Source organism: Cupressus sempervirens, chromosome 4, assembly GCF_028749045.1.
Source record: "Cupressus sempervirens isolate cs-2001-9-10 chromosome 4, ASM2874904v1, whole genome shotgun sequence".
Lineage (NCBI taxonomy): Eukaryota > Viridiplantae > Streptophyta > Pinopsida > Cupressales > Cupressaceae > Cupressus > Cupressus sempervirens.
The window spans coordinates 877,087,038-877,159,126 of NC_143121.1; the positions used below are offsets into that span (position 1 = coordinate 877,087,038).

The following is a 72,089-nucleotide window of genomic DNA, read 5'->3' on the forward strand; positions in this document are numbered from 1 at the left end:
TATCAAGCACAAGAAGGGTTTTCTCAACAAGGTGGTAGATGCATTGTCTAGGAGGGCACGTACACTCCAAGAAATTAAGTTGAAAAGAATGGGGATAGATCATTTCAAGGATCTATATGCAGATGATGAGGACTTTGCTGACATATATAAGGTATGTGATGTATCATGAATAATTTTCATAGTAGTTATGCTAATATACTTTGCAAAGTGATCTCTTATTCAAGGGGAATTATATGTGTGTCCCTAGAGGCTCTATTAGAGAGAATTTGACATGGGAAAAGCATAATAGAGCTTTGAGTGGTCATTTTGGGATCACTAAGACTCAAGACCTTGTTTCAAGGTTTTACTATTGGCCTAGAATGAATCTTTATGTTAGGAAGTATGTGGAAATTTTTTTTATATGTCAAAAAGCCAAGGGAACTTCTATAAATGTTGTTCTTTACCAACCACTACCTATTCCTACTAGGCCATGGGAATGTTTAAGCATGGATTTTATAGTTGGGTTACCCAAGACAAGAGGAGGCATGGATAGTGTGTATGTGGTTGTGGATAGGTTTAGAAAAATGGCTCATTTGTGCCATGGAAGGCCACTAATGATGCCACTCAAATAGCCTCTCTATTCTTCAAAGAAATTGTGAGAATTTATGGGTTACCTCTCAGCATTGTGTCAAATAGGGACACTAAGTTTATGACTCATTTTTGGAAGACTCTTTGGTAAAGATTGGGCACCAACTTATCCTTTGGATTAGCCTACCACCCCCAAACTAATGGTCAAACTGAGGTTGTTAATAGGAGCCTTGGGGATCTTCTAAGATGTTTGACTGAGTACATATAGTAGTGGAATTGGCTGATTGGACAAGCTAAATATGCCTACAATAACACCATAAATAGGTCCACAGGGAAGAGTCCATTTGAGATAGTTTATGGACCACACCCTAGGGGTGTCTATGAGTTGAGAGATTTGAGAGATGGAGTGAAAGGAAGTGGGTATGCTGATTATTTTGCATATGCCATGAAAGAGGTTCATGAAATGGTGAGGAAAACATTGACAGAGAACACCATGAAACATAAAGAAAAGGTAGATGAAAGTGGAAGGGCAGTTGAGTTCGATATTGGTGAATTAGTCATGGTGCATCATAACAAGGCAAGACTAAAGAAGGGGGTCCCTCACAAGCTATAGATGAGGAGGATAGGACCTTATCCTATATTGGCTAAGTACAGTGATAATGGATTCATGGTTGAATTTCTAGAAGATAGTGGACTGTCACCAATCTTTAACATTGCAAACTTAGTCCATTATAGAGGACCACACCAAGAAAAAGATCATAATCTTCATGAAGTAATCAAGGATGTAGAGAATATCCAATTACCTAATATTATAGCTACAAGATTAGACATCATATTGGATACAAGAGCCTATAAAAAGACTAGAACTAAAGAGTACAAGGAACACTTGATAAGGAAGCATGGATAGTTGGATGTTGATGTAGTATGGATAAAGGAATCAAAGTTAAAGAATATGGGGATTGATCTAAACATCCTCAATCCAAGGGTTGATTGATCTTTTCATTTTGGGGAGGATGGTACAGGAGCATCTAGGCTGACATCTATTGGTTATGTCATTTTGGCTTGTATCTGACATTGGCCAAGTTAGAGCTGTGTGAGTTTGTTTTAGACCTTAGTAGGTCTTGCAATGTGGGCTAGGTGAGTTAGTTTTTAGGAATAATGTCACACAAATACCCATTGTTAGTTGTTATTTAATTTTCTTAGTGTTAGAAATTTGGAGTCTTTAATGTTCCTTAAGCACATAAATATTGTTAATGGTTGTTATTATGATGTCTTCAGGTCATTAAGCTAGTTAGTTCCTCATAATCTCATGAGGATAGAGTTCCTAATAAATAGGATCATGGCTTAACATTTTTATCCTTGGATTACCTAAAGTATAGGAGATGATGCTTGATCAAAAAGCCTTAGAATGATGGAGATTTCATCATATATTAGCCAAGGACCAAATCTTGCTAGAAGAGGAAATGCATTGTTTTAATTTTGTGTGTGGAATAGAACTTTGCAACAGTGTTACAACAATCTCTTGAGCTTTTATGATGACAGTACTTTGAAATGGATTGAAAGTCTCAACTTGGTGATTGAATAGTATTCTTGGTTTATTTTTGAGAGTTTTTGATTTGATAGGTAAGTATATTTGAGTAGGTATTAAAGGTTAAATAAATTTCTTAAGTTTTGAATAGTTCACTGGGTTTGTGCTAACAAGTTTGTAAAGATATGGCTCCCCCATGAAATATAGCCATGGGAAACACCTAGGGATAGATGGAAATGTTATGGGAGTCATTAGTGTATATATGTATAGGATTAGGAGTTGTGGAAGTTTTGGGAACTATTTTTAATGCTAAGCCCTAGGTGAGTATATAGAGCCCTGCTAAAGGTTTAGGACAAGAGAAAAAGAAGATTTCTTGTAGGGAAGAGAAATATTGTATGAAATTAGTATTATTCTAGGCATGATATGAGTACATCTTGGTATGTTGGAAGGATTGAGAGATTTACCAATCCATTTGAGTGGACTTTGAACAAGAAACCAGTGAGTTCCTATGAAATAGGCCTTCTAGCCCTATTAGACCTAGATATTAGGAAACACTTATACAGACAACTTAGGAGTCTAAGACCTATAGAATCTTTTAAGAAATATATAAGGGTGCTCAAAAATAGAATTTATTTGTCAGGCTATTTGGAGAGTTTTTGCAAGAAAGTGGAATTAGTCAATTTCAAGGGATAATTGGTATTAGGTCTAATTAGGCTTCCTAGAGACCAGATCTTGATATCAATAGGAAGAACACTTGAAGATCCTTCTTAATGGACAAAAATGGAAAAAAATGGAGTATTCTCATGTTGATGGATGACCCTAAAATGAAGAATGGATTTTGTGAGCAAGTTGCACTTAGAGCTTTCTAAGTGAATGTGGAGAAGAGTACTAAAACTAGAGTGTTAGTCTTCTAAGGGTGAACACAAAGGATCAAACTTTTGGAGAGGAGATTGGATTGGGATTAGTTAACTATCTAAACCAATCAAGGACCTAGGTGGACTAGGTGCCTAGAAGAGACAAGCTAGGTCTCTTGAGAAGTAGTGCAAGAACCCCTTGGAACACATACACTAGATGGTTGCTAGAGAAGAACAAACCAGGTAACTATTTGAAGTCCCAGAATTGTGTCTATGGGAACATGTATTGTATATGTTTTATGGACACAAAAATAGTCTCAAATTGATTAGGAAAAGGAGGGGAGACAAGTTGCACTTAGAGCTTTCTAAGTGAATGTGGAGAAGAGTACTAAAACTAGAGTGTTAGTCTTCTAAGGGTGAACACAAAGGATCAAACTTTTGGAGAGGAGATTGGATTGGGATTAGTTAACTATCTAAACCAATCAAGGACCTAGGTGGACTAGGTGCCTAGAAGAGACAAGCTAGGTCTCTTGAGAAGTAGTGCAAGCACCCCTTGGAACACATACACTAGATGGTTGCTAGAGAAGAACAAACCAGGTAACTATTTGAAGTCCTAGAATTGTGTCTATGGGAACATGTATTGTATATGTTTTATGGACACAAAAATAGTCTCAAATTGATTACGAAAAGGAGGGGAGACTAACTAACACGTGAAGGAGGAGGATATTCAAAAAAAACAATCTCATTACTCCTCCTTGTACACATCCAAGAAGATTGGTTGCTTCATAAGGTAAGCCACAACCCCACCTTTTTTGAAGATTCCTTGTGAAAAAATCCTTGGAGTGATGGGAGTGACAATAATTAACATGAGGGGATATTAGAGGAAGAATACCCCACAATCATTTTTGGTTGCATTCCCCTCATGCACATGGATCTAGAGAGAACCAAGAAGAAGGAAGAGGTGGATCCCACCTTCTTAAGGGGGTTTGATGCCATATGTGTTTCAACCACTCTCTACCCAAACCTCTAGACTCAAATGCTCTTGAGATGCAACAACTTAAAGTGATTTCCATAGCGCTAGGAATATTGTTAGGCTTAGTTTTTGAAAAGAAGCATCTAACACCATAGTTGTTGGTACCTGATAATGGGTATTTCATCAAATCCCTAGCTCAGAACCACAAATTTCCCCAAATCATGTTCACCACTAAGAATGAGGGAGAATTTAATAGATAGAAGAGGGGGTCCCTTGATAAACTACAAGTCAATACACAGGCATGGGTAGATTTCCTTCTTCAATAAGCATGCTTCCAAGATCTTTAGATCTTCTTTTGGTTGGCTACCTAGAAGCCTATAAAATGTAGAAGGCTAGTTAGAAAGGAAGTTACTTTAGTAAGCCCATAAATGTATTTGTTTAATATTTTTTCAATATAACTCTTTGTACATAGTAAAATAGATTTCATGCTTCCAAGAACTGCCTACATGTACAACCACATGTTCTTTAAGAAGATGCGATTTTGGCTAGTTTTTTCTTAGTTTATTTTCTCACATATTTTCAAGGCTATGTATAGAATACATATTTTCCCTTTCCTGTGAAATAAGGATGGTGTCTCGAAGAGTCATGAGAATTGGAAAGTAAAATTTCCACAAATATATTTCACAATGACCCGCTTCATCTATGAGAAATAACAATAGAAGGAACACCAATAGACAATGGTGCTTGTCAAAATGGTGCATATTAGGATAAATAATCCCACAATTCTATGGGAAACCCAAAGAGATGCCTTGAGTCCATAGCATTTGTCTCTCTCTTAAACATCATGATCCTCAACTAATTTCACATGAGGAATCAACAAGTGTCTTGGTGTAGACCCAACCTTGAGATGTATTTTCACATAAAATGATGGTTGTAGATAGGGAAATTTTCTCCATCAGTCTTCGTGCACCCCTAAATTTGAAATGCCTACGACCTTCTACAAAGGAAAGGTGAGGAAATTATGGCCCATGTTTTGTACTACCACCTTGCACAAAGAGCCTTTCAACAAAGGTCCAATGTTCAAAGGATAAGTAGGTGATGATTATGGTCTGACAAGCACATGAAGGAGAAGCCAATAAACTTTGTGTTACCTATGATCACCAAGGATAGACTGTTAGAAATAATAGTCCACCAAGATAGCTTGGGGGCGGGGGGTGGGGGGGGGGGGTAAATCAGTTATCTAATTAAAACCTTTATCAACCTTAATTAATCTTAACCATTTAATCAAAGTAAACAACAACCATAAAAGATGCACATACATAATTACACCAAATTTGTTAACTAGGGAAACCCTTGATCAAACAAAAAACCCCAATGGGAATGATGCCCACAAAGATATACTGATATATATATATATATATATATATATATATATATTCCTTGTTAGAGGATGGACCTTGTTAGGAGTCTATAAACACATTCAGTACATAAGAATCCCTATTAGGAGGCTTTGAATCCTGTTAGGAGATTCTAACCTTGTTAGGAGTTGTAGAAGGCAGAAGGACCCATTGTCCAAAAACTTTTGGGGCAAGACCACTGAACTTCACTATCTAACTAATCTCTCAACTATTCCTTGAAGAATAATAGTTCATACTGTGCTTTAACCTCTTTCCTATGTCTTTTCAACCAAACCAATCACTATCAGACCTTGTAGACTAGGTCATGAACCTCAGATCCAAATATCAAACCTTGGATCTCAGAATAAAACCTTGGTAGCAAAATTCATTTCAACTTCACTCTGTTCTGCTTATCCTCACATATCAACTTATTTCTCTTCTATTTGTCTCTTCGTGCTTCATGAAATCATTCATATATTCATACATAACAAAAAGAAAATGTCATTCCTTTATATCAAGTCCATAAAAAAATTCCTTGAGTCAGCTATTACACCTTCTCAATTAATTACTATATGACCTCATTAAGAACATGTTATACTTATCAATCAGTAACTTTGTAACTTGAATAACTTTATGCATGTGTAATATTAAGATGAGCAAGTTTAGCCACGTTATTGACAACATGTCTTCTATAGGCCTTTAACCTTTCTTCTCAGAATAACAACTCTTCTAAGAGATATAACAAGTTTACATGAACATGCTTCAGTAAACTCTATCTCAGAAAAGTCTTCACCAAAACTTGAATAACTTCTTCCAGACTTAATATCTTATGCACCCGAGGTTAGCTGCATATACTAGACACTTAGTAGTATCTCCCTTCAACCTCGCTAGTGAAAATACTCAACAATTTGTTTGTACCAACTTGATCTTTACCGTTGTTCTTTTGTTCTTCTGTCAGATACTGCAAAAAAAAAATGCTATGTTGAAATCAATAACAAACACAATCATGAATGTAACATATCATCAAAATAATGTTTCTGCAATACTCCCCCATAGGAATATCATCAACATTCATGCTTCCAACACAGACTACATCTAGGCATTTAAAAGTGGGAGGGAAACACATAGTAAAGGGAGGAAATTTTGGATTGCAAATAGTTACTGCAATTGAGGGGGTTCCTCTTTATCAAAGCCTTAAGATTGTAATCAAGTTTTATGGTTTAGAAATTTACTCAATCATGCCTAAGGCCCTTTGATCCCTATTGTGAAATATCATTCTCTTTATGAGTGTCTTCTATGCAAACTCAGACTTAAGTGTGCTCATGTGGATGGTTGTTGACTAGACTATGGACTCTATTTTTCTAATAGTAGTTATTTTCATATGTTGTATATGTGTTTAAGAGTTCTATCTTTTGGAGGTTGGCAATTATTCCCAGGTTGGAGGGATTTTTTCCATGCCTTGATACCTCATACTGAGATAGCCTATGTGCTTGGTCATAAGTTTAGTGTATCACCTTGGTTTTCATCGTAACCTCTTTGTCCCCTTTTCTCCCCTTTAACTCCATGAAGAGTCAACTCCTAAAATCTAGGAAGTCACTTGATGAGGTGCAAATAAGTCTACCCCACTTGCCAAGATTCCCATAGAGAGTGTTCTCCCACTAGAAAATTTGAGAGTCAACACTACTTAACCACACCCCTAAATTTAATTTTAGGACCACTTCTAGACTTTGATTTAACCCTTAACTAATGAACCTGGGTCCTATCCTATTTTAAACCTCAACTATCTAATTCTATATTTAATCACTATTATAAAAAAATTAAAAGGGGATCTAATATTAGGGCTCTAATATATTGCACCATGCTTTTCTATAGCATATTTTACAAGTCTATGCTAATTAGTTTATTTGACCCAACACAGTATCTTGATATTTTAAAAATAAATAAATTTTTTCCTTGACATTTTGAAATCGTCTCAATTTTTTAAATGACCATCTTATGTCATTGTTTAATCAACATGAACCTTGTATCCCATACATAAGAAAGTAATTAACACTCCTCATATGGAAAATAAAATATATGTTTATTGAGAAATGTGATATCCACACCTTGTGATAGAAAAACTCTAATAATTTGGTTGTGCAGGATTACAAATCTCAAGCATAATCAACAACATCAAGTATTCATCAAATCTTAATCATTTGTCATTTGTCATGATAGAAGCATTAATGAATGTTGGGGGATGGTAGGATATTCCTTAATGATGTTTAAATTCTCCCTCCTCTTAAGGGTTTGGTATGACCTAATGACATTTTTGCATTTCTTATTTTTAGCTTCATATGAGATCTTTATCACTTATGTGATTTGTGCAATCTTAGTTGGTTTACACACCACTTTTTTATTGCCTTGTCTATTGGTCACACTAAAACACTTAAGTGGGGATTATTTTTAATGTTAATGCCCATTGTTGTTCATCATAAACTTAGATATGCTTATAGTTGAAAACACACTCTTTTATCTCAAACCAACTTGGATATCTATAGATGTTGGATACAATTGTTCAATTGTGTGTTATCTTTGATGTTACATGAATATCATATTAGTCATCAAACAGAGTCTACCGAGCTCAATTGGTTACCAAGGAAAAAGATAGAGTCTACTGAGCATTCTTAGGCTTTACCTTGTGCAGACAATTGTTACCGAGCTCACTCGATCATCAAAGGGAAATATGGCAGAGACAGTTCTTAGTGAGCTCTCATGGACAACAAAGGAAATTCAGTTCTTGCCGAGTTCACTTGATAGCCAAAGGATTTTGCAGATTTTGTAGTATTAACTAAGTTGAGATGGTTAACTTAGGAAATTATTTCTATTAGTGCTTACTGAGAAAGGTCGGCCAATGAAGGATTTCGTTGTTTTGTGGAATAAAGTTTTTTTTTTAATGTAATATTTGTAGCTGACTGATGTATGGTTTATTGGTAAATGTAACATGTGAATGTGCTGACTTGATAATCTAAATGGTATATATAAGAGGTCAAGTTGTGAATTCTTAATGTGTGATGGATTTGATGTGATATGAATGTGAAGGAGGATTGATTATTGTGAGAGAAAATTTTGAAGTATGATCAGAGATCATTAAGGAGCAGCAAAGCTATATTTGATCAAAGAGGATCTAATGGTGTAGAATAGAGATCTGTAATCAGCAAATTTAGTTGTATCATATTCAAGTCAATTCATTGTTACTTTCTAACCATTGTAGCAATGATTTCAAAATCTCTTAACAAAGTTGGTTCAACAACCATTTTGTAAATCCTCTAACAAGGTGACAATTTAGTTGAAATGTTCTAAAGACCTCTAGCAAGGCCACTCCTAATAGGGTGATTAAATCCTCTAATAGGCTCACACCTAACATTGTGTATTGTACCCTTTAACAGGGTTGGCTCCTAACAAGGCTCACTTCAGAAGAGTGAAAATTGGTAGCTAGTTACTTGATGGTTTTTCCCATATTGGATTTCCACGTTAAATCTGGTATCTCTTGTGTTCATGTTATTTACTTTTGTAGGCATGCTAATAATTATGAATGCTTAAAAATTAGTAACAAGTTAATCTACCAAGTTACAACATTTTTGTAAAGTGTTTACCGAGTGACAATAGTAACTAGTTACTTAAGACATCTAAGGCATCATGATTTGTTTTTGTGGTAACTAATTCCCCCCCCCCCCTCTCAATTACTCCATCTATAATTCTAACAATTGGTATGAAAGCTTTTGGTGTTTGTAGGAAAATATTTCAAGGATCTAAGCTAAAGATCAGGATGTCTTACAAAAGGGAAATTCCAAGACTTAACAGGGACAACTTCTCAGCATGGCAAGGATTGATGAGACTTCATCTGGCTTCTATTGGTGATTCAGGGCTAAAGTATCTTGATGAAAAACATGCAGAACCTGTTGGTACATTATCTGTTAATGATATTGCTGAAAAGAAGACTCACAACAACATGATGATAGATATCGCATCTTCTCTAAGTTATGAAGAATTTGATGACATCAAAGATTGTAAAACTGCTTTTGAAATGTGGAACAAACTAAAAGAGATCTATGGAGGTGATGATAATGTGAGAAGAGCCAAAGAAAAAAGTTTGAGAGGACAATTTGATCAGATGAGGATGAGAGAGGATGAAAACATAGCAAAATATGTTGAATGAGTTAAAGCAAGTGTTAGTGCAATCAAAACATCTGAAGGAGATATCAAGGAAGAGACAGTTATAAGTAAAGTTCTTAGAACTCTACTTCCTATTTATGCAATCAGAATTTTTGCAATTCAAGAAAGAAGATGTGAAGAAAATCATAAGATAAATTTAGAGGCCATAGTTGGAAGATTGACTGCATTCGAGCTAGACAACTATGATAATTATGTTCCAGCTACCAAGAACATTGAATCAACATTTGAAGCCAAGCTTTCACTCAAGGAGAAAGGCAAGAAGATAAAGGATCCTCAGTCAGATAGTGATGAAGAATCAGAATAAAGTTCGGATAGTGATCTTGAGGTGGTTGAAGCTCTGCTAGCAAGGAAATATTTAAGAGGCAAAGGGAAATACAAAAGTAAAGTTCCCCTAATCTATTTTTCTTTTGAAGAAATTGGACATATTGCTGCTAGGTGTCCAAATAAGCAGAACAAGGATGAGAAGAAAGGTCACAAGTACAATGGTAAGAAAGACTTCAAATCATTCAAGGATAAAGGTAAGAAAACATGTTTCATGGCTAAGGATTCTAATGATTCTGGTGATGAAGAAGAAGAAGAAATTGTTTACATTGTTGTAAAGGATGAATCTGATAATGATGAAGAAATGGAACTCATTTCTCATGTAAGAAAAAATGATACATGGATTATAGATAGTGGTTGTTCTCATCACATGATTGGTGATAAAAATAAGTTTGAACATTTTGAAGACTATGATGGTGGCAGTGTGAGACTTGGTAATAATGAACCTTGTTGCATAAAAGGAAAAGGAAGAATCTCACTGACCAAAGAACTTGTATGTGATAATTCATACTAGGTAGAAGGACTAAAAAACAATCTGTTTAGTGTGGCACAACTACTTAATAATGGATTCAAAGTGGAATTCATGCATGGAAAGACAAGACTACTGGATGGAAAAGGAAAGCTTATTGGATTAGGCAGTCAAACAAAAGGTAACTTGTTTTATCTTGAACTTGGTGAATGTTCATGTTTTATTGCTCAAGTTGAAGAAAGTTGGTTATGGCATAGGAGGTTGTATCATGTGAACTTTGATAACTTGGTAAAAATAAGTAAATTCAGGAAAGTAAGAGGCATTCCTAACATAAAAAAACTTGAGGTTGGTCTATGCAAGAATTGTCAAATTGGAAAGATGGGAAAGACTAGCTTTAAAAGCAAGAACTATCAGTCTAAAGAAATTTTAGAAATTGTGCATATTGATTTGTATGGACCTATTGGAATTGAAAGTTATACTAGTGAAAAGTTCTTCATTCTTTTTGTTGATGATTACTCAAGAATGATGACTATCATGTACCTAAGAGAGAAATCAGAAGCATTTGAAAAGTGCAAACGGTATTTGGCCAAAGTAGAAAAGGAAATAGGCAAAAGACTAAAATGTTTGAGGTCAAACAAAGGTGGTGAATTCATTTCACATGAGTTCAATAACTTTTCCATTGAAAGGGAAATCAAAAGATAGGTTTCAACACCTGGAATTCCTAAACAAAATGGAATAGCTGAAAGAAGGAACAAATCTATCATGGACTGTGCAAGAACCTTAATGATTGAAAAGAGAATTGCTATCAAATACTAGAAGGAAGCTATCAGCACTACAGTTCATACCTTGAACCGAGTATGGCTGAAGGACTCATTCAAAACCCCCTATGAGTTATGGTATGGCTACAAACCCAATGTAAGTTACATAAAAGTATTTGGAAGAAAATGTTACATTTTGAAAGCATCTAGAAAAGGTAAATTTGATGTGAAGGGCGATGAAAGAATATTTTTGGGATATTCTTGCAAATGTAAAGTATATATATGTTTGAATTTGTCTACTCACAAAGTCATAGAAAGTGCACATGTAAAAGTTGATGAGTTTGTAGAAAGAATTGAAGAAGAAAGCAAAAGGGAACCTGAAGATTACAGGAGATTTGTTTTCATTGAACCTAATATAGTGCCAAGAACACCTGTCATTTAGAAATCTTCTACTCCAGAGTCTTCTGTAACCAAGTTGTAGGAAGTTCAAACTGAGCTAATGCCTACCGAGTTGCAAGGACTCGAGTTGCAAATAGAAGCTACCAAATCAACAGTTGCCGAGCTCGAGCAACCAGAACCAGAAGTTGAAGCACAAAAGGATAAAAATGCAAGTCATTCAAAAGGCAAGGAGCCTATGCTAGCCAAGTATGTCAAGAAGCATCATGCACCAAATCAGATCATTGGAGATAAATTTGAAGGAACAATGACAAGAAGTAAGTTGAAAGGCACTTGTTTACTTGCTGATTTTGAACCTAGAAATGTCAAAGATGCATTAGAAAATGAAAGTTGGATTGAAGCTATGAATGAAAAGATAGAACAGATAGAGAAAAACAAAACATGGACTCTTGTACCTAGGCCTAAAGACAAAAATGTGATTCGAACTAAGTGGGTATTCAAAAACAAGTTAAATGAAGATGGTAAAGTGTCAAGGAACAAAGCTAGACTGGTATGCAAAGGATACTCTCAAGAAGAAGGTGTAGACTATGGAGAGACTTTTTCTCTTGTTGCAAGATTGGAAGGTGTCAGAACCTTACTTGCACATGCTGCATACAAAGGATTCAAAGTTTATCAGATGGATGTCAAGTCACCATTTCTCAATAGTATAGGGGATGAAGAGGTTTACATTGAACAGCCTGAAGGTTTTTTTGATCTAGATAAGAAGGACATGGTCTACAAATTACATAAAGCATTGTATGGTAAAACAAGTCCCTAGAGCATGGTATGAAAGATTGCATAACTATCTTATCCAGATTGGTTTTCAAAGAACTAATGATAACAGTAGCTTATACATAAAGGAAGGACTAGATAATAAGATTGTTTTGGTAGAAATATTTGTAGATGATACTTTGTTCACAGGAAATGATGATCTTTGCAAAGAATTTTCAGAACAAATGAACAAGGAATTTGAAATGTCAATGTTTGGTGAGATCAAATTCTTTGTTGGTCTTCAAATTCATCAGAGTAAGAATGGCATCTACATCACTCAATCTAAATACATCAAGGAGATATTGAAAAAGTTTGGTATGGAAGATTACAAACTAGTTGAGACTCCTATGTGTACTAGATTGAAACTTACCAAGGATGATGAATTAAAGGAAGTGGATCAGACATTGTATAGATCTATGATTGGAAAGTTGCAGTATGTAGTGCACACAAGACCAAACATTGCCCTTGTAGTAGGAATTATAGCAAGATTCTCAGCAAAATCAAAAGAAAATCACATGATGGCAATCAAAAGGATCATGAGATATTTAAAAGGAATTGAAGATTATGGATTATGGTATAAACTAGGAGGAAATTTGAATTTAAAAGTGTTCACTGATGCAAATTGGACAAGGAACATTGATGACAGAAAGAGTACAAGTGGAGGAGCTTTCTTTCTTGGAAAGAGGTTGGTTTCTTGGACAAGTAAAAAGTAGAACTGTACATCCCAATCCACAGTAGAGGCTGAATATGTTGCTGTAATAGTAAACTACTCAAACATTGTGTGGTTCAAACAATTATTGGAAGGTATGAAGCAAAAAATCAAAGAACATGTTGTTATGTTTTGTGACAATACAAGTGCAATCAACATATCCAAGAATTCAGTGATGCATTCAAAAACCAAGCATATTGCTATAAAGTATCACTTTGTCAGAGAATTGGTGTAGGATAAGGAAATTAGATTGGAACATGTCTATACAAAGGAACAAATTGCTGACATATTCACAAAGTCCTTACCTAAGGATGCATTATTGTATCTAAGAGGTAAGTTAGGGGTCATTCCCCTATCTAAAGCTCACTAAAATACAATTTTAGTGATGCATCAACAGAAATAGAATTGAAGATCTATCAGTTGATGTAGCAAAGTAATGAAGACATTGCATATGAATTAGTACTTTAGGTACACTAATGTATTTGGCATGTGTTGTGAAAGAGGGAGAGTTTACCATCATATCTTTCTAAAATCTGCAAGAAAAAGAGTGTTTATGTAAGAGGGAGAGATTACTATGAAAGAGGGAGATTACTGTATTTGAGGAGTTTTGTGGAATGAAACATAAGAGGGAGAAGCATTTTGTTAGAAAAGACTTGTTTTCAAATTTTATTCTGCTATGACATGTTGGGTTTCCATCAATGCCAAAGAGGAAGATTGTTGGATACAATTTCTCAATTGCGTGTTGTCTTTGATGTTACACAAATGTCATATCAGTCATCAAACAGAGTCTACCAAGCTTAGTTGGTCAGCAAGGGAAAAGACAAAGTCTACCAAGCTCAGTTGGTCAGCAAGGCAAAAAAATAGAGTCTATCGAGCGTTCTCAGGCTTTACCTTGTGCAGACAGTTGTTACCGACCTCACTCAATCATCAAAGGGAAATATGGCAGAGAGAGTTCTTATCGAGCTCTCATGGACAACGAAGGAAATTTAATTCTTACCGAGTTCACTTGGCAGCCAAAGAATTTTGCAGATTTTGCAGTATTAACCGAGTTGAGATGGTTAACTTAGGAAATTGTTTCTGGAAGCAGTGCTTACCGAGCAGGGTTAGCCAATGAAGGATTTCATTGTTTTGTGGAATAAAGTTTATTTGTTTAATGTAATATTTGTAGCTGACTGTTGTATGGTTTATTGATAAATGTAATGTGTGAATGAGCTGACTTGATAATCTGAATGGTATATATAAGAGGTCAAGTTGTGAATTCTTAGTGTGTGATGGATTTGATGTGATATGAATGTGAAGGAGGACTGATTATTGTGAGAGTAAATTTTGAAGGATGATCAGAGATCATTGAGGAGCAGCAAAGCTATATTTGATTGAAGAGGATCTAATGGTGCAGAATAGAGATATGTAATCAGAAAATTCAGTTGCATCATATTCAGGTCAATTCGTTGTTACTTTCTAACCATTATAGCAGTGATTTCAAAATCTCTTAACAGAGTTGGTTTAACAACCATTTGTAAATCCTTTAACAAAGTGGCAGTTTAGTTGAATTGTTCTAAAGACCTCTAGCAAGGCCACTCCTAATAGGGTGATTAAATCCTCTAACAAGGTCACACCTAATAGTGTGTATTGTAACCTTTAACAATGTTGGCTCCTAACAAGGCTCACTTTAGAAGAGTGAAAATTGGTAGCTAGTTACTTCATGGTTTTTCTCATATTGGGTTTCCATGCTAAATCTGGTGTCTCTTGTGTTCATGTTGTTTACTTAAAAATCAGTAACAAGTTAAGCTACCTAGTTATAACATTTTTGTAAAGTGTTTACCGAGTGACAACAGTAACTAGTTATTTAAGACATTTAAGGGATCAGGATTTGTTTTTGTGGTAACTGATTCACCACCCCCCGCTCAGTTACTTCATCTATAATTCCAACAATAGAGGTGGAAATACCAAAATGAGAGTTTGACTAAGAAAATCCCCTATATAGCGTCAACCAATTTATCATATATGATGAATTTTGGGTTTTATATTTTCTCCTCTTTGTTATGACATCATGACTAAAAGAATTGAACTTGTGTCAAAAAAGTATGATAAGGATGAGGTTACGATGACATTTTTTCATTTACTAAGAAAAAATAGGCCATGGGTGGATTGGAGAATGATTCCCCCTCAAAAGATTTATCAAGTTCAATAGGCCTTGGAGGGTTTTTTGAAAATATGATTTAGAAGTAGATTACATGACAAGAGGATGTGCTAATGCAAAGGGTGAATTACTTGATATGATTGACATAATATATGTAACTCCAATATTAAAGTAAATTTTTATTATGGATCAGGATTGATGTGTGATTTTATATGTCTATTCATTATGAAGTGTTACATAAGTGTATATTTGGTGAGGATCTCTTGGTAATGAAAATAGTTATAACAATACATTGGGAACAAAGATGTATGAGGAAGGGAGGACGTTTAAAGATAGGTGATGGAAAAGATGATGGGAAATGGTGAATGCTATTTGAAGTAACATATTATTTATTTGAAGAGAATTTTATTATTTGTTTTATTAGTCCATGTTATGTGGTGTTATATGAGGGGTCTTGATGATGATGCACCATGTGTGTAAGTATTGATAGTAAAACATGATTCTATTGGTCATAAGGCCTTAAAATGGCTAAAAGCACAAGGTAAAAGACCCTCAGGAGGAGAGCTTAAAAAGTGGCAAGACCTCAACAAAGATAGAGGGCTAGTAAAGCAAAGAGCTTGAAAGGGTCTAAAAGGTTGAGAAAGTATAAAATGATGATAAACTTTGAAAGATTGAAAAATGATGAAAATGAAAGGAATTTTCAATAAAGAGATTAAATTTTGACACATGGGAAACTAATTTGTTCAACTTCTTGGATGAAGGATCTATGAAGGCCAAAATCAAAGTCAATCAAGGGGTACACATGGAGTCTCTAAGTGATGCTACATAATGTAGCTAGGTTATTTGTTCAATCTTTGGAATTTTCTAGGATGTCATCAACAATGTCTAAGCAACATGTCATGCAAAACAATAGCCATGGTTCACTGATATGCAACACCAAGATTTGCAAGTCCAAAGTAATAATTTAGTAACATGAAGTTTGCTAGTGGGTGATGAAAATATTCTTGTGTTGATCTTCAAGTGTGATTTGGGTTTTGATTGTACCTAAAAATTGTCCATAAGAAGCTCTCATGACTAGTTGTTAGGTCTAGTGTAATGTCAATATTGGTCATAGAAAAGTCATCCTATGGGTATGTCTTGTTGATATCCCAAAAATTGATACAATACTCAAATGGAATTTTCTTTAGCTCATCAATACTATATTAGAGACCAATTTAGGATACTTAATGGATTAAATGAATATGACATCCAATAGCTCCATATGATATTGTGTTAGGAGCAAGGATAACTTTAAGAAACTTCTCCAGAGAAAAATATATAAAATGTCATGGAAATCAACATTAAATGTGCAAGAAAAAATTATATTGAGGGCAATTTTTTTTGTTTGGGCCAAGGGATAAAATTATTTTCTATTGGCAAAATTTTCCTTTCCGTATCAAAATTTAATAATAATTGTGGCGAATTAATTAATTTTTTTGATGTGTAAATAAATGCAGGCAATTTTTTTTTGTTGGTCATAAACATTTTTGTAATATAAGAGGGGAATTAATTGTTTCATAGGGCACAAAATATTAATATAGTTGGCTAATCTATCGGTTGCTACAAAGAGATTATTTTATTTTTTGGTGAATTTAGATCGTCACAGGTGGTCCATGGCCCACATGCCAAGTGTACATTGTATAGTGTATGTAGTCTGCCAATCCATTAAGATTCAATTAATAATGTGTCATTTTTTTTTGCCAACTTGGTCGTCATCACTTTTCATGTCATCATTTTTATGGTGAAAGGAATTAATCTAGACCGTCGATGTAAGATAGATCAATGGCCTCAACTCTATTTCGAGCCTAATTTTAAATGTTATAAGATAAAGTCTAATTCTTCCTGAAATTAGGACACGTGTCCCAGAGCCCAAAATATAAAAATAGTGTGCTAAACAAGGGTAGTTGGAGACACATCAGTAAAATGGTAGGCAATGCTCAACACGAGGGAAAATATTATTTTATTCTAAGGGCAAAATAACATTGTCCAATAAGAAAACATTAGGGAAAGGTTGGTGAAAATTTTAAAATAATTGTCCTAAATGTAGATTACATTGGCGATTGAATTGGGATTTGGGACCAATTATGTGTAAACTAATGAGTGATTAGCCTAAGATTTGGACCGAAACTATTTAATATCTTGGTGATGTGGTTGGCCCCACATGTATGTTTTGTTAGGCAAATTACAATATCCCAGAGAGACAGAATTGCCAATTGGCAAAGATTTGCCACCTAAAAAATCACTACTTAGGAGAATCGCACCCCCCACCCTCCTAGGATGCATTATTTTTCTTAGCTTCAAGTGAACCATGTTCACAATGGTTTACAAAACAAGGTGACGAACAACCAAAGACAAGTGCAAGCCTAGCATGTTGACATAAGGCTATGAAAATATATCAAAGAAAATGTGAAGCACAATAGACGTTTTTATTCATGTAAAGATGTAGGGTCACTTCTATCTATACGATCGTACGGTCTTCCTCTATAACTAAATTGTAATATTTAGCCTCCTCAATAAGGAGGGGTGTCTTCTCTTGAAAATGTGTAGGTGTTAAGGGAAGGTGTAGCTCATAATCAATTGGAATGTCATTAATGAGTGTTAATTCATATGGCTCATTATGATTTGTTGATTCTTCTTAGTCCTCAAAATGTGTTGGTAAACATTCACTGAGACCTTTCATGATATCCATGAGGTATATGCCATAGACAATGAAATTTTTTTGATAGAAGATGAATTTAAATATTCTCATTCATTCTTTTTGTGTGCACTCCTCAATTTTCTCTATCAATTTCTTTTCAAATTTGTCTATTTAATACTTTTAAATATCATATTAAATAGATAAAACTGAAAAAACCATAAAACTAGACAAAGAGAATTTGTGAGGTGAATTGGATGATTCAACAATAAATAATGAATTATAATGACAATTTATTATTCAATAAATAACAAGGACCTGCTACAACTGTTGCTTCAGTGTAAGCCAGTCCCTAGCTCTTTATTAGGGAAGAGTATCTCGAGACTGACACGCTCCTTTACTTTAAACAAGAAAAGCGTAGAGGATGTTATTCCAGACATCTGGGAGGCCAGGAAGACACCAGTGGCTGCAGTCTGAGTGGCCATAATCATTTTTATTTGTCATGTTTCCATACTTGCTGGTATAAACTGATGGATGTGCATCCTTTCTGTACATTGACATTTCTGTTATATTCAGCAACTTCACCTCCACACTTTTCTTGCTCTCTTCAACTACCTTCTCCATTATTTCCATCTTCCTCTTTTCACCGTGAAATCTTTTTGCCTCCCCCTCCATTTTATGAATGGGTTCTGTCTCATTAAAGCATCCTCCACCAACCATCTTTCCCCATCCCTTGCCACTGGATCACCATTTACCAAATTAATCAGCCTCAAATCTATGACTTGTGAAGTTTTGTTCACAAGTATGCCTTCAAATCTCATATAGTTTTTGACAGTAAGGAAAAACAAAATATGAGAAGTAGGATGAAAGTTACTGGAAGTGCAGAGGTGAGTAGCCTCTGAAATAAACTCGGGTTTTGTCAGGGTTAATATGACTGCTAATCCATTTGATCCATGTCCACATTGCCTTCTCAAAAGCAGCATGCTCTTCCATGTAAGGGATGACTTGCCCTCCTTCCTCGAAATAGTTAATCCTGTTAAAAAGAAAGCCCACAGTATCAATACTATCAATGTTTGAGTTGTTAATAGACCCCTGGCACTCTATTTAGGACCTCTCATGATGGATTATGGAATGTGGTTTAAAATATTGATATAAATAAATTTGGACAATTGAATTTGAAAGTGCGACACACATTTTTTCTTTGGGGCATGCACACACATCTGTAGCACACCCGTATCATTCAAACCTGAGGTAGTTTCAAACCTGAGATCATAGTGATAACCTACAATCTCAAGCTCAACCACTATACCGAAATGGATTGGACTATTCGCCCAACATTTCCCCTCTACAAGATTGAGGTTTGTATACATCACAGGAAAAAAAAGAGAACTAATAACCCTGTAATGGCTTCAAATGTAGATTTTTTCAGAAACATGAAGAACAAGGAGATACTAGTCTTATATATATACTACTGTAATAAGGAAAATGGAGGCATTGATCTTGTAGACGGTTTGAACTTCGGATTATATATTACTGTAACAAAAATGAAGGAATTTAATGCACAGACAAATTCAGAGATATCTGTGACAATTTCATATATGAGTAATCATTTTTTTTTCCATTTCAACAATAATGGAGGAGAAGCTGCTAACCTTCAATGCAGATTAAAATATAAATTGCTCAAAAAAAATGGAAAAGGAGTTGTCAGCCCCTTCCATGCTCTGAAATACAAAATGCTACAACAAGGAGAACGAAAAAGAAAAAAAACAGTCAATGGGCTCTTGGTCTACTCATAAAGTTGAAAGATTCTCAAAGAGCCTACCAGGGATCAAATTTGACTAGGTGCATGGTGGTTCCGACATTGAAAAGGGATGAGACTGGGATAATGACCACCATATTCAGTAGCTACAAATATTTCGTGGAAGACCTCCATGAAAAAGAAATGAGAAAAACAGAACAAAATATATACCCTTTGTGGGGTTCTGGGTGAGTCCACCAGTGCCAACTGTTGAAAATCAAAATGTCAGCATCTCTCCAGTGCTTTGATTGTTGAGAAATCACATCAATCCTTAATGTCTCTCTACCAGTGTTCCAGTTTGGCTGGACCAGGAATGGAGCCCATGAAAATTCTATGGAACAATTGTAGTCCTGTAAACAATGCCCAATGCTCAAACTGCTATATAAACAGAAATTGAAAATCATAAAGTAAGAACAAATATGAAACATTTTCTTGGTGCTCTCTTATTCTTATCTTGATGGTGCTCTCTTTCTCTTATCTTTATGATGAATCACAGAATGTGATCTCAAATATTGATGCAAAAATAATCACACAATTCAATCTAAAATCATAAAATTATCGTAAGTACCTTTACAAAATACTGGAGGAAGTAACCATCATCTTTGGTGTACATGTTGCTTTCATCATATGGCACTGCTACCCTCAAAAGACAAAGCATGGATTGCCACTGGTTGCGGTTAATGGAGTCTCCCACATAAACAAATCTTTTGCCTCTTAATGCTTCCAACATTTTCAAGGCATCAAACCTGCAAACCAAACCATCAAAATAACATAGTAAAAATGTATGAATGTAGTGCAAATGAATGTTTCTGAGCTTAACAATGTAAGAATTTCTTTGTATGAGAGCAAATCCACCTAAATACCTCAAACAATGTGTTGGTTTATGCTAAATTGCTAATCCAAACCAAAACAAGATATTCACTTGCACAAACTGCAGTTTTACCCTTGTCTGTGTACTTTCAAAACTTTTTACTTTTGTCTAAATTTGTACCTTGCCATACATAAAAGGTGATACACTTAACAATAATGAAATCCAGCCAAAACTCCTTTTGCATGAGCAATTGCAGCATGATTTACGTACCGAGGAAGATCACAATCGTAGGGTTGCCATCTCCACCTCTCATAGCCAGAGTCCACTCTGCCATTCTTGCGGCAATTGACATCAGCACTGGCAAAAGGGCAAGGCCCATCTACATATAACACATACGATTCATCATACACCCATTTTCCTCTGTAAAGGTCACAAAACCCATCTTTATTGTGTGAAGTTGAATCATTACTCTTCCCCTGCTGGTCTTCCTCCTCTGCCATGGAAACATTCACATTTTTCCTATGGTGGCCTTGTCCTTCTTCCACCGCCATGGAAACATTCTCATTCTTCCCTTGGTGGACTTTTTCCACCACCATGGAAACATGCACATTGTTTTCATGGTGGGTGCCTTCACCTGCCATGGAAACATTCACATACTTTTCATGGTGGTTTTCTTCACCTGCCATTGAAACATTCACATTCTTTTCTTGGTGGTTTTCATCACCTCCAATAGAAACATTCACATTCTTTTCATGGCTACTTTCTTCCTCTGCCATGGAAACATTCACAGTCTTCTCTTGGTTGTTTCCTTCTTTCACCATGGAGACATTCATATTCTTCTCCTGTTGACCATCTTCCCCCACCATTAAAACATCCCTAGTCTTCTCATGGTCTCCTTCCACTGCCATGAAAACATTCACATTATTTTCTTTTTGACTTCCTTCCCCTGCCATGGAAACATCTACGTTCACTTCATGCCCTTCTTCCACTGCCATAGAAACATTCACATTCTTTTCTTGGTGGTTTTCTTCCACCACCATGGAAACAGTGACATTCTTCCCATGGCCTTCTTCCACTGCCATGGAAACATTCACATTGTTCCCATGGTGGTCTCCTTCTACCGCCATAACAACATTCACATTCTTACCATGGCGGCTTCCTTCCACCACCATGGAAACATTCAAGTTCTTCTCTTCACCGTCACAAAACTTACAAAACTGCAACATGGGTGCATTTTGAAGCCATGATTGATCTCCCTTCCATATGATGAAAAGCCCACAAATCATAAAAATGGTAGCAGTCCATCCCACAAATTTTATACTTAAATATGTGCTCTGCCTTCCTCGTCCTTTACACCTCATGAAAGCTGTCCAAAAGACTCCAATTCGATTCAGCTTCTTAACAATAACAGAATATAGCAATTAGAAATACAGTAAATGTTCAAGCTTTATGGTAGATTTATAAGAAGGGGCGAAAAAACATAGTTACTTGATGACCGCCAATGGTCCGAAACATTTTTTCTTCTTTTGTGTGACTACTGTCTTGAGCTCTTTTGACTTTCATAGCTGTTTAGGGGACACCGGATCTACTGATCTGAGAAAACATAAATGCGGCCTATTCAAATTTACAGACTAGTAAATATGTAGAGGGCTTCCAACTCACCATACTGATACAATGATAAATGATATATGTAGCTTTTACAGACTAGTAAATATGTAGAGGGCTTCCAATTCACTATACTGATACAATGATAAATGATATATGTAGCTTTCACCTTTATTCACTGAAGTCATTAAATTGTTGTAAATGGTATGTTTATAGCAGGTAAATAAGCTTAGCTGGTTGATTGGTGCATATTTAATTTTGTGATTAAGCATTTGAATACAATATAAATATATTTATTTGTCTATTGCAACATTATTTTATCTGGTAGCTGTGCTTCTAATGACTGTTAGGGGAAGTTATAAGTGATTAATAGCTTTATATATTGTTTGAATTTTTACTGTATTTATTAGGTTGAAAGAAGTGTAAGATGTAAGGATGGGAATGTGAGAACTAAAAAAAGATTAAAATGGAAATTTTATAAAAATATTTTTCAATTTTTTAAAGTCAAAATTCTACTTTCAATTTAACAAATGCATGTAGAAAAATGACATTAAAACAATTATTTAAAAAGCAATCATTAATATCTTTATGTTGTTTGAATTTTCATTGTATTTATTACGTTAAAGGATATGTAAGATGTAAGGATGTGAACGTGTGAACAAGAGCTATTTAACAAAAAAGATTAAAAGAATTTTTTTATAAAGATATCTCTCAACTTATTAAAATCAAAATTCTACTTTCAATTAACAAATGTATGTACAAAAAATAATGAGGAAAAGAACAGAGGTGGAGACACGATGGATGAGGACATGACTACGACATTACCGTCAGCAACTTGGATCAAATGGGTTAGAAGAAGCAGGAGCATATGGCTGAGGAGATCCAAAAAGCCTATGAAGCGGCAGAAACAATGCAAGAGCTGAAAAGAAAGATGGAGGAGTAACATAAGTTTTTCATTTCCTGTCCTTTTGTCTAACCAGTTTTTGTAGTTTTTGGATTTTGGCTTTTTTCCTGTTTGTTGTCCTGTCCTTTTAGTTGGCCGTAGTACTGTGGCTGGGCTTTAGTGCTTATTATCAGCCTTTTGATATGTATGGACTGTGGTTGAGCTTTTGTAGCTTATTATCAACCTTTTGATATGTTTTAACTTTTGAGATTCTTATAAAATCTGTTTTTCTAATAAAAACAAATATATGGACAAAAAATAATATAAAAAAAAAAGAAAAAAGAAAAAAAAGAAAGAAAGCCAGCCAATGCCATTACAGCAAGGACCTGTACCCGTTCAGATAACGTTAACTCTATGAGAAATATCTTATAATATATGATCACCAACTTTCCTTAAATCATGCAAAAGAAAACCATGCAATTCCTGTTTTAAGATGATCATATATTCAAACTGTTTTGTGTAAGTTTCTTTATATTTTGTGCTAGCCTATTGCATGCATTGACAGAATTAACCTTGGAAAGTGGAAATATGCCTAGGAAATATTAAAGCTAACTGAGTCAGATTTGGTTGACTCTACCCTTCAAATCTACGTCTATTTTCTTTGATCTTTCCTATGAAACTTTATTCAGTCCATGTCAAATTAAATTAATTGTTTCTATATGCAAGTCTTGAATTTGTTTTCTGATGCAGCTGCTCCAGCTGTTAATCTATATGAGACTTATTTGATAATTGAAAAGTTTGTTCTAACAAAATTATAAGTTTTCTTAAACATGTTGGGATCCTAATCAAATCTGTTAAAAACTTAATTTAGCTTGCAGTCATGGATAAAAGGAAGCAATATTTCAACCTCAAGAACAACACCAAAAAAATCACATAAAAACATATCATTATCCTCTCTCTAATTTTCTCTCAAAAAATATAATGTTTATTTGTGTCTGGGATTTTGATCATTTTCTTCTCTCAATGATCACCACTTTTATCACTTCTCTCCGGATTTTTTCAATATAATCACATGCTTAAGAATCAAGGTCAATGTGAGTTGAAATCTGTCGGTAAGCAACGACTTACTTCTGATACTTTTTGTTCTTATAAATTTATATTTTTAGGCATACAAATGTTGCACGCCAACAAACGCTGGTAACTTCCGGGGTCTTAAAATACTTTTAAAATATATATCAATTATTAAAATATTTTAAAATAATATATATAATTATAGGATGTAAATAAGATACTTATTAGTCAAAATTTAAAATATTTGTATTTGATAAATAATTCTGTTATTATAGTGGTTTTAGAATTCAATATTGTAGTTTTATGTCTAAATCATTAATTGATGTTTCATATTAATTGATTATCAAGAATTTGTTTCGTATGAAAATGAATGAAAATGAATGGTACCTAAATAATTGAAGTATGATAGCAATATCATAAGTTGACTTATAGGAGAAAATATCTCTTATTTATCAAACAATCTAGTATTTTAAAATATGAAAGTATCAAATGATCTAAAATAATACTTTAAAAAAGTAAATAGTTATATATTATATTTCCATGGTGAAATGAAATTAAGGATGAGAAGCACATGGGCCGACAAGCATAGGAATGATTTATGGAATTCGTGAGATGGAGTTCTTATAGATAATAGAAAGAATTGTAGTTCCCATATACAATGGTCATTTGCATACTCCCCCATAAGTTCATAGCAAAGGGGATTGCTATAGGTAATGACAAGTATAAAAAAAATTCACACGTGCTATCGTCAACCATTGAAGGAGAGATATGTATCATCAATAATCATCAAACATGTGTTGACAAGTATGATTGAATAAGAAAATTCATAGACATATAAATTACATATATACATATACATACATACATATGTATGTACACACACACACACATATGTGTGTCTATATATATATAACATCTGGTATACTGCAAGGAATGGGGTGAATCAGTATAGCCTTAAAAATCTAAAACATTTCAGTATTTGTCCACATAAAATATTTTAATTTTGTTCGGAATGAAAGAACTAAAAGAAAAAGCACAATGCTACATAACATCAAAATTTTATCATGGAAACCCAAGATGGAAAAAAGGTTTGGAGAGGTCTAACTCTCAACTGTTAAGTAATCAATTAATTAATAGATGGGTGTTCATTGTTGGTGTGGTTGACTATCAGTTTGGCTCACTACCCTAATACAAAATGGCAATAATTGTTGATAATATAAATTTGAATTGATAATTATGTATCTATAAATGCACCAAGTATAGTCCTAAAAAAATTATAGATCTTCACTTTACCGATACTAGATTACATCAACAGTTCATATATTATAGATCACAATATAGATATACAACATCATTGATAATAGAGTGTTACAAATACAATTGTTGAGGTTGTCTTGCTTATATACTATGATCAACATGTATCCTTTCCATGTCCACTGAGACTCAAAAGTAAAATCCATGTAAACAAAATGTGTAACTATCATAGGGTAGAAAAAAATGTTCCATGTGTACATTCCAAAGTACCCACATATTGTATTGTTCATGAAGTAATGTTGTTGAAATTGTCGTTGATGTTACATAGGATCAGAGTAGAAAGGTGTAATTGTGTTTTATTGACATATCAATAATGATGGTATCAATGAAAACCAAAAAATCTCCCCCTTCGTTATTGTACCATCTTAAAATGGAAGCACCCATCCCTTAGTGATTTCATGAACCACAGATGGACATGTGCTCATTCTACTATGTCTTTCCATTTTTCCCAATTCTATTTTTAGTCTTCAAGACCTTCAAGATCATTTTCCATGTCATTCCTTAGGAATAGATCAACCTATTCTAGAATGGGTCAACCTAAGTCAACCCCTTCCTAGGAAGAGTTTGACCAGGTTGACCTCTTCACTAAGGGAAAGAGGCCTTGGGATTGAAGTTCCTTAGGGTTTTTAATTATTTTCTTTTGATCTCCAATCAACCTTCTTTTTTTTTCTACCCAAAAGCAAGTATTAAAGGAGGCTTGGGATCATTTTCACATTAGAGGCATTCCATACAACATTAGAGACATACCATAACTCAATAGAGATATCCATGTGCACTCAAGGCATTCATGAGTTCAAGTAAGGAAGTTTCCATCAAGCATTCAAGACACTCAAAGTTTCAAGGATCGTTTGTGACCTTCTTCTTCAAGATCTAGCATTTTTTGTTGATATCTAATTGAAAAGATCATTTGTTTAGAAAGTTTGCTAAAGAAGACTTTGTGTTTCAATCATTGTTTTGTCACTGATGTCAAACTTGTTATATGCTGGTAAGATAATTGCTTATATGTTTCAAATACTATCACTTAGTTGATTGATGAGGAGGATTTGATCAACAAGATGTAACAAAAGTACCTAGAGGAAAGGTTGAGTTATGATTATGTATTGAAGTACAAGAATCAATTAAGATAGTGATAATATAATGTATTAATGATCTACTTGAGGTTACAAAATGACTAGCTACACTTAGAAAGTTCAAAAGAATAAAGTTAAACAAATTTCATTTTCCAAACTTGACCAAGTGGACAGTAGGTACTAAGCAAAGTTAGTGTAAGCAGAGCAAAAAGTTAGTTGGAGTCAAGTGAAAGTAAGTTCTAGTGGATGTCGAGAAAATTAGTAGATGTTGAGTAATTTTCAGTTGATGTCAAGCACTAGTAAAATCTAGTTGATGCCGAGTGATTTTACAGTTGATGTGGAGTAACGTAGTATGTGTTGAGCATCAGAAGATTGATAGTGTTGAGTTGTTACATTGTGACAAAGATCAAATTTTTGCCAAATAAAAGCTGACAAGTTTGTTTTCTTGGAACTTGTGAATCAAGAGGAAGATAAGATTGATGAGTTGGTGGCATAGAATCTTATGTAAACCATTTTGGAGGTGAATTCAAATGGACTCTAAAAGAAGTTTCTGGAAAAGACAAGATATGGGGTAGATGCATTGTATCCTACCTAATCCATTGAAAACCCTAATTTAGACGATGGATAATGAGCGAGAAAATGTTCTAATTTTCTGTATATAGGAATTTTTGGTCATGAAGCAAAGAGTTAGAGAGTTTGATGCAAAAATCTGATAAGGAGAGGGAAAAGAGTTTTGCTTCATCAAGTGACCCAAGTGAAGAAGTCTACAATGACGTACTGACCTAGAAGGCTTAAAGAGGATGAATTCTTGAAGGGTGTACAAGCTATTAGAGCTACAAAGAATGGAAGCCAAGTAGAGTTGAGGATTGAATAGTGATTTGTAATCTGCAAGTAAGATTTTAAGTTGTATTAGATCAAAGCTCTACTGTTACTTTCTAAAAATTGTATCAGCTTAGGGTAAATCCTTTGGAGTAAGGTTGACTTAATAGTCATTGGAAAATCATTTAATAGGGTGGCATTCCAAGTGAATGGCCTAAAGTCCTCTAACAAGGCTCACTTTTGACAAGGTGATTGAAATCCCTTAATCGGGTCACATTTAATAGTGTGTATTGTAACCTTTAACAGGGTTGGCCTTTAACAAGGCATCACTTTAGAAGAGTGGAAAAAGAGTAGCATGTTACTAGTGGTTTTTTCCAAATTGGGTTTCCATGTTAAATCATTGTGTCAAATATGTTGATGGATGTGTTGTATTTTATACTTAACATTTATGCAAGTTGATTTGACAGTAAAATAACAATTTTAGTTAATACACAATGAATGCATGCATGGTTGAGAATGTTTTATGGGTTCATTGAATTATGAAAAGTTTTATTTGTACATCTGGACCTTGAATAATTGATTCACCCCCTTCTTAGTTATTCTAAAATAATTCCAACAATTGGTATCAAAGCCATCTACTTAAGAGGATTAGTTTTAAGGTACCGGAAGCATAAAGATCAAGATGTCAAAAAGAGAGGTACCCAAGCTCAACAGAGATAACTTTCCTACATGAAAAAGTTTGATGAAGCTACACCTTGGAGGACTTGGAGATTATGCACAATCTTGCATTGTAGTAGAACATGTTGATCTAGAAGGAGCCCTAACTGCTGAAGATTTGAAGAAAAAGAAAGAACACAATCAGGCAATGTTGGAGATTGCCTCTCCCCTAAGCTATGCCGAATTTGATGATATCAAAGGCCTTAACAGTTCAAAGAAAATGTAGAATTCCCTAGACACCATCTATGGAGGAGACAAAACTGTTCAAAGAGCCATTAGAGTATCTGCAATCCAAGAGTTAAGATGTATACCAGGAAATAATCTAACCCTTGAAGGTCTGGTAGGAAGACTCACTACTTTTGAGCTATCTAATTTTGACAACTATAGACCAGAAAGTATTGAATCAACTTTCAAAGAAAAATTGTTATTGAAGGATTTTGAGGAGGTAAAGAAAAAGAAGAAGAAAAGAAAGATAAAGTATGCATCCAATGACAATAACACAGATGATGAAGACATTAAACAATTGGAAGCATTACTAGCTAGAAGATTTCAGAGAGGAAAAGGAAAGTTCAAAGGTAAGTTACATATCATTTATCTCAATTGCAATGAAGTTGGTCATATTGCTACAAGATGTACATAAAAGAACTACAGAGAAGGAAACAAGCACAAAAATAGAAGAGAAGATGATGAAAGAGACTACAAAGACAAAGGCAAGAAGTCATGCTACATTGTTGATGAACATGACTCAGATGAAAATGATGATGAAGTGGTATATATTGCAATGAAGGAAAAATTTGATGAGGATGGAAACTACACTTATGACTTGTGTGAACAAAAATGACAAATGGATCATTGATAGTGGATGCTTATATCACATGACTAGAGACAAAAGTTCATGACCTTGACCTATTATGATGGAAATAGTGTAAGATTTGGTAATGATGCACCATGTTTGATAAAAGGAAAAGGGTCTCAAACTCATAGACAAGATTTCATGTGACAATAGTTATTATGTTGAAGGATTGAATTATAACTTGTTAAGTGAGTCACAATTGAATAATTTGGGATGCAAAATTGAGTTTGAAAATAAATTAGCCAAGATATATGACACAAATGGGAACTTGATTGGAAAAGGTGATCAAAGTAGAAGTAATCGGTTCTATCAGGATATAGATGATGCTACTTATCTTATTGCAAAATTTGATGATGTATGGCTTTGGCACAAGAGATTATGTTATGTTATTTTTGATAATATGATTAGTATCAGCAATATGAAAAGAGTTGGAGGTTTTCTTAAGTTGAAGCAACTAGAGAATATAATGTGCAAACAATGTTAGCTAAGAAAGATGACAAAGTCAAGTTTTAAAAGTAAAGCTTATACCTCTAAGGAAATATTTGAAATTGTTCATATTGATTTGTGTGGGCCTATTAAAGTGCAAAGCTACAAAGGAGATAAGTATATAATGCTATTTGTTGATGATTACTCTAGGACGATGATAGTCATTTTTCTAAAACAAAAATCAAATGCTTTTCAAATATTTAAGTGGTACTTGGCAAGAGTGGAAAAAGAAATAGGTAAGAGTTTGAAATGCTTGAGATCGAATAGAGGAGGCGAATTCACTTCAAATGAGTTTGAGATGTTTTGTAATGACAGAGGAATCAGGAGACAAACATCTGCACCTAGGACCCCTCCACAAAATGGAATTGCTGAAAGAATAAACAAGTCTATAATGGATTATGCTAGAACACTCATGATGGAGAAGAATATTGCTCTAAAATACTGGAGAGAAGTTGTAAGTACTGTTGTATACACTTTGAATTGTGTGCAAGTCAAGAAAGGTACTCATTCAACACCTTTTGAACTATGGTATGGATATCCACCTAATATGAAATAATTTAAGGTATTTGGAAGCAAATGTTATATTCATAAAGATGTTAGGAGTGGAAAGTTTGATGCAAAAAGAGAATAAGGTATATTCCTTGGTTAATCCAAAAGAAGTAAAGTTTACAAGTGTTTAAATACTAACACTAACAAAATTGTGGAAAGTATAAATGTGAATTTTGATGAGTCTACAGAAGTACATGAGGCTAAACCTACAAAAGAATGAGAAGAATACAAATCATTTGTATACTATTATGAAGGAATGCCTGCTAAAAAAGATGCTACAAATCATGCTGCAAACCAATAGAAAATCTCAACAACTACCAAGTCATAACCTGTGAATGCTGAGTTGAAAAATGAGAAAAATGCACAATCTGAATTTGAGATTAGTACACATGAAAGAGATGTTGAAACACCTGATAGAGATGTGCACAGTGACACTGAAGCTAAGAGACATAATGTAGCTACAAAAACTAGGCCTCGACTATCCAAATATGTCAAAAGACATCATCCTACAGATCAAATCATTGGAGACAAAGATGCAATGCCAATGACAAGAAATAGATTCATAAGTGAATCATGTTTTTTAAGCATGAAGGAACCTAAGATAGTGAAAGATGCATTGGAAGATGATGACTGGTACAAAGCTATGGAAGAAGAAATTTAGCAGATAGAGAAGAACAAGATTTGGCGTCTAGTTCCTAGACTAGAAGACAAGAATGTGATTAGCACAAAATGGGTATTCAAAAATAAGTTAGATGAGAATGGTGAAGTGACAAGAAACAAAGCAAGACTAGTCTGCAAAGGGTATGCATAAGAAGAAACAATTGACTATGGTGAAACATTTGCCTCTGTTGCAAGAATGGAAGGAGTGAGAATTATGCTTGCTTGTATTGCATACAAAGGTTTCAAAGTTTATCAGATGGATGTCAAGTCTACATTTCTAAATGGCATATTAGAAGAAGAAGTCTACATAGAATAGCTAGAAGGTTTTGTTGATAAAAATAATAAAAACATGGTATGTAGATTGCACAAAGCCCTATATGGATTGAAACAAGCACCAAGAGCATGGTATAAGAGACATCATACTTATCTTGTTAAGATTGGATTTGAAAAGACAGATGATAACAACAATTTGTACATGAAGATAGATAAAGCAAAAGGTATTCTGTTATTTGAAATATTTGTTGATGATATCATATTTGGAAGACAAGATGCTTTGTGTAAGAATTTTGCAAATCAGATGAAGCAAGAATATGAAATGTCAATATTTGGTGAGATCAAATTCTTTGTGGGATTACAAGTATATCAGATGAAATATGGTGTATATATCACTCAATCAAATTATGTCAAAGAGATATTGAAGACATTTGGACTAGAGGATTCAAAACTAGTAAGTACACCTATGGTGACAACACTCAAGCTATCAAAGAATGATGATTCAGCTAAGGTAAATTAAACATTATATAGATCCATGATTGGCAAATTACAATATGTAGTACACAATAGAATTGATATTGCATTAGCTATGGGAATAGCTATCATATTCTCTGCCAATCCTAGAGAGAATCACTTGATGGCTATGAAAAGGATAATGAGATACTTGAAAGGAATAGAAGAGTTTGGTTTATACTATAAAAAGAATGAAAAGTTTGAACTAAAAATTGACATTGATGCTGATTGGGCTAGAAATATTGATGAAAAAAAGAGCACCAGTGGAGGAGCATTCTTCTTAGGCAAAAGACTTGTTACATGGACTAGCAAGAAGTAGAGTTGTACTTCCCAATTAGTATGTTGTTGCTGCTATTAACTGCACAAACATTGTATGGATCAAACAACTACTTAAGAGAATGAAGGAAGAAATCATAGAACCAGTTACATTTTATTGTGTTAATATAAGTTCTATCAATATATCAAAGAACCCTATACTGCATACAAAGACAAAGCACATTGCAATCAAGTATCATTATGTAAGGGAATTGGTTCAAGATAAAGTCATGAAGATGGAATATATTAACACAAATGATAAAATTGTTGATATCTTCATAAAAGTATTACTTAAGGATGCTTATGAGTATCTAAGAGGTAAACTAGGGGTGATACCCCTATCAAAGGCTATGTAAAAGATAGAAGGAGTACCCAACATCAAATAAGCTAACATTCATTTCATACAAATTGATGTAGTGGATCTTACTTTAAGAATTGCCTAAAGTAATTAGAGAACTAGAATTACAAATCAGTCACAAGCAAGGTGACAGAGGGAGAAAAATTAAAGAACCTACAAAAGCTTATATTTGCATATATCAAAGATGCCAAGTGTTGATTATACGTCTTTGGCATTGTTGTCAAAGAGAGAGAAAGTACATTGAACTGATCAAGTGCAAGAGGAACAATGGAGAGAGTACATCATCAAAAGATCAAAAGACTAAAAGATAAAAGAGGGAGAAAGCGGAAAGAAATCAAAGGAAGGACCAAAACAAAAGAAGGAGTTATATTTTGTAACCTAATCAGAAGAGGGAGAAATTTCAACCACAATTTTTTCTTTTTGGTATTGTCTTATTGTTTTAACGTAGTTAGTTTGATGGAACATGACGTTCATCATTTGTTTGATTGGTTGATCAGTTTGGTTTGCCATCAATGCCAAAGCGGGAGATTGTTGATATCTGATTGAAAAGATCATTTGTTTAGAAAGTTTACTAAAGAAGACTATGTGTTTCAATCATTGTTTTGTCAGTGATGTCAAACCTGCTATATGCTGGTAAGATAATTTTTTATACGTTTCAAGTACTATCACTTAGTTAATTAATGATGAGGATTTGATCAACAAGATGTAACAAAAGTACCTAGAGGAAAGGTTGAGTTATGATTATGTATTGAAGTACAAGAATTAGTTAAGACAATGATAACATAATGTATTGATGATCTACTTGAGGTTACAAAATGACTAGCTACACTTAGAAAGTTTAGATGAATAAAGTTAAACAAAGTTCATTTTCCAAGCTTGACCAAGTGGACAATAGGTGCTAACCAAAGTTAGTGCAAGCCAAGCAAAAAGTCAGTTGGAGTCAAGTGAAAGCAAATTCTAGTGGATGCCAAGCAAGTTAGTAGATGTCGATTAATTTTTAGTTGATCTCGAGCACCAATAAAATCCAATTGATGTTGAGTGATTTTATAGTTGATGCCGAGTAATGCAGTCTGTGCTAAGCATTAGAAGATTGATAATGCCAAGTACCTAAATTATGACAAAAATTGAAGATTTACAAAATAAAAGCTGGCAAGTTTATTTTCTTGGAACTTGTGAATCAGGAGAAAGATAAGATTGATGAGCTAGTGGAATAGAATCTTGTGTAAACTATTTTGGAGGAAAATTTAAATGGATTTTAAGAGAAGTTTCTAGAAAAGACAAGATATGGGGTAGATACATTGTATCCTACCTAATCCATCAAAAACCCTAATTTAGACAATGGATAATGAGTGGGAAAATGTTCTAATTTCCTGTATATAGGAATGTTTGGTCATGAAGCAAAGAGTTAGAGAGTTTGAGGTAAAAATCTGATAAGGAGAAGGAAAGGAGTTTTGCTTCATTAAGTGACCCAAGTGAAGAAGTCTACAGTGGCGTATTGAGCTAGAAGGCTTAAAGAGGATGAATACTTGAAGGGTGAACAAGTTGTTAGAGCTACAAAGAATGGAAGTCAATTAGAGTTGAGGACTAAATAGTGATATGTAATCTGCAAGTAATGTTGTAAGTTGTATCAGATCAAAGCTCTATTGTTACTTTCTAACAATTGTATCAGCCTAGGGTAGATCCTTTGCAATAAGCTTGACTTAACAACCATTAAAAAATCCTTTAATAGGGTAGCATTCTAAGTGAATGGCCTAAAGTCCTCTAACAAAGGTCACTTTTGACAGGGTGATTGAAATCCCTTAACAGGTCACATTTAACAGTGTATATTGTAACCTTTAACAGGGTTGGCCTTTAATAGGGCATTACTTCATAAGAGTGAAAAAGGAGTAGCATATTATTGGTGGTTTTTCCCAAATAAGGTTTCTACGTTAAATCATTGTGTCAAATATGCTGATTGATGTGTTCTATTTCATGTTTTACATTTTTGCAAGTTGATTTGATAGTAACATATCAGTTTTAGTTAATACACAATGAATGCATGCATGGTTGAGAATGTTTTATGGGTTCACTGAATTGTGAAAAGTTTTATTTGTACATCTAGACCTTGAATAATTGATTCACCTCTTGCCCTTCTCAATTATTCTAAAAGAATTTCAACATTTTTTGGCCATCAAAGAAGGAGATCTACATGGAGGCATTCATCATCTTCTTCATTGATGCAAATTTACATCTATGCCTCCATGATGTGGTCTTGTTAGATCGATTGCAATTGTGGAGATATCCTACATTCTTCATAGTGAATTCAACATCTACATTCCACGAGCAACTTAAATACTTAATGATACGGGTTTCTACAAGCAAGGGGAATATACCATTTATCTTGTTTCCTTTACATACATTTACATTTCATTTTCAAGGTTAATTCCTCAATCAACCCTAAAATCAAAGATCATACTTATTGTGTGCAGGTATAGGTTAACAAATTTGTGGTTGTAGATCTAGAAATAACTCCATGAGATCTTTTAGAAAAAAGTTGTGTCGACCTAATTATGAGGTCTAAGGAACATGGTGACTTTGTGGAACAATGTACAAACACTTTTCTTCAAGATGACTTGTTCTCCAAATGTAATACCTCAAAATTGGCTCATTGCCATGACAACCAATTTTGGTCTATTTTGATCAACCCTAAAGTCTTATTTTAATAGGCAATTCTAATTCTAATTTTGACTACTTGACTTAATTGTCAAATGCAGGAAACCCTAATCCACATTAATCATATTACTCATTTAATTCCAAAAGTATTGACTCAGATTAGCTACATTAAACCTATTGACTAAATTTAATTACAAGTGTTTATACTTTAATTAAATTAAGTTACTTCTTTAGCTAATGTACAAAGGAATTAAAAATATTTTATTTAATTAAATATTCTTATTCTAATTGTTGATTTTAATCATTCAATTTAGAATACTCAATTATGAGGTCATATTTAATTTCCTTAAATCAAATATCTTCTCCAATATTCTCTCTTTAGTGCAAAAATGAAAACTCTCAGTTGACTGAAATCAGAAAAGGAAAGAAATTAGTTAATTCTTTATTCCACTCAAAAGAAATCAGTTAACTTCCTTTTCATAAGGAAACTTTCCATTCTAATTGCATCTCATTTCTAATTTCAACCATTCATCCCAATTAATCTTGACTGTTGATGGATTTTGGAAATTCTATTTAAGAGGCTTCTAATCCATCATTACAGGGAGCAATTTGAATTGCATTGAATCTCTATCGAATTGCATACTCACTTTTATGTTATCATAGCTTTTCTTGCTTAGCATCAATAACATCTAGTTTAATACAATGCATACATATAGATTAAATGCTTTTTCTTATTCCTAGATTAAACTGCATCTCTCATCTAGATTAATTGCACTTTCATTTAGTTGCATAAAATCCTTTGTACTAAAGGTTTAGGTTGCTTGCTTCTTAGTTTGAGAGCAAATAGGCAAAATCCTTCTAGTTAGAAAGTAACAGTTCACTTTGTTGGATCTTTCAGATAAATAATCCAATGTTTATTCTGGGATGATCTTGTAGGTAAGGACTATGTTGAAGTGTATGTGAGGATCAGAGGCTCCCAATTTTGCATATACATTTTTGGCACCCATCGTGAGTAATACCAAAATGAGGGTATTTGCGAATCTCACTCAAATGGATTGAAACTAGCTCGCAAACTTATTAGAGCTGGTTACTATTGGCCAAATATGGAGTAAGAGGTAATCAAGTATGCTAAATCCTACAAACAGTGCTAGCTCCATGGGAATTCGGTTCATGCTCTAGCTAGGGAGCTAATTCCATTTATCACACTGTGGCCATTCCAACAATGGGTCTTTTATCTTGTAGGTCAAATTCATTTGTCTTCCTCTAATGGACATAATTTCATTATTATAGCTACATATTACTTCACAAAGTGGGTAGAGGCAGTACCTCTCTTAATAGAAAATGGAAAAATTGTAGCTCTTTTTATCACCAACTACATTATATGTAGGTATGGTGTACCTTCCTCCATTATTACTGACAATGGAGGACAGTTCAAAAACAAAGATCTTAAGGAGCTATTTAAAAAGTTTAGAATAACACAACATTGGTCTTCTCTTTATTATCCCCAGGGTAATGGTCAAGCAAAGGAATCCAACAAGGCAATCCTCAAGATCATGCATCACATAGTTAGTAAATTTGGGAGGGACTGGCACCTCCAGATTAACCTAGCTTTATAGGCATATAGAACAATTATCAGAACTCTAGCAAGTACAACACCCTTTGCTTTAGTCTATAGAGAAGATGTTGTGCTTCCAATTGAGGTTGAGATCCCCACTCTGAGAATCTCCATGAAGGGCCTCATTATTGATGAAGATTATAGAATATCTCAACTTCAAGAGCTAGTGATATTAGATGAATGTTAGCAAGTGGCTCTTTGATCATCTTCGAGCTTATTCGCAACATATGTCTAGAAGGTACAATAATAAAGTTAAACCATGTGACTTCCAATTGGGTGATCTCATTTTGAGAGAAAACCCTAAGAATCAACAACAATGGGTCCAAAAAGAGAAGTTTGAACCTAGTTGGCTTAGTCCTTACATAGTCACTACAGTGTATGGATCTAGTGCTTACCATCTTTCTACAACTGAGGGAGAGGTATTCAAGGATCACATCAATACTCTCCACCTAAAGTAATTCTACAGCTGATTTGATCTTAGAGGCTCTCTATATATATTTAAATGTCCTAAAAAAAATCATTACCCTAGTGAAAACCTAGCAATAGGCACCTTGGTAATACCAATTTTTTTTGAAAAACTCAAAAAAAAAAAGAAAAAAAGAAGAAGAGAAATATACAAAAAAATTGAAAAACAAGAAAAGTGTCATTGGTTCACCAAGAAATAGGCATCATGGTAGGAAAAAAAAAGAATTTCTGCCAAGAAGGTGAAAACCTAGTAAATAGGTGCCTCTTGTTCCCAATGCTATATCTTGCAATGCATCCTCAAGCTCATGTATAGTTGCTTTCTTGCTTTAGTTTGCTACTTTTGGCTCATGTATCCATGGATTGAACCTTATCAGAACTCGAGGGCAACACCCTATAGTGTCATAGAATCTCTTTCATGATAGTCACCAGTTGTTCTAACTGCATCCACCTACTGTCACTAGTGTCACATTTTTTTGAGATTCTTCTCATAACATCTCTTTCATGACAATCATTAGTTGTTCTAACTACATCTACCTACTATCGCTAGTGTCACTCTTCTTTGAGATTCTTCTCATAGAATCTCTTTTGTGACAGTCACCAATTGTTCTAACTGTGTTTGCCTACTATTGGTAGTGTCACTCTTTGTTGAGATTCTCCTCATAGAATCTCTTTCATGACAGTCACTAGTCATTCTAACTACTTCTTCCTACTATCACTAACATCATGGCTAAGATTCCCCTCATGGAAGATCTCTCTTGTGTTAGTCACCAATCATCCTAACTATGCCTATCTACTAACACTCAATCCTCCTCAGGTTCTTCTTATTGAAGATTCCTTTTTGGCTTCAGTCACCAGTTGTTTTGACTTTGTCTACCTACTGTTGTCATCCTACTAAAGATATTTTTTTCAAACATGTTTTGAACATTGACACTTGACATCAATCCACCGACACTAAATTGTATTCAAAATGATGAAATTGTTTGGAAGTATTGAGCTTTTCTTTGTTTGCTTTGTTTTTTTCTTTATCATGTCTCCTCGAGTAACTTAATGATGTCATTTTTTTTAATAGAGAAGAAAGTACTAGGGGCATGATCTTTTCTTTGTTTTCTATTTGTGGTTTAGTTCTAATGATCTGAACCAGCCATATAAGAGGGGTGTCCACTATAAGAGCCTCCATCTCATAATGGATGGTCGTGTGTACCTCAACTCCTTTTATATGGATAAATTAGGAGGTTGATTCTTTTCCATGCTTGTTGGAGTGAACTCTTTATGCTATAGTAAATACTGATACTCATCTTGCTAAGTGAACGTACAGGTCACTGTGAGTATATATAACAGACTTCTATCCCAGGTTACAAATGCAAGGGTCATTGCAGATAGAATACTTTTTGATTACTTAAGCATAAGAGGAATCTTCCATGTGTCTAGTGTGTCTGCATGTAAGAAACATTCTAGTCATCCTAGCATTTATTCTTTGATGCTTATGTTAACTTGCTACATTAAAAGGGACAAATGTTCTAGTCATTTTGGCTTCTTGTGCCTCAAATGCTTACATTTAGTCTCAACAAAACTAGAACAAATGTCCTATTCATAATCCTATGATTGTAATGTCAGTGGGGATTGTATGACATCTAGGATTTACCATATGCTCAATAATGAAAATTGAAGAAGTTTGGTAACCAGATTTAGGGTTGCACTATATAAGTACATGGTTCAATGGAAAATATACTTCTATCTTTCATGATGAGGAATTCCTAGTCTCTTCAATGTATCATGATTTTTCATGCTTGCACAAGTGTTTGGTTCTTTGGTTTGACCTCTCACTCCTCAACAAAATACGTGTTATTATCAAAAAATAAAATAGAACACTACATGAATGTCAATCCATTCAAATTTACATTTCATCCATAATTTCATAATCCATCTCATCTACACTACATTCATACATCAAATCAAATATGCATCCATACATCATATCATATTTGTATTTCATAATCATAGCATAAGCATCTCATGTACATCAACTTACAAGATAGACAATGACACATACACATGATACTCGACTCAAAATCTTGTATGTATGTATATATATATATATATATATATATATATATATATATATATATATATATATATATATATATATATATATATATATATATATATATATTAGTATCAAAAGAATACACAGTACAAAAATGAACACTACTCAAGCACTGTTGATTAAAAATGATAGAAAGTGGTGTTGGCACACCAATGTATACATAGCTAGGTCAAAACTCAAAGAAATATCAATCTAGCTCACTCTTGCTCCCTCACCTCCTAAAGGTGGTGGTGGAGGAGGAGGAGGTAGTGGAGGCATGTCCAGTCTCACAACTAGCTGAGCACCTCCCAAATCTCATGCATACTATGAAAATTGAGGCACCTGCTCTACCTTGTTTGGGACAGTTGTGGAATAAGTTGCAAAGTAATATGGCACTCTCACCATCTATAGCAAAACCTCATCCTATAGCTACTTTTCTCTCCTCTCAACTACCTCTAGCTACTCTTGCAACATGTAGATCTCATGATCTTGCTTAGCTATCCAAGTATCCCTTATAGCTACTTAGATATGAAACTCTCCTAACTGTTGAGAGGCCTATTGTGTCTGCTCTCTAGCCCTCTTCAAAGCATCCTGAGGCCTGGCAGTAGGTTGGTCCTACATCTCCTCATCAAACTACTTGACTTGCTACTCGACTGGCTATTGCTCCTTAGTGTGTGGTCTCTGTCATTGACTCTGATTTGTCCCACTACCACCTACACCTGGATCTATCCCCATCTGTTGAGGTGGTATCTACACCTATTAGACCTAGTGTCTCACCTACTATGGCCCTTATGGTGACTACTATGTTGGCTACTATGGTGGTGCCTGGTATGGTCCTTGTAGTTTAGGAGCTGCCATCCCCACTAGATCTATAAAATGAGGGAAGAGATGGCTAGCAAAGTACACCTAATAGGCTGGCATCATCTTGACATCTACCACTACTAGTAAGTAATCCCACTATATCACAACCAAGTTGTGCACATCAATCATGGATCTCCTTGGATCCAACCTCTACAACCATCACTAGCTCAAATCTGTTCCTAGTTGTGCATAGGAGCAATACTCCTATGACATATCCTATGGCTTTCCATACTAACACCACACACATGTGAGGGGGAATCTCTCTACTATTTGTGTGGATCAGCCTATCAATGGTCGTGATGCAAACATGTGGCTCAACTCTTGGGGTGCATCATTCCAATCTTCAGTCTCTCTCTAGGGCTACCATATGATGGATACTAGGTCATCAAGATGGGCCCTCCATTGCCTAATCTTCCCAGAGCTATCTAGGTAAGTTGGCCTTTGTACCTATAGATATATGGCTCTATCGACTGCTTCTCATCCTCAAAAATGGGTCGTGTCATTGGTAGATGCTCCCATGCCCAGATATGGAATACATATACTCCAAGGGCCATGCTCCTCCACTCGTGATATATAATCTCATGCATCTCATGGAACATATGCACAAGCATCATTGACCCCATACAAATCTCTCTGGTGCATCCAACATCCTCTGGAGCATTTGATCCCACCCACATTCCAATCTGTACTGCCCTTTGTCAGGCACCAGAAAATAGCTAATGAAGTTCACCAAAACTGAGGCCAACCTATGAGTGGGACTATAAGTGTGGACAAGCTCATCCCATGTAATGGCCTGTCCCATGATTAAATCCTATTGTAAAATGGCCCGCAGTGCCTCTATGCCCACTCTTGATACAGTGTCATACACTACTCTTGACCCATGGAAGGGTATGCACAGGATCCTATATACATCCTTTAGAGTGACAATCATCTCCCCCTGGGGCAAATGGAATGTGTTCATCTCTGAATGGAAATGCTCCATCAATGCTGTCAACAAGACATGATTCACCAACACTATTGGGATCTTGCATAAATGTGATAATCCTAACCTGTCTATATGCACCATGTTGGCAGCATCAAGGCTCCATAATAGAGCTCCATATGGTAGGTAGTGGGACCTAAATCTAATGTCATCAAACATAACTTCCACACAAGACCAATGACAATAGGAAAATGATTAGTTTTCACTCAAAAATATAATGAAAAATCGAAAAAATCCAACTTTACACTTAGCAAAGGACAACAGATTTTCATGTGCGAATGCACTTTCTCGCGTAAGATTTCAAATCTTTGCATGAGAAAAAATCTCCTCACGTAAGGAGTGATCATACAACAAATGAAATGCACTAAAAAATATACACATTTCATGTGACAGGTGGGTATCTCCTTTGCGAGAAACCTCACCATTGCACCTAAAGAAACACCAAACTGGTGAATCTTTGTGCAAGAAGAGATCAGGCCCACATGAAGAACAAGATCCTCATGTGAGGACTGATGGAAAAAACTTTAATAGACCCTAAAAACATACTAAAACACCTCAAAATGCATGAAAAATTAAATGTGAGGCAAGGTTATCGACTACTCATTAGAGGCCCATAATCTGCTGACCAACTATGTTGATGGGAGTAGTCAAAATGATGAGAAGACATGAGGACCACCATCTTCACCTCAGAGCTCTCTTCTTCACTAAAGACAAAAGAACAAATGATTTGAAAATGACCCTTTGGGCCCTTATATAGGTTTTGACCTAATTTTTCAAAGTACTTCGATTTGTGTGAAAATCACCCCTTGGCTAATTTGATTGTTCTAAATCCATCTTCGTGATCAAATTCAAAATTTGACACTCTTAAATAGCTCAAAATCACATTTTTAAATTTTGGGACCGACATGGTCAAACACATGTGCAATCCAATTATTCTGATACTTTATGAATTTTTGCATCTTTTTCACATTTTCCTCAAAAATCTTAAATTTTCTTGGGAAAAGTCAACTATGGTCAATTCTAGTCAAACTTGGTCTTCTAGACCTCGAAATCACTTCAAATTCAATCTAAATTTTCTTTTGATTATTCTTATCTCTTTTATGATATTTTCACTTACGAATTTCTTCTGTATCTCTTGCTACACTACTTTATATCATATTTCCGGTGTGTCATCTTTCAATTTTGCTCTCGAGGGGGCAGGATGATTGCATCATTCAACTTGAATTTCAACTCAATAAAAATCTTCATTGCTTGGGGCATCTCATTACTCAAGGCATCTTGTTCCACTCTATCTGGCATCATTTTTCATCTATCTCATCTTTTTATTAGTTGATCACATCTTATAACGGTATTTATTAGAGTTTGATAGACAAGTATCGAGATAGTCTAAATGTTGACTCTTAAGGATCAAGCCTCATCCTGGGGATGATTATATGGCTCATGATTAGATCTAGTTATCTTTTATGCTTAGGTATGTAGGTTTTCTATCTAGATCCCTTAAGATTAAGCTCTATTTTGGAGATAATCTTTAAAATCTTGTCAATCTAGGTATCTAGGTGTTCTATCTGGATTTCTTAAGATTAAGCTTTGTCTTGGAGATAATCTTTAAAAGCTTGTCAATCTAGGTATCTAGGTGTTCTATCTAGATCCCTTAATGTTAAGCTTCATTCTGGAGATAATCTTTAAAAGCTTATCAATTGGTCTCTATGTCATCAATTTCGGAACCAATCTTATCAACTCTAGGTATCTAGGTGTTCTATTTGGATCCCTTAAGGTTAAGCTCCATTCTAAAGATAATCTTTAAAAACTTGTCGATCTAGGTATCTAGGTATTCTACTTGGATCCCTTAAGGTTAAGCTCCATTCTGGAGATAATCTTTAAAAGCTTATTGATGGGTTTTTGCTTCATCAAATTGCAAAATCAATCTCATTTCTTGATTTGTGCATCATGCTTTGTGATTTTCTTTGAATTGAACGTGCTGCTCGCACATTCATTCAAAGAGGGCCAAACTATTATACCCCAAAATTGGCTCATTGCCATAACAACCAATTCTTTTCTATTTTGATCAAACCTAAAGTCCTATTTTAATAGGCAATTCTTATTCTAATTTTTGCTACTTGACTGAATTATCAAATGCAGGAAACCCTAATCCACATTAATCATATTGCTCATTTAGTTCCTAAAATATTGACTCAGATTAGCTACATTAAACCTATTGATTAAATTTAATTACAAGTGTTTATACTATAATTAAATTAAATTACTTCTTTAGCTAATGTACAAAGGAATTAAAAATATTTGATTTAATTAAATATTCTCATTCTAATTGTTGAATTTAATCATTCAATTTAGAATACTCAATTATGAGGTCATATTTAATTTCCTTAAATCAAATATCTTCTCTAATATTCTCTCTTCAATTCAAAAATGTAAACTCTCAGTTGACTGAAATTAGAAAAGGAAAGAAATTAGTTAATTATTTATTCCACTCAAAAGGAATTAGTTAACTTCCTTTTCATAAGGAAACTTTCCATTCTAACAGAATCTCATTTCTAATATCGACCATTCATCCCAATTAATGTTGACCATTGATGGATTTTGGGAATTCTATTTAAGGGGCTTCTAATCCCTCATTATAGGGGGGAATTTGAACTGCATCAAATCTCTGTCGAATTGCATACTTACTTTTATGTTATCATAACTTTTATTGCTTAACATCAATATCATCTAGTTTAATACAATGCATACATATAGATTAAATATTTTTCTCATTCCTAGATTAAACTGCATCTCTCATCTAGATTAATTGCACTTTCATTTAGTTGCATAAAATGCCCCATACTAAAGGGTCTGGTTGTGTACTTCTTAGTATGAAATAAAATAGGCAAAATCCTTCTAGTTAGAAGGCAACAGGTCACTCTATTGGATCTTTCAAATAAGCAATCCAATGTTTATTCTAGGATGATCTTGTATGTAAGGACTATGTTGAAGTGTTTGTGAGGATTAGAGGCCCCCAATTTTGCATATACACCAAGCTTGAGAAAAAACTCATTTCTCATTCTTTTTGAGTTTTTTATTTTATTTGGGGATCCACAGATCAAATTTTAGAATCAAGCATAGATCTGCACTTTTTAAAGTGAAAGGACACTTTCCTTTACACATTCCAAGGGGAGTACTATATTGTTCACTTTAATTTTTAGTTTAAACATAATTGCATATCTTAATTGGGTTGGTTGCATTCATTTAGCACTTAGATCTACATCACATATCTCATTTAATTAATTAGTTCAATTACACAATCATATTTACATGCCACACATAGGAAAAAGAGCCTTTCCTTGCGGGTAAAAGCACAGATCTGTGTCACCATTTGTGATATCAAAACCTATTTTGGTCAAATTTCATTTCTCTATCAAAACTCAATTTTATTCAAAAACTAAAAATACCCTTTTATAGATATTAGATTCAATATCATCATTATATAAATTTTTGAGAGTTTTGATTAGTTATAATATGTTAGAATTTCAAAATATTATAAGTCGATATTTCAACATTTCAGAAGATGCTCACTTAAAAAAGGGAAAAAAATGGTAAATCATACCAAAAAAACAAAAAAATATATTTATCTCTAGAGGAGAGAGAGTCCTCTTCATGAATATGTAATTTTTTCTCAAGAAGGTGTAGATTTGATTGGGAAGTTTTGACGGGAGGAAACAAATGTTGGCTTCTGAGAAGGTCGAGCTTGAGTACTTATAACAAAGAAAATATAGATAAAAAATAATTATTTCTTTTTTTGTGCACTAGATGTACATGTCATCTATAAGATATTTTCAAATCAAAACAAATAAAGATGATTTGCATTTTTCTTTTTTGACAGGAACTACACCCTATATTTTTTATAGTTAAAAAAGGGACTTCAAAATAAAAGAAATGAATAAATTCTTACTAATTTTTTTTAAAAAAAATGATAGGCATAAATTTCATCCAATTCTACACATTTCATCAGTTTACATCATTTTCAAATTCTAAACACAAATACCATTTTTTTTGTCATTACTGTTGAATTGTTGCATTCTGATATCACGTTTCTTGATAAAAGGTGACATAGGTTTGTGCTTTTACCGTTGCATCACATTCCTTTTCACAAATTGAATTCACTATCAGCATCCCTAGCTTTATTTGGGTATTGCTAATCTAATTCAAGTTCAAAAGGGGATTGTGCTTGGAAAATCTCCTTCTTCCAACACACATATTAATTATTTTGCGTAAAAAATGGAGGCCTAGGTCTTATTTTCCCTCTTCCATTTTCACCAAAATATTTTGTTAAACTTGAAAAATCCTCCCTTCTTGTGGATTTTGGAGTTAGATCCTTTGATCTCCCTTATGTCCTTCTTTTCATTTGGTATTTAACTTATTTTTTATGAGTCTTTGTATTAATTTTGGAGCTAAATTTAGCTATATTCTATATGTGGTTAGATATTTTTATTTTCCTTTACATCCCTATTCATGTGGTTAGATCTCATTAGAGTCTCCTTTTTTTATTTTTTATTTTATTATCTTAATTACATTGAGTCCAACCTATAGCATTCGTGTTAGGCAAAGTTCTAGATTTGTGGGCCCTTTTGATCATGATTCCTCTCTCTCTAAGAACCCATGATGACACTAATATTAATCCTCAATATCTTAATCCAACCATGGATCATGAATCTTCTCTCTCTTCCCATGGTGAAGATGAATCCTTAAGAGTCCCTCCTTTACAAGTTGAGAATCTCTCCAATGAGTTTGAGAAATTGGAAAATTGGCTTGTGTAAGAAAGCCAAAATCTCAATAGTGTTGTTGGTATTGAGGCTATCAAGAAGTTTATCATGAAGACTTCTACAAAAGTCTCCACTACTCTAAGTATTGGTCTTCCTTACCTTTCATTTCATGTAAGTGTTTCCTCCTACTTCCATACCTCCTTCGTTACCTTCATATAATGTCATTCCTTTCACATACTCCAATCCTCTTCTCATTCCTTCTAGTCCTCCACCAACATCTTTTCATTTTCCTTCCATTGCTTACAATTTTCCTAACATGTCTAATATGTCTATGCCTACCACTGAAAACTAAAATTGGAACAATTGATATGTTGTTATTGATGTTAAACCTTACTGGTAAGACATTTTCTAACAATGTAGAGTGTCATATATATTGATTGATGAAGAGGATTTGAAAAGAGAAGATAATTAAATGAACTAGTGAAGTGGTTAAAGAGGAGTAAGTATGATGGAATTATAATGGGAACTTGATCAGTTAGTATTTGAAAAGATAATGTGTTGTTTGATCATTGAATGAAATATGGAAGATATGATTAAAACACTAAGATTCATTAAGTAATAGTTACAAGGTTAATGAAGAATTTGAAGCATGGAATTATAGAACTTAAGTAGAAGTCAAGTAGAATAGTACAAACTGAGTGAGAGTAATGGTTGAGCAAGATGAATGTAAAATGGAGAAGTGATAGAGCATAGTGAAGACCAAGCAAGCCTCTATAAGCTAAGTGAGACAAGATCAGTAGAGATCGAGCTACCTAGTGATGACTGAGTGTCAAAAAAAATAGTTTGTGGAAGAATCAATATTTGAGGCTGACATAGTTGAATTTATGAATTGGTCAAAAAGTGTGAATGATAAGCATTGATGAGCTAGCATATTTAACCCATAAATTGAGTTTTTTAAGTGATCAAATGAAAGGATTTAATGAGAAGTTTCTAAAAGTTTCCAAAAATAAGTAGAAGAACAAAATAATGGACAAATTTATTGAATTTGATCAAACCCTAAGATCTATGGTGATGTTTAAGTGGAAAAGATCTAAGCTACCTATTTAAGGAGGTATGCAATATGTTTCACAAGTTGGTTCATTGTTGATTGGTAGATTTTTGAAGGACAAGTGAAGAACAAAGTTGCAAAAGAAAAGTGAGAAGTGTGTGAAGAGTAATTACTTGAAGAGTTGCCAAGCAAATCATAGATGGAGAATATGATGACGTTTGGTCAATGAACTAGGAATGAGATGAATTAAGATTTGGACATTGCAAAGTTTTATTTTATCAAATTAACCTAATTGTTACTTTCTAACTATAAGAATTTGGTATAGCTCTGATACCATGTAAGAATTTTCCTAAGGCAAGAATAAAATGCCAAGATCTAGAAGATCAAGAGATAGCACAAGAGAGACAAGCTATGATCAAAGGAGAATGGATAAATCAGATAATTGATGAGTTCATCATAGAAAGGCCTTGTATATAAAGGAAATCAAGATGACTAGGAGTCATGCAAAGAGATAAGAAACAACTAAGCACATGTCCACCAAGAGTGGGTTATCCTCCATTGTGCATGAATGTACGTGCAACAATGAGAGGATAAGAATACAAAGTTGTATCTCATAAAGAGATATAGTAGACATCATGTGCTCAATTGGAGTGAAAACTATAGTTTTGTCAAAATGACAACTCATATAAATATGCAAAATCCTAGGCATCTACATGACAAATAATATGAAAATGCATTAACCTAAGTAAACTTAAGTATAAAGTGTAAATAGTAAATACTTATTTACACCAATACTAACTATTGTGGTAGTAAAATCCTTTAATCAAGGTTTACCTAATAGTCATTTGCAAAGTCTTTTAATAAAGGTGACATTCTAATGGAATGACCTAAAGTCCTCTAACTAGGCCACTCCTAATAGGGTGAGTTAAAAGTCCTTTAACATGATCACACCTAATAGTGTTCTTTGTAATCTTTATCAAGGTTTGTTATTAACTAAGCCCACTTCAGAAGAGTGGAATTTGGTAGCATGCTACTTGATGGTTTTTTTCTTAATTGGGTTTCCACATTAAATCCTAGTGTCATACATGTGTGAATGTTGTTTTCATGTTTCATGTTATTTACTATTATATATTTTTGTTAGTTGGCATATACTAAACAGATAGCTAAGTAATGAATGAATAAGTTTGATGAGTTGCTATATTGGCTAAGTGGATTTATGAGTTTGAATAAGTTGTTTAAATTTTTTTAAAGTAGAATTGGTACTTTTGGACTTGAGGATAACTTAGTCACACACCCCCCCCCACTCCTCTTAGTATTTCTAAGCATTCTAACAATAGGTATCAGAGCATTTATTGCTTGTAAGAAAAGTTTGAAGGGATGTAAAGATAAAGATAAAGATGTAAAAGAGAGAGGTACCCAAGATTAACAAAGAGAACTTCCCAACATGACAATGCTTGATGAGATTGCATCTATATGGAGTTAGATATTATGCAATATACTATTGGGAAAAGGAATACATTGAAGTTCCTAGACCCATGATAATTGATAGATATGGCATATTCCCTAGGTTATGTTGAATTTGATTATGTGAAGGAATGCACTACTACAAAGAAGATGTGGGATAAGTTGGCAAAAATCCATGAAGGTGATAAAAATATGTTAAGGGATAAAGTAGAAAGTTTGAGAGGCAAGTTTGATGACATGAGAATGAAAGAAGGTGAAACTATTGCATAGTATTGTGGCCAAATCAAAGAAGTGGTAGATGTAATTACAGGTGTTGGAGGAGACATATCTGATGAGACTATGATCAAAAAGCTGTTGAGAACATTACTTCCTATCTATGCCATTATAGTTTCTACAATACAAGAACTGAGATGTACACCTAGTAATGATATGACCTTGGATAGTCTAGTTGGAAGACTTGCTGCATTGAATTGTCAAATTTTGATAATTATACACCTACTACTATTGAATCTTATTTCAAGTCTCAACTAACCCTTGATGGATCTAGAATAAAGAAAAAGAGTAAACTTATGGATAGTGATAGTGAATTAGATGATAAGTTTGATGATCTTGAAGCATTATTAGCTAGAAGTCTACCAAGAGGAAAAGGAAAATACAAAGGTAAACTTTATATTATTATTTTTACATGTAATGAAGTTGGTCATGTTGATGCATGGTGTCTTGATAGAGATAAGAAGGAGGAAAGAAAATATAGCAAATACTAAGGAAGGACAAACAAGAAAGACAACTAAGGTAATAAATACTACAAAGGAAAAGGTAAGAAATCTTGTTATATTTTTGAAGAAGATGGTTCTAATTTTCATGATGAAGAAGTTATTTATGTTGCAATGAAAGATGAATCTAATGAAGATGAGAAAACTGCTCTAATTTCACATGTGAGTAAGAATTATAAATGGATAATTTATAGTTGTTTCTCACATTATACGACTAGTGATACAAGTAAGTTTGAAAAGCTAGAACATTATAATGGAAGTAGAGTTAAGTTTGGAAATTATGTACCATGTTATGTGAAAGGTCAAGGATCAATTATATTGAATGATAAGATCAGATGTGATAATGCATAATGGGTTGGTGAATTGAAGTATAATATGTTGAGTGTGGTACAGTTGAATAGTTCAAGCTACCAAGTTGAATTCCAAAATAAGAAGGAAAAAATCTATGATGCTACTAGTATACTAATAGGAAGTGGAGAGAAAATAAGAGGTAACTTGTTCTATCTAGACCTATTTGATGATACAAGTCTATTTGCACAATCTAAAGATGTTTGGTTATGACATAAGAGGTTGTGTCATGTGAATTTTAATAGTTTGGTAAATATTAGTAAGATGAAAAGAGTAAGAGGATTACCAAGATCGAGAAAACCTAGTAAAGTGATGTGCAAAAAATGTCAAATGGGAAAAATGACAAAGTCTAGTTTCAAGAGCAAGATCTATTCTTCTGATGATATTTTGAAGTTGGTTCATACTGATTTATGTGGTCCTATTGGAGTGTAGAGTTAATATGGTGAGAATTAATTTATCTTATTTGTAGATGATTTCTCTAGAATGAAGATTGTGATGTTTCTAAAAGAAAAACTTGATGCTTTTCAAATGTTTAAGTGGTATTTGGCTAGAGTTGAAAGAGAAACATGTAATAGTCTAAAATGCCTAAGATCAGATAGAGGAGGTTAATTCATATAAGATGAGTTCAATACATTCTATATTGGCAAAGGTATCAAGAGAAAAATAAGTGCACCAAGGACTCCACCACAAAATAGGATAGCTAGAAGGAGAAATTGAACAATCATGGACTGTGTAAGAACATTGATGATGGAGAAGACTGTTTCACAAAATTGTTAGTATTGTTGTTTATACATTGAGCTGAGTTCAAGTCACCAAAGGTGTAAACAATACTCCTTTTGAACTTTGGTATGGTTATGCACCTAATGCCAACTATTTTAAAGTCTTTAGAATTGAGTGTTATATACTGAATTATCCAAGGAATGGGAAACTTGATGAAAAGAGAGATAAATGCATATTATTAGGATATTCCACTAGAAGAAAGGCATACAAATGTTTAAATTCCAACATTAACAAAATTGTGGGAAGTGCAAATGTTAGAGCTAATGAATTTATAGAAAAGAATGAAGAAAAATGTAAGAAAGAACCTAAAGATTATAGAAACTTTGTATACTTGATTTTGAAGGAAAACCTAATACATTACTTGAACCTGAGATGATGACTATTAAGCTTCAATAGATAAGTTTTGTTGATCTTCACCATGCTTTCAAGCATCAGGCTATAGGAGTTGAGTTATAGAGAGAGGAAGTTGAATGTCAGAGAGAGGAGGCCAAACACTAGATAGGTGAAGTTGAGTTATCAAAGGATATGAGAAAGTTGGACCTAGAGAACTAGCACAAGAAGAGAGAAGATCTGAACCTATCTTAGTAAAATATGTGAGAAGACACCACAAGCCTAATCAAGTCATTGGAGACAAAGATTCAAGAATCATGATAAGAAACTATTGAAAATAATTGGTTAATTGTGTATTGCCTTTGATGTTACAAAAAATGTCATATCTTTACCAGTCAGTGTATGTCAAGCTCACTTGAGAATTGACGACAGTTTCATGTGTCTACCAAGCATTCCAAAGTTTTCCAAGTTTAGAAGATAGTGTCTATCAAGTTCACTCAGTTGACCAAGAGAAGTTCACAGCAGTTGAGTGTTAACTAAGCTCACTCAGTTACTAATTTTTTTTTGTGAAGATGTTGTGTTAACCAAGTTCACTTGGTTAACACAGGAAAATCATTTTTGAGATAGTGTTTATCAAGTAGGGTTGGCTAATGAAGGATTTTCTTGTTTTGGCATATTGAGTTTAATAGATTTATTTGTTGGCTCTAGCCAACTAAGGAGATGAATATTAATTATTCTAGATTATATTAAAGCCAACTTGATAATGCATGATGTATAAATATTAGGTCAAGTTAAGGATTGAATATGTGCAAGTGAATGGAAGAATAGAAGATGCTTAGAGGAAGTGAATTAGAAGGATAAGTAGAATATCCTTGTGGAGCTAGAAAAATACATTTGATTAGAAAGGATCAAGTATACAAGCCAGAATTGAAATTTGTAATCAGAAATTTAGTTGCATCATAATTTACGTCATCTCATTATTATTCACTAACCATTGTAGTAGTGATCTAAATCTCTTAATAGAGTTGGCTTAACAACTATTTTTAAATCCTCTAACAATGGGGCATTTCTAGATTGAAGTGTCTAAAGACCTCTAACAAGGCCACTCCTAACTAGGTGACTAAATCCTCTAATAGGGCCACACCTAACTATGTGTCTTGTAAACTTTAACAGGGTTGGATCCAACTAGGGCTCACTTCAGAAGAGTGAAAATCAAAAACTAGTTGTAATTGGTGGTTTTTTTCCAAATTGGGTTTACACGTTAAATATTTGTACCACTTGTGTTCATTCTATTTCTTTTATGTGTATGCAACTAAGTTAAGTAAGGTTAATCATAGATAATATCTGAAAGATTTACATGTTAAGCATTTTCCAAGTTATAATTGCTATTTCAGTGCTTATTGAGTTACAATGTTTACTAATGTAAATTGAGTGCTTGTGTGTTTGCTGAGCATCTGCATTTTTAGTGAAGTTTGTTGACATCTAATGGAGGTGTAATTTATTTTAGTGGTAATTAATTCACCCCTCTCTTATATATTTCCAACAATTGATGTTAGAGCTTCTTAGTGCTTGCAGAGAAGGTTTAAGGACCTAAGCTAAAAATCAAGATGTCTCACAAAAGAGAGATTCCCAAGTAGAACAGAGATAACTTTGAGGCATGGCAGGAACTTATGAAGTTGCATCTAAAATCCATCAGTAATTCAAACTTGAAATATTTGGAAAATGCTTACAAGGCTCGTACTGGAACATTGACCATGGAACAAATTGCTGAAAACAAAAATCATAACATTATGATGATTGGCATTGCATCGGCTCTTAATTATGTTGAAATTCATGAGGTCAAAGGATGTGCTACTACTCATGACATGTGGACCAGACTAAATGATATCTATGGAGGTGATGATAATGTGAAAAGGGTGAAGGCAGAAAGCTTGAAAGGTCAGTTCGATCAAATGAAGATGAGAGGATGAAAGCATTGCAAAATATGTTGAGAGAATCAAAGCCAGTATGAGTGCTATCAAATCCTTTAGAGGAATAATTGATGATGTTACAATGATAAGAAAGGTACTTAAAACCCTTCTTTCTATCTATGCAATCAAAGTGTCTACTATTCAAGAGATGATATGTGATCCAAATAACAAGATAACTTTGGATTCTCTAGTTGGAAGATTGACTACATTTGAACTGGATAAATATAATAATTATACTCCTAGTTCTAGCAGTCTTGATGATGACAAAGATGAAAAGAAGCAAAAAAAGTACAAAAGTAAGAAGGATTTCAAGAACTTCAAAGACTACAAGGAAATGTAAGAAATCTTGTTTTATGGCTAAAGATTTTGATAGTAGTGAAGAAAATGAAATTGTATATATTGTTGTAAAAGATGAATCTGATTATGAAGGAGATAAAATGCCACTCACCTCTTGTGTTAGAAAAAATGATACATGGATTATTGATAGTGGTTGCTCACATCATATGACTAGTATCAAAATAAATCTTGAATATATGGAACATTATGATGGTGGAGATGTGATATTTGGAAACAATGAACCATGTTGCATAAAGGGAAAAGGTTATAAATCACTAAGCAATAAACTTAGATGTGATAATGCTTATTGGGTTGAAGGACTAAAGCATAATCTACTGAGTGTGGCCTAGTTGAATAACATTGGTTTCAAGGTAGAATTCATGAATTAGAAGGCCAAGCTACTAGATGGAAAAGGAAATCCAGTTGGGTTTGGTAAACAAACCAAAGATAACCTATTCTACCTAAATCTCAGTGAAAGTTCATGTTTCATTGCTCAAGTAGAAGAAAGTTGGTTATGGCATAAAAGGTTATGTCATGTGAACTATGATAATCTGATCAAGATAAGAAAGAACAAAAGAGTGAGAGGTATTCCTAGTTTAAGGAAACCTAATATGGGCCTATGTAAAAATTGTCAAATTGGTAAGATAAGCAAGACAATTTTCAAAAGAAAGAACTATCATTTTGAAGAATTTTTGGAGGTAGTTCATACAGATTTGTGTGGACCTATTGGAATTAGAAGCTACAATGGAGATAAGTATTTTATTTTTTTTGTTGATGATTATTTTAGAATGATGAATATAATGTTTATAAAAGAGAAGTCAGAAGCTTTTCAAAATTTTAAGTGGTATCTGGTAAGAGTAGAGAAAGAAACTAGAAAGAAGAATGACTTCGCTTTACAAGAAGGGGAAGTAAAGAAAGAAAAATGAAGAGTTTATAGTAGGGTTTTTTATTTTGTTAATGCTCTAGATAGGAAGTATAACCCCTTGGTTGATATCAATTTTTGGGGAGATAAGGTATAGATAAGTTGATGCACATTTTTTTGGGATCATGAAAACCTTGAATGAAAAGGAGGCAACATTGATAAAAACATACCCAAACTAAGCCAAGGAGTTAGAAACAAGAATAGTGATTAAAATTGTTATCAATCTAGGGTAGTATACCCTCTAGAGGAAGGTTGGGCATGTAGTTTCTAGGAGTGTGGGTGCACATACTATGCTAGTGTATAAGAGACAATATTCATAAAGCCCACCCCCCAAACCAGTAACAAATTCAATGAATTCTACACTGAAAGATGAATCAAAGACAAGTATCAACCCCTCATACACCTCAGTGGAATGGTATAGTTGAAAGGAGTAAATCCATCATGGATTGTGCAAGAACTTTGATTATAGAAAAGAATGTTGTAATCAAATACTAGAAGTAATCAGTTTTGCGTTGCATACCTTGAACAGAGTGTAGCTGAAGAAAGACTCAAATAAAACTCCTTATGCACTATGGTATGGCTATAAACCTAATGTAAGTTACTTGAAAATATTTGGTAGCAAATGTTATATTCTAAAAGAGATTAGGAAAGGTAAATTTGATGTCAAAAGTGATGAATGCATATTCGTAGGATACTCCAACAGAGTAAAGCATATAAATATTTGAGTTTATCTACTCATAAGATCATAGAAAGTGCACATGTAAGAATTGATGAGTGTACATAAAAGAGTAAAGAAGAGAGCAACAAATAACATGAGGATTACAGAAGGTTTATTTACTATGAATGTGATACATTGCCAAATCTAATTGGAAGTCAAGAAACTTCACCTCTCGAGTCCCCAAAATCTCTATGCAGCACCCCAACTGTACCATTTAATCTAGTTAGTAAATAATTACACATTAAAATTCTCATTGTATTTTATTTTTTTATTAATTGATAGATGGAATAGTTTGGGTAATGTACGAACATTGCATAAATACTTTTGCTAAATTAAAGACCCATTTCAAGGTTTGGAATTTTTTTAAAAGAAATTTATGCTTTGCAAATTACATATATGGAGAGTTTGACTATGCGAACATTCTATCCTACAAGATTCCTACCAAACCTCTTAAGTTGCACTGACTACAAGCTAAAACTGCAGAAACTCATTTAGATATATCCCAACCTCATCAAGACCTGGATGGCTAAAATAAAACATAGACATGGAATTATTGAAGATATGTGCTATATTAAAGGCCAAAAAAATTGCATGCTATTACATGATGAGCTATAAATTATAATGGGTTTCTTTGCAGATGTTCATTAGCTGTTAATAAACTATGTCATTGGCCATTAATTTATCATGTAAAAAAACTACAAAGAAACATAGAAATTTGGCACACATTTTAAATGAGTCTGGGATCTTTACACATGCAAAAAAAATGTGGATAAATATTAAACAATATGCTCTTGATAAAACCACCTCTACAATTAATGGTTCAATTTTCAAATGGATCATTACAACAATAGAGAAAATGAAAACTAGATCAAGAAGAAAATCTAGAAGAGATTATTCTTTAAAACCTATAAGTTTTTAAGGATTTGTCTTCCACCTATTGTATAATTTGATTTGAAAATTTTTAGATGGGTTTCTTTGCAGATGTTCATTAGCCATTAATAAACTATGTCATTGGCCATTAATTTACCATGTTAAAAAGCTACAAAGAAACATAGAAATTTGGCACACATTTTAAATGAGTTTGGGATCTTTACACATGCAAAAAAAAAAAGTGGATAAATATTAAACAATATGATCTTGATAAAACCACCTCTACAATTAATGGTTCAATTTTCAAATGGATCATTACAACAATAGAGAAAATGAAAACTAGATCAAGAAGAAAATCTAGAAGAGATTATTCTTTAAAACCTATAAGTTTTTAAGGATTTGTCTTCCACCTATTGTATAATTTGATTTGAACTAAACAAAATTATATGAAATAGGAACAACACCTACCCAGATCACCAAACTAACAAATAAATATCAATATAACTAGATATTCTTCTATATTGATAAATTCTATGTATCATGAGTTCTGGGTTCTGTTGGTGTTTAAAACTACTAAATCAACAAAATGTTCAATACCAAAGAGATAACACTCACATAACCTAAGGATTAGCCAATTCCCATTAAAAATTACATAAGTATACCATTTGGACCCAACTTCAACAAAACCAAGGATGGTTTCCTACTATTTAGGTTTTGCAAAACCAAGGCAAGTATACCTAGGGGATAATTCACCAAGATACTGTTGCATGGGACTTAATTTAGTTTCATTCTAATTTTCATCCTCTATCCCTATCACATATGCAATTTATCCTTTTGTTGATATTCTTTGGTTCATGTATATCCCTCTTAAGCAGATTTGGTCCTAATCCTCCTTAAGTTTACAATTACTTCTAGGAATAGCTACTACCTAATATCCAGAAGTAAAATATAAACAAGTTGCTGACCAACATTATAACTCTAAACAAAATGGAATAAGAAAGATTTTAGAATTGAAAAACTTGGATATGTAGTGGTAGAATTTACTCTTTAACACCTCTAATTTATATGACTAGTGCTTTATCCATAGGGGCAAAGAGTCAACTATTAGCAGGAGATCTTGTTCAATTAACTTGTAATTGAATTTATCAACTATAATCACCTATTTCCATTCTTATGAAATATCCTTTTCATAAACTCATGAATTCTACTAATCTACTAAAGCATTTACATAACCCCTTGAATTAAAAGCAACAATAAACCAATATACAATCCATCTAGACTACATTCAAAAAAGTGAACCTTATTCAAATGATCTCAAAATTAATAAACTCATGAAATGGAGATAGAAAATAGAGACATAGATCTAGTGTAAATACCCTTTTTGTATTATCCTTTTGCTGATTAATACAAGAACCAATAGAGACTCAATGAAGAACCCCTAAATTCATGTTGATACTATCATTTCTATTTGATATAAAAAATGTACACAATTGGAAGTAAACTCAAAAATAGCTACAGAGAATTGGACCGACTGTACTATTTCTTGACATTCCCAAAAAATACATCAGAATTCAAACCCTTGTTCTAGCCCTAGGATCTCACTTAAATATGTGAGATGCAACAAGCTTCAGGCTTGGAAAACTTAACAAGTGTCTAGAAAAACAAAACTTAATGTAACAGAAAGTTAACACATCAATATATACTTTGGTAGGCCCATTTCTGTTACATCATAACAAATTACTGGCTATTTTGATTTGCCACCACTATTCTGAATCTTCTAAATATGTTGCCACCAGGCTGGCCAATGATAAGTCCTATGATGTTTCTAAATCAACTTTTACCCTTGGATTTTCACTATTTTCATCTTGGACAGACAACATTACTTTTACCTTTGATTGTTTCTCTGTCATGTCCACATCTTGGGCTTCTGTACCTATAACTAGAGCTAACTGGTGACCTTCACCTTCTTCAATTTTCATATCTGGTGCTGATGTGTCAATAATCTACAACTCGTCATCATGTATCTCATCATCATCTATTCCAACCTCCTCAAATTACTCACCAGAAGCAATATCCACCATCCATGTGTCAAACATTGTATCATCTAGCCAATCAAACTACAAAATATCTCGTTGCTTTTTGATAACATATTCTGCCTCCTTGTCAATATCAACAAATTCTTGTTTTAAAGAATCAAAGAATATTTGGGATTTCAATATTTCTTCAGTTGTGGTAGCCCACCATGCATGCCCTGTTTCATTGATAATTCTATTCATCCTTAAAAAATAAAAATCATCGAGCTCCTTGGCCCATTCATCTTTGTTCTTCAAATTATTTCTCCTATCTAGGGCACAAGGAAACAAACTAAACTTTTGGCTCTTGTACTTGTTCAAGTAGCCTACTATTATTCTTTGTAAATGAAATCTTTTATTGTCAAAATTAGAAAGGTAAAAAACAATATAAAAAGTTTTCTCAATTTGATCATAAGAGACTTTTATAATAGAATAACATAAAAATGTCATTTCTTTTCTCCTTCTTACCCACTTATTCACAATAGGCTTTAAAGCCTCATCACTTGCTTTCAGTTCCTCCCAAATATTTATCACCCTACCCAACTGATCATAGACTAGTGGCCATTCAATTTTCTCCCAGAAATATGTGAGTCTTTCTTAATTTATCTTCATATTTTACCTCCAACTCCACATGTAATGCCCAGAGCTTGCTTTTTTCTTCTTCAAAATCTTCTGTTGTGTAGTATTCCATCTTTTGGGATGTATCTGGTATTTCTATGAGGGGGGTGGATTTGAAGGGTTCAACTAGGAGGCAAAGGTATGTTATTCTTGGCCTTTTGGACCTCCCCATTAGCTTGTTCTCAAGCTCAATCCTCTTTTTAACTTCTTTATTGTAGGCCTCTAGAATTGTTTCATATTTGCTCTATAATTCAAACATGGCTTGTTCTTCCTTTTTAGCAGTGGCCAAAAGAAAATGGGATGAATCCACATTCCAATGTGTTGCCTGTACATGAGAGGTATCAACAACTCTCCTTATAATTATGTTTCTCATCAATCCAAACTCATCTGATTGTGATAATGTGGCTCTAGATCCTCTTCTTAATGACCAGTTGACCAATGCAGCTTGATCTTCAATGAATGTAGCACCTTGGAAGTTCTTTTTTTTTAAAATCTTGTGAATTTAATTTATTTGAAATAGAATTGAAAACAAAGGCATCAGTAATGTCCCAATTTGGTAACAATAAAATGTTAGATGCCCTTACCATTTGTCTTCCCTCCTCAGGGCTTATATTCTTAAATTCCTTATCATTTCTTATTTTTTTGGTTCTTGATGGAGGCCTCATGCACTTTTGGATTCTTTTTTTTCAACCTTTTACATCTCTCTTCAAAATTATTCATGTGCACCCTCCATGCAAATTGTTGGAAAGCCCTAGAATATACAAAACTGTCATCAACCAAAAATTGATGACTTGCCTATTCTAATACAGGGTCGAATTCCCTGTCTCTATAGTTAGCTATTGTTAGATCCAAACTTGGTGGAGTAGGTTCTTGAAGGTTACCCTCATCTAACTCTACTTAAGTAATAAAAATTCCTCCTTGTGATCCAATTTGCTCAATTTTCTCACCAGTGAGCTGTTCTTCTCCAATCCTCAAAGGGGATTGAGTGGGCGAATATTCCTCAACTTGAGGACACTTTTCTTTCATTACCTTCTACCTCTTCGGAGAAGGTTCATCAGGTCTTTCCTCTTGGACTGCACTGGTGGATCCAATTACTTTCTTGTCCTTATCTATAGGAGCCCTTTTATTCTGAATTACAATATAACCTAGTTTCTTTTGAACAATTATTTAACCAGCTCCTATATTAGGAGTGAAAGCCAACCTCTTCATGACCTCTCTAGCCTTATCTAGCTATGAATCAATAAAAAATTGTTTCTTCTATTCATAGCTTCCATTATTTTAGGGAAGGTATTCATGAGTTTATTTACTTTATTAGCCTCTGTATTAGCATTATCTAGAGGACCATATTTTTTACCAAAACAATGAATGAATTCTAAAACTCGGGAATATACTCTCCACTTTTCTTTTTTGGTTTCTTGTACCTACAAAGAGAACTCATTCCTTATAATGTATTTTGGATAATATGAGTCATGTTTGACTTGTCCTAATTATATCCTATGTCTTAAGGTCTGATTAAAGAATCCCTCAGCATCACAAAAATGGGGATGGGAGACAACTATTTTATATTGATCCAAAATTTTATTCAAAAAGAGCCAACCCCCTTTGGTAATCACAAATTGATTTTCCACAGTGCAAGTAGGAAAAATTGACTCCAATGACCTTTTCAACAGAAACATCTCCTCCACTCCTCCTAATTGCCACAAAACTTCAACCATTCCTACCTTTAAAGGTACTTGGTAGGCCAATAAATGAGGGCTCCCCCTAAAACCAAAAATTCTAAAAATAGTAGAAATAGAGTAAGGAATGATATCTCCCCAATTGTGTAGCACTTTAGAATTTATGGGGGTTATCCCTAGGCCTAATTAGATTCATTACTGCCTTAGGGATCCTGCAATTGTCACTCAATATGAGGCATCTCAATTTTGAGGCAAAATACCTATCAAATCTGACAAAACTAGCCTTATTTGTATCCCAGGTCATATATGTACTCCACAACTAGACTAGTAGTGCTTCCTCATTCTCCTCTCTATTCAATTCCATCTCTTTACCAAAATATGTCACCCCTTTAAACAAGAACATATGCATCAACAAAGAATAGTGCCCAAAGGTCTTCTCCACTTTCCCTTTGGCAATTCCAACCAAACCGACATGGATTTCTTCAACTAAAAAGGAAGCAAAATAAAAAATAACATCTACACCGAAAGAAGCAATTTGAAAAATCATATACATAAGGCCAATGGGAATGAAATCTTGCTCATCTTCACCAAAAACATGACACAAGGTCCTATATATCTCTATAGCCCGGGAAGTGAAAAGACTCTTCTTAAAAGGTTCCCTAGAGGCTATAATGATTACTAGAAAAGTTCCTATTGTGCCAATATGTTCCCTCAGTGCAACTCCCCCAATTACATCCTTCTTTGCCTTGTATTCATTTTCTAGTTCTAATGGATTAATTAGCAAATGATAATATGATAATGGCTCTAGGAGAAAAACCTCTCTAATTTTCTCAAGACTAATTGAGATTAGAGGCACACCATAAGTTCTTCTGACCACCCTAATAGCTTGGTCATAATTCATGGCAATGGCTTCAGTAGAATTCTAATCCATGAAAACACTTGGAACTACTAGTTTTCCCATATCAAAATTCTAGACGTTAGCATGAGGGGCAAAAAAATTCCTCTCTAAAAACCATTTTTTGAACAAAACAAGACTAGTTTGCATAGTTGTTGCATCCCTAACCTAGTTCCCTTTATCATACAAGCCATCAACAATCTTAAGCCTAGGGTTTAAGGAAATTAACTTCTTAACTTGTGTAGGTTTGGTGGTGGACTCTGGGGGTAATTCTAGCAAATTGTCATGATAATTCCTATCCATATAATTTCCTTGCCTAGAAAATGCTTTCTTAAGAGGCATTTTGACTGTAATTCATAGGAATTAGAATGCTATAGAGGTTATAATATGAGTACTTACTTGATTTGCCAAAATTGTTCTTCTCTAAACCTCTTCAATAGCTCACGAACGAGGATTGCTTCACGTCTTTGCTAGGCTCATCAAAATATCATCAGTAGGCTCTTGTGCTTAGAAAATATGAAATCTTTGTTTGTGTGAGATTGGAAATGGAGAAATCTCCTATATTATACTCTATTTTTCTCACACACGAAGCTATCATTCATCATAAATGTATAGAATTGAAAAATAGAGTGGCATCACATTTCCTTTTAAATTTGCATTATTGATCCTAGAAAAATCCTACGATCCAAGAAGAAAAATTGGGTTGACTCCCCAATAAAATGCTTCCATCTATACATTTCCTTTAATGCTAGTGTTTTAGTCTGGGCCCATTGCTGACTGGGGACATGTGTCATCAAGTTGCTACCTCGCTATACATAACTTTCGAGCATCTTGCTATAGCAAGATAGCAATGACCATTGATTATGCTTTGATCATGGGGCAAACATTTGATATAATTCCTTAAGAAAAAAAAATGGTGGGTCCCTCATTCACTATTTCACTATACATAATCTTTGTGCAACTCTTCATAGTGAGATAGCGATGGCCATAGATTTGAAGTTGATCTGAGGGTGTGGAAACAACACGAATCTTTGAAAATTTGGTGGGTCCCTTACTCACTACCTCACTATACATAATCTTCATGCATCTTTCCATAGTGAGATAACGAGTATCATTGATCCATTCTTGATCTAACTATCATAATTCCTTACATGTTTTATGCATGGGACGTTGGTCCAGGTTACTAATGACACTGAATTGGCTTAACATTCTCACATATATATTATTTTAATCCTCAGTGACATCACACATACTTGGCTTTGCCATTTATTTTTATTTTTTAGGTGGATTGCTACTTCACTACCAATAAAAGTCATTTACTTTTTCGGTAGCGATATAGCTAGCTCTGACAGAGTTAGAACATCTGGCGTATAAATGCTTAGTATGATGCCACTATGTCATTTGATCTACACAACTCAATTCTGATGAATCGCTCATTTGAGGCCCACCTCTTGAAATTTGTCATTACATCACAACGTTCTGATTAGTCACTACTTCAATACCAGCAAAAATCACCAACTTTTTGGTAGTGACATAGCGACTTTTGGTAACCCATCAAAAATTAGTGTTGGGAAAATTAAAAATAGAATAACCATGACTGATAGGACTATCACAAAAATAAAGGCATAGTTTGTAAGATATCTTCCTCGAGATCCTCAAAATCACTACCTATTTTAAGAGAATATCGTCTTTTGCAACATTCGGGCATTCGCTATGTCGCTACCTAAAAATTGATGACCTTCCTAGTAGTGATGTAGCGACCTCCAATAGATTTTGAATTCTGGTGACGGAGAACATAGGACACATTGTTGAAGTTTCACCAATTAATACTGCTGTTAGAGAAGGTAGTCATACACATTTATGAAACTGCATGGGAATTCTTCGATCACAACAATCTTTAAAAAGGTTACTACTTTCTTTATATACCAAATGCTTGCTATGTCGCTATTAGTACAGTGCATAGGTTTTTTAGTCATGACATAGCAACTCTTCAAAAAAACCTGGGTCCCAATGATAGCATTTGCAAATTACTCCTCGTGCATCCTTTTTGATACTAACAACCCTAGGGCAGAGCACATGACCATAATGTTTTGAAATTGATACACTTCTCCAGTGCCGGACCTCATTTTTTAGTACCAAAACATAGTTTTTCAATGGTTGCTAGATCACTATAGTAAATAGCCTCACAACTTTTTATAGTTCAAGCATGTGGCATCTGTGGATCCAAACAAGATCCAACGACCAAGCAAAACCTCTTCAAAAAGGACTCAACAATGACTTCAAAGTAGGTAGGAAAAGAATATGTGACCCTTTTAAAAAGATTTCATGCCAAGATAATTTTAAAAGGGCAAGACCTAGGGTTTTACTCAAATTTTAAAAGGATATGAAAAAGACAAGACCCAAAACCTAAAACCCTAGGATCAAATAAAAGAACTCACATCTAATTTTTATATCATTATTTTAAGAAATGTTACTATGTAAAAAATCAAACCAAAAGTGGCTCTGTCTGGGGATGTTAGACTACTTGAGTCTATGCAAGAATTTAGAATCTTTGGGAGAGCAGACCAAAAACTTGATACAACAATGACAACTTCTTTAGAAAGTACAAGACAGAACCAGAAATAAGGAACCCGACTATATAAAGAAATTTATAGGAATTTAGAAAATATACACAATGTACAAGAACACATAAAACCCTAAAGGTATTGTTCATGGAAAAATAGACACTTTAAGAAAAGTACCTCTTCAAGAATTGTCCATGAATTGGCAATTCAAGAATATCTCCGGTTAGATCCTTTAGGAAATATGAGTCCTCTCCATTTGTATCATAGATGCAATATGGGCCAAGTCAAATTGGATCAAATTTACCATGCTTTTATTTATCTTCTAGTCTAGAATTCCACATTAATGTCATGTCATCTATTTCAAACTTTCTCTTAGTAGTTCTTTATTCATTTAAATGTTTCATCTATAACTATAGCTTGGCATTCTGAATAGAAGATTCTCTCCTTATTTCTTCTAATTGCAAAATGTCATCCATTCTGAGTTGCATCTCATCAACAATATCATCTTCATAGAGTTGAACAAACTTATACGTCTCCTTTAATTTTTTTTGGGGGAGTCTAGCTTGTATACCATAAACCAAATCAAATAGGGCACATCCAATGGCCTTTTTCACAGTAACCCTATCAGCCCACAAAGCTAATGGAAACTTTGAATCCCAAGCCTTATTGTTTTCTCCTAAAATCTTCTTAATGATTTTCAATATACTTTTATTACTTGATTCTGCCTAACCATTTCTTTGGGGATGATAGAGTGATGATGTGTGCTCTGTAATGCCATACTTTTTACAAAAAAATTATATTCCTCTGATCTAAAACACATAGCATTATCAGTTACAATCTTTTGTGGGCATACAAACTTGGTCACAATATTATTTAGAATGAAATTAATCACCACTTTACTCATTTCATTCTTAGTAGGAATTGCTTCAACCCACTTAGTGAAGTAGTCAGTAGCAACTAGGTTCCATGCATGTCCACCACTAGATTTATTTGAGATTCACCTATGAAATAAATTCCCCATTGATGAAATGGTGCTTGTACTTCAATAGGTCTTAGTGGTAAATTCTAAAAAAATTTCAACTTTCCACTAAACCTTTGACAAGCATCACAAATTTTGACATACTCATGAGCATCTCTGAAAAGTGTTGGCCACCAAAAACCAGCCCTAAGAATTTTATGAGTAGTGGTTTTAGCCATATAATGACCACCACATACACCTTCATGCATATGTTTCAAAATTCTTTTAGACTCAATCTCATCCACACACTTCAAAAGTACCCCTTCCATATTTCTCCACCATAATCAATCCTGCACTATAACATACCTTATGGCCTACAATTTGAGGGATCTTTTCTGGTTTTCTATTAAATTTGATGGAGATTTCATATTTTGCAAATAATAAATCACATCTTTGTACCAATTAGAAGTATCCATATCACAAAGATTATCCTTGCAACTATCATCAATTTGGTTAATTTGGTTTGCCTCTAAATTGGATTCTGTCATTAATTTGGCCAAACCTTGACCCCTAACTAGTTTAGTAATTTGAAAGTCAATGTTAAACTCTTGTATCCTATTAATCCATCTACATCTCCTGCTAGATACTTCTTGTTGTGAAAAAATATCCTTCACAGCAGCAGTAGGAATGAAAGCAATAATAGTAGCTCCCATTAAGTAACACCTAAAAGCCTTGACTCCTTTCACCAGTGCATATGCCTATTTTTCATTGATGTCATACTTAAGTTCTGCTACTTGCAAATACTTTTTGAAGAATGCAATGGGCTACTCGTAACCTTCCTCATTTTTCTATAACAATACTATAGCAATAGTGTGAAATGAGGCAAAAGAAAATATATGCATTGGTTTATCATAATTTGGAGCTCTAAGAATAAGGTCATCTTTAATAGCTTGCTTAATATTTTGGAATGCAATACTAGGTTCACCATCCCATTTTATCTCAGATCCTTTCTTTAGCATCCTTGATATAGGCCTACTAATCTCTGCAAAATTAGTCATAAATCTTCTAAGAAAATTGAACTATCCAAAAAATGACTGAATTCCTTTAACATTTTTGGGTCTCTAAATTTTTTCTATTGCTTCTACCCTTTTAGAGTCAATCCTCACTCCATGCTTGCCAAATAAATGTCCTAGCAATTTTCCTTCAATAATACCAAAACTGCATTTCCTTGGATTCAAAGAAATACCATACTTAAGGGCTCCAACAAATACCTTTTCCAGATGTATGCAATGATCATTCTCATCTTTGGAATAAGTAGTGACATCATCCTGATACACAACCATAAACTTATCAATAATATCAGAAAAAGTCACATCCATTGCCCTTTGGAAAGTAGCCCTAGCATTAGTAAGCCCAAAAGGCATTCTGACATAAACATAAGTACCCCATGGAGTGGTAAAAGCAGTCTTGAACTATTCTAATTCTTTAACAACCACTTGATTATAGCCTAAAAATCCATCTGTCATAGACATTAGTTCAGAATCAATAACCCTTTGCAACATGGCTCCATATTTGGCAATCCATAATTATCCTTCAATGAAGATATATTAAGATTCCTGAAGTCAACACATAACCTTATGTCTCCATTTTTCTTCCTAATAGGGACTCAATTGGATACCCAAGAGGAATGCATGATAGGCTTTATAATCCTAGCATCTCTTAACTTGATCAATTCCTCTTGCATCTTGGGGGCCAGGGTAGGATTTATTGGCCTCTATTTTTTTCTAAATGGCTTAGCATCTGGTTTCAAAAGGATCTCATGCTGAAAAAGATCTTCCCTATAGGCTTTTAAGTCATCATATGACCATGCAAACACATGTCTATACTTCCTTAGTAGGTCTATCAGATCTTTCCTAATTTTAGGAGGCAATTTCTTACCAATATATACTTTTTAAGGTGTTTACTAAGTTCCCAAGTTAACCTCCTCTAGATCTTTGGCATTATATTCATTGGTATTCATTTGTGACCTATCCTAGTTGTCAGAAATAGTTTCTAAAATAACTAGACCCTTTGGGATTTTATTTGTCTTTAACTACACAACTTCCTGCCAAAAATAGTATCCTTTCCATTTATATTTTCTACATAAGCTACACAATAAATTTCTTGTCCTGACAACATATTCTGACACTTCAAAAACCTTAGAATATCCTTATCATCTTCAAACACTTTCCAATTCTAAACATTATCAGGAACAGAGGGTCTAGTTTGAGTCTCAACTTTGGACACACCAGTGAATGTGACATCATCGAGGTTTATTGCTATATTAGCTAGCAAGTCTTCCATTTTGTTATTGGTTCTATCCTTCCAAATTATCCCAAATGCATCAAAACATTCAATCATATCCCATACAACATTTTTGTATTGTTTTAATCTCTTATTCTTTGAAACATAAGCATTTCTCACTTGCAATACAACCAATTCAGAATCTCCTATAATATGTAAACATTTTATCCCATGCTTATGAGCTAGTCTAAGACCTAATAGTAAAGCTTCATATTTTGCTACATTGTTGGTACAAGGGAAACTTAAAGTAAAAGAGAATTTGTATGTTACCCCTGCTAGAGATATCAACAAAATACCTGCACTTCCTGCATCTTTGCAGCAAGCACCATCAAAGAACATGGTCCATAAATCTTCGTTATCTATTTTTGTCTTAGCTTCTACTTTGATTTGAGATTTATGCTTTTCTTTCTTCAAAGTCAAAACCTTTGCTTTGAATGCATTGATATCTATATCCACAAAGTTTGTCATATCATCCTCAATATCTTTGTCTATCATATATATACTTTTTGGTTCTGTATTTATTTTTACCAAATTCACATCAATGTTAAAAGTAGCAAATGATAGATCACATTGCAAACTTCCTCCCATGGCAACACTCCATTTTCTAGATAATAACATACCTATTGAGGTGGAATATCAACAACTAGTACATTCATGGTAAGTTCTTTGTCTAGGCAAGCTATTAGTCTATATGGTAAAGCATTAATAGTACCTATAACTATCACTTCTCTTTTATCCATGGCACAACATCTTCCTTGACTAGTATAAACTTTTAAACCTAGTTCCTTCATTGTTTCAAAAGGCATAGCAATATTGGAAGCACCAGAATCAATCATGCAATTTTTTAATGTTTTACCATTTACTATGATACTCAAGAAAAATGGCTCAACATTTCCCAAAAATTCATTAATAGAGCTATCCAGAAACATCTGAGGAATCTAAGACACAACTACTTCATCTTCTTTATCTTTTACATTTTCTTTGCTTCCTTGTTTGGGATTATGAGTTTCATTGCAATCTTGTGTTGTCTTTACATCAGTATTTCCTAACCATGCTATGGCTTTATTCCTATGTTCAGGGATCCTTAACAATTTAGACAAGGGAACTTTAATAGTGATCTGTGATAGAAAATTTAGCATATCTATAGATGAATCTAAGGAATTATCAATAGTCATATCCTTCTTCTCATGATGTTTATCAGAAATACCTTGATGGTTCTTGTCACTTATAGTGATCACTTTTGATACTTTATCATCAAACGTCTTAAGCAAATTATTTGAACATTCTAACTCCTTAAGATTTCCTCCTTTCTTTGGTTCCCACTTTTTACCTAAATTTTTGACCTTCATAGCATGAATTTCTTTAGGATTTACAATTTTCTTTTTCTTAGGGTCAGTTTTCTTGATAAATATACTAGCCACCTTACCATTATCAACATTTTGAGCCATATGTCTGGTTTATACTTGAGCTACCATGCTAGCAGTAATCTGATCAACCTCTTCTCTAGAAGGCTTCCTTAGTATCACCTCCTCTCTAGTAGGTGCCATGTTACATAAATTATCCTCAACATCACTCTCTTCATTAGAAAATACCTGCTGTTGCATATGACTTTGAAACTATCTTTGTTCCACTACATCTCTATCAAGATCATCACTATCATAATGGTCATAATGTGACTCAAACATATTACATCCTACATCATCACTACTTTCTTCATGTTCTTGATTTTCTTCTACCTCAGTTTGATTTCTAGAAAATGACAAAGCTATTGCACAATACTGAACAGCATTAGGTAACTAACAAACAAAACACCATGTAGGTTTAGTAGTGGGTTTAGGGTCATCTACCACATTTATGGAATTTTTGGATAAAGGATCAGGGGTAACCTTGTTACTAGTATTTTTAGGAGGAACATTGGGGTGACCATCCTTCCAAGTAGTATTATAAGGGAAATTTTGCAATCTATTCTATCTACCAAAATTGGACTGATAAGGGACCCTATTTTTAGGGGAATTCCTATCATTTTTTCCTTGGGGAAGATTCAAACCTTTTATAGCATTCAAGACTTGACTCATCTCACTAGGATCCTAATTTTTTCCTCCTATAGATTTGTGCTCTTCTTTTCTATTTCCCTTACTCCCAAATAACCTAGGGTCATCTCTTTTATTCTCTAATCTCCATGAAATCCTCAAGTTATTTTCTATATTGATAGCAATTCTGAAAGCATCTCTTAAAGTTCTAGGCTCCTTATCCCTAAGTTGATATGCCATTTTACCATCAAAGGCTTTCAGATAAGTAATCATACATACCTTATCATCAACTTGCATGGCTTGCATTAGCTTATACATCATCTTTTGAAACCTAGTGTTGAAATCAGTAACAAATTCATTATGCAACTTCTTAATATTATTGAACTCACTTAGAATATAACTTGGGTTTTTTTTATCACCATACTGTTCTTTAAAGAAATACTCAATATCTTTCCAATCTGCAATGGATGACTCAAGAAGCCTCTTGAACCATTCTCTAACATCTTTAATTAATGACTAAACAAATAACTTCATGATAACATCTTCAGCCTCAACCTAATAATCACTCATCATGTCAAGAAAATTTCTCAAGTGGTCCTCACAAGTAATAGCATTATTTCCAACAAACTTGGGCAATCTTTTCCTCATTTCTAATGGGATAGGTTTAGGGAAACTAGGAATACCTTCAAAGCGTATCTGCCTATAGCCTTCTAACTAAATAGATCTTCTTTGTAAATCAACCTTAGAAGCATTGACAACATTTCTTTCATTATTATTAAAAGCATTACTAGTATTAGGATCTATAGTAGATTTATTGGGATCCATTTTTTGTGATGAAGAAGATAAGAAGGAAGTAGACAATTTAGTAGTATTATGATTTGCAATATTTGTTCTATCCTTTTCTTCAGGGGAAAATATAGACTACTTCTTAGCATTTTCTAGAAACTTAATTTTGTTATTCATCTTAGCTATGGCTACCTCATTCTCTAAAATTTCCAATTTCTTAGCCAAATCCTCCTTCTCTTTCCTCCTCTTTTCTAACTCCACATTAGAAGGTGACAAAGAATCATGGATCTAGATGGGCTTTTTTGGTTCATTTATCCTAATACCAGTTTCCTTTTGTTTTCCCTTATCTTGAAAGCCAATAGCATGTTCTACATCTTGTTTAACATCTAGGGTCTTATAACTCTTGATTTTTTGTATCAAAGGACCCTCTTTTTTTAGATATTGATCCTTTAACAACTTTTTCTCTTATATTTTAAGCTATTCCACTTGACCCACAATTTCAGGCTGCCAAGCACTAGTTGCTATCTCATTTTTCTTTTTCAAGGCAGCAATCCTCCTAAGTAATTCTTGCTTTTCTTCATAGGCCTTCATGATCTTTTCCTCCCTTTCCTTCTAAAATTTCCTATCAATGACTTCTTGCTCAGCAAGCTACATTCTCAACATTTCATTCTCATTAGGGTCAAGAATGGTAAACTCAGAACCAGAGGTCTTCTCATCATTAAAACTTTTAGGCTCTAAATGTTTAGGTCTTTCCTTTTCAGGAGAGTAATTTGACATGGAAGGGTTTGTGCTATGATAGAAAAGATTGTTACTAGTCCTATCCTATAGACTAAGTTCATGTGGTTCGATAGCCTTTTCTTGACATATCATTTCAGGAGTATTATAGAAATCATCATCAAACAAAACAGGATGGGATCTAGGCCCCTTGCAAAAAGGATCCTTTTCAACATAAATGTAGGCATTGTTTTCCCTTGCCATTTGCTCCTGGGAATAATTTCCCTTCTATATCTGGGCTCCTTTCATAGCCTAATTTTTCTTTCCTCTAGGAGGAAGATCAGTCTATAACTTAATAGCTGGATTCTTCTTCACATTTGCCCACATATTTTTCACACTTCCCATGATATAAAATGTTCTTAAAATTGACACTGGTTAGAACCTTTTTGAGTCACCACCCACTCAGGGAAAAGCACTGCAATAGTCTTACTAACTTGATAGACTATCACAAGATTATTATGAAAGAAATGGACAAATAGAATGCACCAGGACTATAACTCTTTCCTAGTGGATAAGACACCTTTACAAGGACGATACATGTTAGTGTAGACTTGTGGATTCGGGTTTTGTTTCTCTTATTTTTAAATTCTCAAGGTTTGTCACTAGAAAAGCTCACTAAAACCACAAATAAGTTAATAGGATTTGACAATTGTAATACTGACACTTTTCCCTAGTGGAGTCACCATTTTGTTAGTGTTTAAAACTATTGAATCAAAAAAATGTTCAATACCAAAGAGATAACACTCACATAACCTAAGGATTAGCCAATTTCCATTAATAGTTACATAAGTATACCATTTGGATCCAAATTCAACAAAACCAAGGATGGTATCCTACTCTTTAGGCTCTGCAAAACCAAGGCTGGTATATCTAGGGCATAATTCACCAAGATACTACTGCATGAGACTTAATTTAGTTTCATTTTGATTTTCATCCTCTATCCCTATCACATATATAATTTATCATTTTTTTGATATTATTTGGTTCATGTATATCCCTCTTAAGTACATTTGGTCCTAATTCTCCTTAAGTTTACAATTACTTCTGGGAATAGTAGCCACCTATTACCTAGAAGTAAAATAGAAATGAGTGCTGACCAACATTATAACTCTAAACAAAATAGAATAAGAATGATTTTAGAATTGAAAAACTTGGATATGTAGCAATATAATTTACTCTTTAACACCTCTAATTTATATGACTAGTGCTTTATCCATAGGGGCAAAGGGTAAACTATTAGTAGGAGATCTTGTTCAATTAACTTGTAATTGAATTTATCAACTGTAATCACCTATTTCCATTCTTATGAAATATCCTTTTCATAAACTCATGAATTCTATTGATCTACTAAAGCATTTATATAATCCCTTGAATTAAAAGAAACAATAAACCAATATACAACTCATCTAGATTGCATTCAACCAAGTGAACCTTATTCAAATGATCTCAAAATTAATAAACTCATGGAATGGAGACAAAAAATAGTGATAGAGATCTAGTGTAAATACCCTTTTGTATTATCCTTTTGCTAATTAATATAACCAATAGAGACTCAATGAAGAACCCATAAATTCATGCTAATACTATCATTTCTATTTGACATAAAAAAGGTACACAACTGGAAGTAAACTCAAAAATAGCTACACACGACTAGACCAAATGTACTATTTCTTGACATTACAAAAAAATACATCAAAATTCGGACCTTTGTTCTAGCCTCGGGATCTCACTTAAATATGTGAGATGTAACAAGCTTCAGGCTTGGAAAACTTGAAAAGTGTCCAAAAAAACAAAACTTGATGTAATACAAAGTTAACACATCAATATATACTTTGGTAGGCCTATTTCTATTACATCATAACAAATTACTAGCTATTTTGATTTGCCACCACTATTCTAAATCTTCTGAATATGCTGCCACCAAGCTAGCCAATGATGAGTCCTATGGTATTTCTAAATCAACTTTTACACTTGTATTTTCACTATTTTCATCTTCGATGGACAACATTACTTTTACCCTTGATTGTTTCTCTATCACATCCACATCTTGGGCTTCTGTACCTACAACTGCAGCTAACTGGTGACCTTCACCTTCTTCATTTTTCATATCTGGTGCTAATGTATCAATAATTTGTTCCTCATCATCCTATATCTCATCATCATCTATTCCAACTTCCTCAAATTGTTCACCAGAAGCAATATCTGCCATCCATGTGTCAAACATTGTATCATTTGGCCAATCAAACTATAGAATATCTCATTTCTTTTTGATAACATATTCTACCTCCCTATCAACATCAAAAAATTCTTGTTTTAAAGAATCAAAGAATTTTTGGCTTTCACTATTTCTTTAGTTGTGGTAGCCCACCACACATGCCCTGTTTTATTGATAATTCTATTCATCCTTAAACAAAATAAATCATCAAGCTCCTTGGCCCATTCATCTTTGTTCTTCAAATTATTTCTCCTGTCTAGGGCATGAGGAAACAAACT

The 72,089-nt window shown here is 33.8% G+C and overlaps 1 protein-coding gene across 1 annotated transcript; it reads right to left on the reverse strand.

Annotated features, from left to right (window-relative positions):
• Positions 1-18,213: 18,213 nt before the first annotated feature.
• Positions 18,214-21,049, reverse strand: LOC149564193 (protein trichome birefringence-like 6). Its single transcript, XM_089824119.1, has 5 exons — positions 20,691-21,049; positions 20,178-20,355; positions 19,781-19,959; positions 18,686-18,844; positions 18,214-18,550 (listed from the first exon to the last, which is right to left on the reverse strand). The coding sequence occupies exons 1-5, from the start codon at positions 21,014-21,016 to the stop codon at positions 18,214-18,216; spliced, it is 1,179 nt and encodes a 392-aa protein (XP_089680245.1). The 5' UTR covers positions 21,017-21,049.
• Positions 21,050-72,089: the final 51,040 nt, after the last annotated feature.

What these genes read in the sequence shown, in the direction of transcription:
- LOC149564193 (XM_089824119.1), bottom strand. Translation starts at nt 21,016, where the DNA reads ATGGTGGTGGAAAAAGTCCACCAAGGGAAGAATGAGAATGTTTCCATG. An exon ending in TCCTCCAGTATTTTGTAAAG is followed by an intron (nt 19,960 to 20,177) that starts GTACTTACGATA and finishes CATTGTTTACAG; the next exon opens with GACTACAATTGTTCCATAGA. An exon ending in CACCCAGAACCCCACAAAGG is followed by an intron (nt 18,845 to 19,780) that starts GTATATATTTTG and finishes TCTTTTTAACAG; the next exon opens with GATTAACTATTTCGAGGAAG.